The sequence below is a fragment of the Uloborus diversus genome, chromosome 7, assembly GCF_026930045.1.
Source record: "Uloborus diversus isolate 005 chromosome 7, Udiv.v.3.1, whole genome shotgun sequence".
Lineage (NCBI taxonomy): Eukaryota > Metazoa > Arthropoda > Arachnida > Araneae > Uloboridae > Uloborus > Uloborus diversus.
The window spans coordinates 170,411,337-170,481,313 of record NC_072737.1 but is presented as its reverse complement, the minus strand read 5'-3'; the positions used below and the strand labels follow the sequence as shown (position 1 = coordinate 170,481,313).

The following is a 69,977-nucleotide window of genomic DNA, read 5'->3' as shown; positions in this document are numbered from 1 at the left end:
TCCGCAATCGCCCATGGTTGCAGAGCAGGGGTGCTCACCCCCATTGGCGTAAACTAGGGGGGGCATAGGGGGGCAAGTGCCCCTCCTACTTTTTTTGAGCCATGGTCAGAGTTATTATTTTGACCCCCCCCCCAGTTTTTGAGTAAAGGTTTTTTTTAAATTGTATGTCAAATGATCTCTACCTTATTTTCAAACGATCATAAAATGTAATTCGTATATTACCAATGCAATTGTTATGAATTATATGCAAAAGTTGTATCCTACTCTTCACCCACCACAAATCAGTAATTTCAACCTATAGTTTATGTGTTTTTAAACTGCACCACATCATTTCTTCTCATTTTTTTTTCTAATTCGTCTGAAAATAAGAACGTGTTCAAAATGTTGCTCTTCCGGAGCCCCCCCCCCCAATCCAAACACACATACACACACCAAAGCATTATGGAGCATCTGAAATTTCATTTTCAGGTCTTCAATTTGCGAAATTTCCCCTGATTTAAACTGATTAAAACCCCCCTGACTAAACTAAAAACCTGATTAGACTAAAAAATCCCTGAATTTTAGGTGACATGAAAAAGGTTGGAGTTGGGGGTTCTCCCAGGAAATTTTTTGAAATTGAATTCCAAAACGGTAATTTTCGGCCCTTTTTTTTTCGATAAATTGAAAGAAAGGGATGGAGATCAGGTCTCTTGCCCATAAATTTTTCGGATTCAAATCTTAAAAAATGAAATTTCCCCCGATTTTTTTTATAAAGTTGTGATAGGGTTCTAGTAGGCGGGAGAAGAGAAGGCTTCCCGCAAAGTTTTCAAGTTTAATGACCTGGAAATGAAATTTTTGATGTTTATACATAAAGTGAGGTGTTCAGGGCTATCCCGTAAAAATTTTAAAAATTGAAATTTTTTAAACGATAACTTTGGCTATCTTTAATGATTTTGTAGAAGGAGGGTGCGTTATATTTCTCGTATCCGAACGGTCAATGTTGCTGATTTTAATCGACACAACTGCCTTTTTTTCCTTTTTACATTCAGGGTTTGGAAAACTGTATTTTTATATTTTATAGCTTCAATTTTGCGCTCCCGGGGTTTTACAACCGGTTACAGATGTCCCCCTGCTATCCTAAGCTACGGCTTTGGTCATATTTTGAATTTAAAATCAAGTTTTCTTGAATAGTAATGATACTTTACGCCGTTAAAGAAAATAGCAGCGCTTGAAAGGAATCTGGAAGTGGGAAAAGTGTCAAATGCAATGACAACAAATAAAGACAAGCTGACACTATGAAAAATCTCAACTGAAACGCGATCAGGTGTGATAAAATGAAAATGAGAAGTATAATACAGCCTTTTTTTTTGTAAGCGTGTGCAATGTTTGAATATTGATTTCAAACAAAATATTTCTCATGGGGGGAAAAAAAGGCGTTCAAAAATAGTAATAGCTGTTTTATGCGTCGGGGTACCGGAATTTTTCCGGTACCTCGGTGGCCCAGTACACCACTGCTAATGTCGACTAATACAGTGCCTGCCACTTATTAAAATCACATTCGTTCGGTGGACATTTGACTTTATAAAGCGGCTGATTTTATTAACCGGCATTCAAAAAAATAAAAGGTTTTGGAAATTTAAATACTCTAAAAAAGAATTGAATTACTTCATTTATTTCTGTTTTAACTATTTCTAAATACAGTTATCATTTTAACTAAACACGAGGTACATTTTTTAAACAATTATTTGCACAAGGATTTTAAAATGTAGGTGTATTGTTGTTTGCTTAACAGAATTGGTAGAGCCAAGATTCAATATCGTTTGAGAGTTTGCAAAGTGTTTTGCAACGTTCAACATTATATTTTCCTCTTTGTTCTAAAGTGCATCGTACATTAGTAAGCGCTTTTCTGACATCTACTGAAAATGAAGAGGCATATTTGACTCTGAGATTTTCTCATCTTCTGAAACCGGGTGATTCACCTCTTGGAGGCGCTTTAACAATTTTTTACGTAAGATGTCCAAAAGTTTGATTCTATAAAACGGCGTTAGTGATTTTATTAAAAGATGGTTTTAACATGTTTTGGTATTGTAATGATTCTGTTCTTTCGGATTTGATTTTAAAAAGCGGCTGATTTTATAATCCAGTGATTTTATTAGTGGCGGGTACTGTAGTTACAATGTGGCACAACATTTTGAATTTTTGATCTTTCTCTTATTCTTTCCTCACACACACAAATTATTGTGGGATTTTTTGCAACAACTGTGGCGGAGCACTTCTCACCCTCCGGCGGAACTAAAGGGTTCCGCGGAACATACTTTGGGAACCGCTGCTCTAATCTTTCATTGATTCATTTGCGCCTTGACAATCGTTAAGAACTAGTTTTGAAGTTTGCGAATAACATTTTTAATCCCTCCAATCGACAATTACTAGATTTTCTTCATAAACTAGCTCAAGTTCATGTAGAATTTTTACTTCCTTTTACAAAAAAGGAAGTATTGTATTCGCGAAAATATTTTCACCCAAATATCGGACTTAATTTCCATTTTGCTCACCCCCAAATGAATGTAGATTTTTTTTTCAACCCGACCACACGTGGATATGTGCCTAGGAACGTACAGACACTCGAAATATCCGAAATATCCATTTTGACGATCCCCGAGTTAATTACAACGAGTTTTCTCGTGACGTCTGTATGTACGTATGTATGTGCGTATGTGTGTATGTGTGTATGTATGTCGCATAACTCAAGAACGGAATGTCCTAGAAAGTTGAAATTCGGTACGTAGACTCCTAGTGGGGTCTAGTTGTGCACCTTCCTTTTTGGTTGCACTCGTATGCTCCAAATGGGATCTTTTGCCCCTTTTTGGGGGAAAATCATTGTTAATTTCGATGTAAACTCACGTGGTATTATAATTCGGCGGACACTTGGCGATATATCGCTAGTCTTTTGGTCGCCTTGGGCGATTAAAAAAAAATTTTTTTTTTTTAAATCTGGTTTCAATTTGGCCATAGTTGGTGATATTTAGAGAGTAAACTATTGAATCATATTAAAACTGCCAATATTGAGAAAATGACATTAAATTGGAGTAAAAGGAAGTCATGTGATGCACATATCAGCTCGTCCATTTCATTTTACTACCATCTTCTCTACCATTTTTAAACGGATTATTTCAATTTATCATTAGATGATTTTTATTAAAACTTTCAGTGACGTTGGTTTTTGCTCATGGAAGCAGAACAGTCTGTTCTCAAGGTGTTTTAATTATTTTTCATAAGTCATTTTTACTTCCTTCTATATCTGATATGCATAGAAGGATATTTGATTCGTTAAAATTCTCGAGTTCTGATTTTTGATGTGTGTTGAATAGCTGAATCCATTTTTGAGGATTTCCGAAAAATATCTGTTATAGGGTATTTGTGTTTGATACATCTTTTTTGGCTATGCGACTTCAATTTTTTAAAACTTCCAAGAGAGCGCCCCCGCTGTAACGCCCGAATAACACCGTCTTTATCACCAAGAGTCATCTAAAACTGCATTTTTAGAACTGAAATTCTGAAATATTTATAGGAGAGAGCTACTGATTCCCTCTTCTCTCCTTAACACAATCAAAGACAATCCTAGAATTAAGTTTTTGGAGTATCAATTTCGAAAAACTGCCGGGGGAATGGCACCGAAATTCACCTTCTACTAACATTATCAAGATCTATCAAACCTGCGTTTTTAAAGCTACAAGTTCGCGAATATCAGTGGAGCGCTCATCTGCCTTTCCCCACTCTCGTCAACATTAAATTTGATTTTCAGGGCTTCATTTTCGAGAAAATTCCGGGAGAGATTTCGATACCACTTTTTCTTAACGTCACACAGGTCGGATATAATTGAAATTTTAGAGGATCAATTTCATAAAAAGGCCTATCCCCTAACTATAGATAGCCTAAAATAGCGTTTTTAAGACATAAATCGCGAAAATTTTCCGGGGGCGAACCCCCGAATCACTTTTTTGCTACCATTACCACAGATAGTTTAAAAATGCATTTTTAGAAATACAATCTATCAAAAATTGCGTTTTTGAAGTTTCAATATTGCAAAATTACCGGGTAAGGGACACCAAACCTTTTATCCCCCAAACATCTCCAGAGATTGTCTAAAACTGTGGTTTCAAAACTACAATTTCAAAAATTTTCCGGGGGAGAAACCCTGAGACCCCCCCTTTCTAAGTGACTATTATACTTCTGACAAGGTTCATGTTGCATATATATAGTAATGACTCCATCCCAAACCAGAAAGTTGAATCCACCCTCCCTGTAATTATTCATACGTTTGAAAAATATATAAATAGGTGTTGCAAAACTCAGGGATTCTAAAACTTGTTTACACAAGGTCCACGTTGTAAATTTTGGTAAGACGAGGCGGAACAATCCAACAATTTTTCAGTTAAAATGGTGTTTGTTTGCACTATCCCCCCCCCCCCCCAAAAAAAAACGCAGTGAATTTGACTTGAAATTAGACACTCTAAAAATTGTTATGTTTGGGGGGGGGGGAGGTGGATTTGCGCCATTCAGCTTGGGAGGATTGGGACCCCTGAGCAACTTTATATTTAGAACGAAAAACATGCGGAGTGGCGATTTGTACATTAACAAAGCGATGTCTCGACTAGTACAGTGCGGGTACTTTTGCTTTCAGTGATGCTGAAGTGAAAGTTCAATCACGAAACTTATATTTAGTACCCAATAAAAGAGGTGATACTCATGCCTTGCGATTCTCTTCCGAAAAATTTCGCGTTACGGGGTGAGGAATTCGCGTTAGCTCCAAAATTCGCTACTTGAGAAAAGCTCTCTATTTAGTCATTTCGCGTAAGTCGAAGCGCGTTGTAGCGCGAGTCCACTCTAGTTTAAAAATGCACATTGAAGTAAAGTAAGCATTCTTAGTTGTGTTTATCATATTTTGAGTATTTATTAATATTTAATTACAAATACTTGTAACCGTTTGGGATATTTTTTAATGTCTTTTCTGTTTCCTTTTTACTGATTGAGTGTTGAAAAAAACAAAATAAAAGTCAATCGTTAAATGTTGTTAATTTTCGAGGTCATTTTGTAAAATTGAAAAGTGCTTTTATTTCATTTTATCAGTAGCGTTAAAAAGGAGACGGTGCCCAGCACCGGACCCTTAGCTTGAAACTCAAAATCAATTAGCTAGTTCCTACAAAATATAAGTTCCTATAAAATTAACTCCTATAATGAAAATTAAAGTTTTTCTCTTATGTTTAAAAGATGTTTTTCACCATCTATATCAATTTTATTTATACATGTGTGTATGTCTTTTTAAATTTTTAATGAAATTATGACTGTATATATTTACATTTTCAAGTAGCCGAGTTGTACTCCTTGAATGACATATTCACTGTCAGGAAAGGATTAAAAACTAGAATGTTGAATTCCTGCAATTTTTTAAATCCTTTCTTGCAGCGAATATTCGTAAAAATCGTACAAAATGTTTGGAATGACAAATTGGCTCAGTAAGGGAATGAAACATTTAATAATTCTTAGTAATATTCCATGTTCAAATGAGCCAATTTATTAATAAAAACCAGTTTTTTAATTTTTTCGTTCAATCCTCAAACGGTGTGTATGTGTGTGCTTTTTATTTATGTATTTTTTAAAAAGTAGCGAAGTAGCGACTACTTTTCAAAAGTAGTTTGTAGTTGCAACATTTTTAAAAATATAGTTGTAGTTAACTGCATTTGTAACAAAGTAGTTGTAGTTGTAGTTTGCTACAAAAAAAAAAAAAAAAAAAACACTTTTTCCAACCATTGGTCCAAAGCTCTATTTGAACCAAAAATGTCGGATGTGTTAGCCTGTCCTCTAGAGTGATTCCACCGAGAATGAAAGCGACTCTCTCTATCTCGCTTTATCTCTTCTCCGGTAAATAACATTTTTCTTCGAAACACAAACCGGACGATTTTATCTTGTCACTGTTTGTTTGTGCGGATAGCAAACTGAGCGTCAAATTTGAAAATAAATGGACCGTCATTTGTTGTCCGTGTGTTTGCTGCCATATTTGTTGATGTGAAAACTAAAAATATGTCATCGAAACAATCAAAACGATGTAGTGACTTATGAAAATCAATTTTGAATGAATCGTGAGACTATTACCTGAGCTAATTTTAGTATTTGTGTAGCGGTGAACGTGATAATAATTGCTACTCATTTGCTAATTATGTACTCAAATTATTCTGTTATACTTGCAGTTGATTTTCATTGTACTTGGAAGCGAAAATAAGTATGCGATTATTTTTCAGCACTGAAAGTTTAAGTGATGAAAATGTTTTTCAACGTTCGTATTGCGGCTTTTTATGTGTGTTTTCGAATCATTCCAACCCTACTGGACCGATTTGAAAAAAAAAATTTTTTGTTTGGAAGGGTATTTTTCCCAAATGGTCCCATTGTAATTTGGTCTGGATCTGATAAGGGGTCCCGGAGAAATCCAAGAAACTTTAAATTTCATACGTCATGGTCACGTGGTGTTGCTGTGATCGGTGTATTTTCACACCTAAAAGGTTTTGGTTTCTCTTGAACGATATTTAATTCTCGCGGCACATTGATGAATAATTTTCTCAACGCAGCGCCGTATGGTATTTTTTTATTATAGGTGTTTCTAATGTATTTATTACTGTATAGCAAAGCAGTAAATTAAATATATTTTGCTACTTTAATAGTTGAATCAATTACCTTAATATTTTATTTACTAATAAATAACTTTATTTAGGCACTAAAATATAAAGTACTTTATTTAATATTCCAATTTTTAAATATAATTAATGTTCAATTGAGGGGAAATTGAATACAGAACATCCCTTCCCCACGATTTAATTTATATTCTTTAATAATATACATTATAACTGTGAATGATTTCTGAAGTTTGACCAATATTCTGGATTTACTATTTCACGATGCCGCCAATTCAATTTGAAATTAGGGTAATATTAATTAGCAGGCTTCAAAAAAAGGAGGAGGTTCTGAACTCGTCACGGATTTGTTTTTTCTTTGTACAATGTTCCATAAATACTCGAAGACACCTGTACCCAGGGGCGTACACAGGGAGGGAGGAGGGACACCCGTTGGCCCGGGCCCAAGCCTGGAGGGGGCCCAATATTTTTGTAACTAACGGTGAAATATAGGGGTAAATAGTATGGAGAGGGGCCTGAAAAAGTCATTTGTGATGGGCTCCAAAATTTCTGTGCACGCCCCCGCCTGTACCGATAAGGAAAAGTCTTTTTTTTGTTTGAAACAGCATAGTTCCTCGGCGGTCTAATGTTAATCAAGTTTAAGTTTGATGAAATTGAAGGAACTCTTCAAATATCATACTCACATTTAAATCGATTTGTACTTTATTAACTTTATATTGTCTCACTTAGTGAACCGGTTTTTATGCTTTTTTTTTTTTTTTGTTTAGTGGTGGTTTTGTTTAGGGGTGGTCTAACTTAGGCTCCAAATCTTTGATTTACCCTATTTGTTTAGGCAAAAGTTAAGGGTAAAACAATAAATTTCATGCAGTTTCCTTCACAAACGATTAAATATAAAACCCTTTGATAAACAAAGGCCATAAAACAAAGGTTTATACTTTCTTTACCTGTAGTTAAAGAAAGTACTAAAAATATATATTATTAAGAGTAATGATAATGAAAATTTTGAATTAAGGATTCTCTGAAGCAAGCATAAAATTCATTCTAGTGGAATTTTTAATCTTCATCTATAGTGGGGCCATGTGAAGAAACATGCGACTTTTATCACGAGTTACATGACACGTATTGCGAAACATAAATTACAATTTACAATGTTACAATTCTAAAATTTACAATTTTACAAATTTAAACTTAAAGCGATTTTTTTTTTTTTTTTTTTTAGTGACTCGTGCATTTGCTTTCGGATAGCAAACTTTGATAAAGTTGAACAAATGATGAGTACAATTTTTTTTGTACATAGTTACGCATTTGAAAAAGCCTTTCTTCACAGTCATCGGAAGTCTCCGAGACGCTCGCCGTGTTATTTACACCACTAAAAAGCAAAAAATAAATTACTTTTAAATTAAAAAAAAAAACCGCCTTCAAAAAATACCCAGGAACTAAAAAGTAAAAAATAACTGATTACAGTTACATTCTATTTCCTACCCAAACATAGAAATGAAATTTATTTTACAATTCCAGTAAAAAATCAACTAAACTAAACACCGAATTATAAAATAAACACTGATTTAAATTACTATACGATGAATTATTTTAAATACCTAACTAATTATATACCATCTCTTAATTTTTAATAACCTTTCGAAGTCGGGGCCTCCTATAAACTGCTACCTAACGTAACTGAGTAGGTTTAGTTTTAAAGACTAATTTTGCGTATATTCAGGGTTTAATTCAGGATTCGGTGGGTTGCCGTGACCAGTTTCTTGCCAAAGCCAGCGCGACTCAGCTTAACTAATAGCGAACTTTTCTTACCTGCTGTGATGTGCTTGAGAAAAAAAAGGGGGGGGGGGGCCTTTATACTATGGACGTAGGTCCGGCACTCATGGGCTCTTGGGCTATTTATTACACATTCTGAAGAATGACCCGTATCAGCACTGAAGAAAGGTTACTTATAACTCCGAAACAAATGCCATTTTCATTGAAATTTGTGTTTCACCATTCAAGGGGGTATCCAGCTCAGCATGGAAGGGGGGGGAGGCCCAGGGGAGGTTACTGTGACCTTCCGAAAATTTCCTTATTCACCAAAAGTTGGAGTTCTCTTCGGCAAAACTCATTATTCAGCCACAATTTGAATTTCCATTCGGCAAAATTATCAGCATTCGACGCAATTTCTTGTTCTATTCGGCAAATTGCGAGTTTCCGCCTTCTCAAAAATTTAAGTTCGGGCCCCCCTAGGCAGACTCATCATTCAGGGAATTAGGGGACTGGTCTATTGCCCCCACCCTTCCCTCCAAGATTTTGGAAGCTTGTCTTCCAAATGTTAGCCATAAATGAAGTTTCTAATTCATTCCAACTATTATAAACCGAAACTGTACTTTTACGCGGACTGAATTTATACAGTTTGAAAATATTTTTTCTATTTATTTGGAGCACTTTTATGTTTCTCCCATTGTCGAAATACTGAATAATAAAATCTGCATCAAGAACTACTGGTTTTAAAAGAAAATCGATGTACGTGATGCTTTCCGAAGTTTTGATCGAAAAAAAATCGATTGCCTTACTTGTGCCGTAAGTAATTTTCTCATTACTCATATAAAAACACGTTTCCATCAGCTTATACTTTCTACAGGGAAATTTTAATGTTCTGACGCTTTTTCTCGAACTTAAATAAATATTAGTATGTTCTTTAACGAACTATCTCTTATACTCATCCAAGCATTGCGTTTTTCCACGTACGAAAACGATTCCAGTATTTACTTTTTTTCCCTCATTAACTTTTAAGCTACCTAATGCTTCCTAATGTTGTTCTATGTGTGTTTCAACCTTTCTACATTTAGAGATAAAAATATCAATGCCCCTTCTTTTTTCCGTAAAAATTATTGTTATTCTAATTTTACCACCATAACTATTTTTTTTTAGAAACTAGCGTACTCTACTCCCTACTCGCTAACACTCACCACAAGGACGTAGTCAAGCGAGGGGGAAGGGGGGTCCATGGGGTCCGCATCTCCCCCCCCCCCTTCCCGAAAGACCACTGTCTGCTTTTTCTCAGTTGTTGCACCTCACGTCAACAAAAAATTTTCCAAAAGAAATTTTTTTTATGAAACCCGGTATTTTCGTCTTAAATATTTCCATTAATCGGCAATTTTCCTGCGTTCGAGTCAATTCAGAATACGAAAACCTCGTGCAATAACTGCAGGTTCCCAGTTGCTGCCTGTCTTTTGCTGTGTCGCGTACTCCGTCCGAAAACGACGAATTTCCGTTTCTTCTTTCAACTAAGCTGGGTTGTGACAATAATATTAAAAGTAAGAACGCTTGATGAACACACACAGGGTAATATTTTATCAATAATAAATCTTCGTTTATGAAATTCGGCCCCTTTCCCTTGGTCCACCAGATTGCCATCGGCAAAGGAATTGAAAAACATTCATTGTCACTTTCGCCATACCCCAGTCTCATTGGCGTGGTTTTTTTTTTTTTTCTTTTTTGACTCTTTTCCCGTTTGGACTTGATTTCCTAGACACATGCTGCACGAAGGACAGTCAGAGTGAGGTGCAACCCTGGTGAATCAGTAGTTGAATTTTCTATTATTTTCTGTTTTAACAGTTTTTTTCTACCACACACTTATTGGAAACATATCTTGAACAAAATTGTAATCAGAAGAAAATTAAGCTTACACAAACTAGGTAAGTTGCAGTGTTTCCTTTTAAAGTTTTCTTAAAAATACTAGCAATTTTATATGTTTTCCCATTTAAAAACTAAGTTCAGACAGCAACGAGAAAGAAATTCTACACATGTGTTTGAGGATGAGAAAAAATAAACATTAATTATTAATTAATTAATTTTTGCTCTTTATATTTTTGGGATGATTCATTTCAGATTCATTTTATATTTTGATTAATAATCATTTTTAAACTTTTAGTTTATTTTTAACAATAATAGATTTACTTATATCCCCGGAAGCTTACAACTTTTGAACTGCAATTCCCCCCCCCCTTTTTTTTGAACATTTGTGTCTTTTTTAGCTCAAGATAACATTGAGAAACAAACTAGATATTTTACGAATGTTTTTCCACCCAATATTTGAACATGACCATGAAATATATTAAATGCCCAAAAAGAATTTGTGCTGGAAGGTAAAATACGTGAATAAATAAAATTTGAACTTGATGCAGCGAAATTACTTTTCGCTGTATCAAAATTTCATAAAGCGAAGAATGAAATTGAAAATTACTTGAATATTTTACTGTGATCAGTTTATGAAATTGCAAGTTCCGCCATATTAACACATGTAATTTAAAAGTAATTATTTGAAATTCGTACTTTTAAATCTTACTGAATTGTGAGTTTATGGTCCCAAGAGAAGAGTGGTTAGTCATTTTTAACTGAAGAAAAAATCTTTTTTCGATGTTGTTCCGTTTTTCAAGTAAAGCATATTTGTATTTGCTTCATTGGAATAAATTTTCTGGCTGTTATTTACCGCCTTTGTACTGAGGAATTATTTATTACATATTTGTGCATCCATCATTAGTAAATTGCGAAGGTAGCATTAAACGTAACAAAAAACGAACATGTGCATTTAACTATAAATTACTAGGTGAAAATTTCTGCTATTTACTGCGTTACAAGCAAATAATTTAAAAAAGATGAATGCGAGGTAAATTTTCTTGTGTTTTTCACGTCTATATTAGTTTTTTTTTTTTTTAACTCTTAATTTCTTCAAGTTAAAATTATTTGCTATTTCTTGCAATAGAATATGTTTTATTAACATCACATAAAAGAAAGAAGAAAAAAAGTCAATACCTACGTTATAAAATATGATATGCTTTCGAGAATACGGGAGGATTACAAAATTGATCCTAGAATGGAAGTTATACCAATTTGAAATTGAAAGAATCAGAAGTGTTATAATTGTTATATGAATTTTGGAAGATTGATTTAAATCATAACTGGATTTTTAACCACAATTATTCTAAGCGTTTTTACAAGAGATAGTCTTCAGACTTTGGAACATCAGATGACTGAGGAGAAAAAAATTTGCAAACTGAGGCTATAAGAAACCTATCAGTTTTGTTCCCAAAAATTGGCTAGCTTTATGCATACATATTGTTGAAAATGTATCTAATTTGATGCTGCTGTATTATCACAAACGGGACGAAGACTGCCTTAATGATCAAAATTTGACGTTGGACTAAAAATTATGAAATTTTCACTTTCATAATGAGTCTGACACTTGATCAAATATTGTCACGATAATTCGTAATAGAGCGTATTGCCATTTTCCTTGTAGTTGTTTACAGTTATATTTTTAATTTGAAAAAGACTGATTTGTACAGTCGTTTTGTATCGGCAGAATAAACAGAACTGGTGTTTGGTGGTGAGATAGGTGGGTGCAATGCCTCCTCTTGATCTTTTAAATGAAGCATCAAATTGAAAACATCAGAGGAAAATCGCCAATAATGTTCAAATCATTCATGACTTTATTAAAAAAAAAAAACATTTATAAAAAGCAATCATTTGCATTTTTTCCAAAATGTTGTTAAAATAAAAATACATAGATGCTTAATTTCATTCATTATACATTCCATTACTCGGCAGGTAAAAGATCTCTCAGGTATTCGTTTGACTTGACAAAATTAAACCCCTAGGCAGTTTCGCATCAAAGAGTGCTCAAGTGTCTCCATCTGGTGGAAACTCGGCGTCAAAATTTCTTGTGCCAGTCACATCCGCGCCTTAATGGTAGTATATGAAAGACTAGATGCCATATCGGTGGTTCGCACTAGATCCGAGAAGGCTAATGCCTCTAACGAAGCCCCATTAGAAAGAAAAAAAATTTCCATAACGGATCCTAAGATAGCTTATTTTACCAATTCGTTGCAAAAAAATAATAACGATAAAATAAACGGCAATACGCCTTTTTTTTTAAATGATTGCAGCAAATGAAGTCTCCGTCCCTCAAAGAGTTAATAGTTTGTTCCAGCTTTTAAATGATGGTTAGAAATGATAATTAGAAAACGGATAAAATTAGAAATTTCATTCAATTTTGTATTATCAAAAGAATGTTATAAACGTAAATAAATAAAGAACTAGTTCAAGCTTTTTAAATGAAACCTTGCTAATATTTTCGTCGAGAGGGTGGTTGAATTTTGCCAGAAATCTTCTTCAAACCGGACAGGGTGGCGGAATTACGTTATATAGCATTCATCAGTTATACATTTGATTCGATAGATATAGATTTCTTTATTTTTTCAAATAAAATGACTTGTACATATTGTAACGGATTCGGTGCGACTTCCACTTTCTTGAAATGAAGACACAGTTCTTGATAAAAACACAGGAGCTTTATTTACACTATGTACAGGAGAAATCGTTAACAACTGCTAAATTATTCATCAGCAATTAAGCAGTTATCACACAACACCGTAAACTCAACGTTTACACACGTATTTACTTCCAAATACGAAAACAACACAGCGAAATGCCTCGCTATAAACAGAGCAAATACGCTCTCAGTTCGAAATCTCAATCGAAACTCCACTTGTTATCACGCAGGACGCTTTTATAAACATCGAAGAAGTTTCCACAACATTCTTACTGCTTCTCGAAATGCGTAGACCGTTATCAAATTTTATCAATGAAAAGAAAGGGAAATAGGGGGTCGCATACTTCAGCCGAATGAAAAGGGGTTGTATATTCATTACGAGAAACTATTTACAGGTTACGTTACTACAATAATTATTATTTACAGAATTTGTAACAATATTTTGTTGAAATATTTTACAAAGCTTTAATTATTTTATGAAATTATCACTTTCATTTTGCAAGTGATCCCTAGAACAGTTTTCGTTTTCCGATTTTCTTTCATTGTGAACTTTTTATTAATAGGAGTTAGATCATTCATTTTCAAAGCATCAGAACGAAGGAAGCTTATGTATTGGAATTTTTCTATCCATATTTGGAAACTTTTAGTATGGGATAACTTTTAGTTTAATGTTAATTTTATAAACTGACAATTTCTTTGCCACTTAATATAAAATTTTTGTTAACTAATTTTAACTAATTGCTTTATCAATTTCAATTATTTAATTAATTTTAGCGAATTATCATATTTTGATAATTAGTTTTAATTGGCTTTATTTTTTTTAACGAAAATATGAGCAACTAATTCTGTTTTAGCATGCCTCCTCTTTTGAAGTTTGTGCAACCTTAGACACCCCCCCCCCCTCCTTAACAAAGTTCTAGTTACGTGCCTGCTCACCAACCCCCGAAGATTGCTTCGCAATCTTATTTGATTCACAAAGATTTAAATCGTTAATTAAAAAGAAGCAGATTAAAAACGCATTATGAGCTCCCTTTGGATAGAAAAACATCCCTTCCCTGGGTTTTAAAATAATTTGTACCGACTTGCAGAGCGATAAGGGATAAGAGGCTTCTGAGCATTGCAAAACTGCAGTTGTGTACGTTTGAAAAGTTGCTTTCATATTCGTGGTCACTAGTAATATATTTTACTCTTTAGCTCGGGGCTTGAATTGAGTTGAGCCTAAGATTTTCCGTTTAAAATCGAGACTCTTAAAATTTGCGAATAAGAAAGAATAAACAAACGAATCGAAAAGACGTGACTATAGCAACGCCAAATAAAACATCAATTTAATTTGAATGAAAATGAGATTTTTCGAACTTCATTAAAACTGCTTGTAACTTTTTTTTTTCTTTGGAGATAGAAGCTAAGTTTTTCGACCATAGGTCGAGTAAGATCTGGAGTAAAGAAAGGCGATCTTTCCAGTGGTGTCAAAAAGAAAACTGTAGGACAATCCCTTCACTTTTTACTGGCAGATTTAATGAAGAAAGTAGTGCCTAAATTTTAGCTAAGCCTAAAATAATTCGAGCTAAAAACGCAAATAACTCCCGCCGTATTTAAATTAGAGCATTGAAACAAATTACGTAGAACGCGGAATATTCTACCCATTCCAACCAACGACATATAATATTAATATGAGCAAGTAGTTTTTCTCCCCTTTAATAGGCAATTTGTGCGAAATTTGAGCTTAAAAAATTAATTCGAATTTTAAAAAATAGAACCCCAGGTACACAACCCCGGGGCTCGAAGTAATTTTGTACAAAATTTCAAGGCTGTAGGTGCTATGGGCTCTCCTGGATGCAGGTCCGTCACAGACTTCCTTCCAGAATTTCTTTGAAAACTTACTTTTATTTACGATAAAGAGGTTATTTTAAACTCATTTTTGATAGAATTTTCTTCAACCATTCGGAACCATAATAAGTACTTCTGTACTGAAAAATAAAGGTTAGCCAAGATTTTTCCTATAGGCAAGAGCGGACTGCGTCCCCCAACCTTAACTCCTGAAGGGCGCACAGGTTCGAAGGCAATAAAGAAAATAATAAAAATAAAACGAAGTCGCACAAGTGTGAGGCCAAAAAAACCCCTAAAGAACACAAGTTCGAGGTCGGAAAAAACAAATTAAAAAAAAAAAACGCGCACAGGAACGCGGGCCAGTCTACCTTTCCTATGGAGGTCCCTATGACCTCCCAAAAAATTGGTCTTTTACAAGTTACACCGACACAGGGGCGGCAAATAGGGGGGTCAAGAGGGGGCGGTCGCACCCCCAAATTTTTTGAGAGGGAAGATAAACAATGAGTAAATTCAATTTACGTAAATCGCAAACCAATGTTCATGAAAAAAGAATCTTGCTGGTTCTCCGTAATGATTGATGAAACTTGACACATTTCCAAACATGAGCAAGTGTTTTCCGTTTTTTGAATGAGTTATAAAATCGGCCTTTTCAGAACACTTTTATTACAGGAATTTTCAGACCAGAAAAAACGGATGAAGAATCATGGTTATTTAACTAAAGATGTAATTTCCTCATATGAGCTAAATATTTCATTCTTGTGTGCTCTGTGTAACTATTGTTATGAGGCCCGTGCAGTGATGTGGCTCCATGATTTTCACAAGAAAACGCGTTGGTATTTTTTACATTCATTGTTACACTCATATTTTAAGTGTATCTATTTAATGAGTGTTCACCACTATTTTCTTTTTCCAGAAGCACATTTCAGCTACTCAATGCATAGTATGATTTTATATATGCTCCTTAAAAATACGTACTTTTTCTTGAAAAAAATATCTCACATCAACAAATATCTTTCCTGGGGGCTCTTTAACTATGCACGCTTGGAGTGACACAAGAGGGTCTTCAAGAGACATCACAAGATGTTAAACCATCAAGACCCTTCTCGATAATTTCAAAGCAGTGATTTTGGAAAACGACTCTTTCAATAATGAAAAAGCTACTGTCCTTTAACACGTCTTCGTTTGATTGCTTATTCGCTTTGTTTGTATTGTGGAGAGTTTTTGAACAATGCCTTACTCTATCAAAACATCTTCAATCAGCTAACCTTATTTTTTGGACTCTTCAAGCTTTAGTTCAAGCTACAGTAGGAACTATTAATAAATTTCACGTAGATGTATATTTCAATCAAGTGTGGATCATTTCAAAAAAATTCTTACTCTAAGATAATTTTAAAAAAGCACAAAGAATATTCAAATGACTTTAGAAGAGGTGAACAAAATGCATATGATGATGTAAAATCAAACATTGATTTAACATACTGTATAAATTGAAAAGCGATAGCTTTGTGCAAGGTAAATTGGATAAAAATGGAACAACGTTTTTTATCCAACTGTATAAATAATAGAATCAGTTTCTAATGAAATTAGTACAAGATTTGATGATGAATATTTTCCTGTATTGTTGGCCCTCTATTATCTGGATTGGATATTGAAAACAAAAAATTAAATGTTTTAATTATGAGTAAAATTTATAGTATGAGGCAAAAGAATTTGTTTAGGGACTAGACTGTTCAATGATCAAAAAGAAGATCATAGCAATTTTTAAAGTTATGTGTTTTGTTCTATACTGAGGTAATTCAGATTTAAGAAACTCGACCCCCCAAATGAAATGCTGAAATGCCGCCCCTGCACCGACATAAAACTTTCTCTGCCCTTACACGACATATCAAAAGGTAAGATTTGAAACTGAAAAACAGGGGGGAAAGAAATTTCGTGTCGGCGAAACTGGGGGAGGGAGGGGGCACCAAAGGAAAAAAAAAACTCCTTATTTGGCAAATTTAGAGCAACTAGTTCAATACTTCAAACTTCAGCAAAGCAAAACTTAGAAAATTATTTTAATTTGCTTAATTTTGCTTTTTATTTATTTATTTTTTTAATTTAGCAAATTATTTCAATACTTCAAACTGTTAGCTTTTTTTTCACTTGTTCTGTCATCCATTGGTTGGACAAGCTTTTTAATCTTTGCTATAAACAAAGTTGCATAACAGTAGCTTTGAATTGTAAACCAATTAATTTCGAGACTTCGGGGTCCTAATTTCTGATTTGGCTGACATGGCATCCCGTCGGCCTTGGATCGAAAAACTAAAAAAATCACTCCCACTTGTAAGTGCATGCAAAAGCATCATTTTTTCAAAATCAGTGAACAATTAACAACTCTAAAATAAGGGGTCTGATTTAAATTAAATGACAATTTTTGCAAAGAAAGCGTTTTGAAAGTTTCTTCGCAAGTTCAATAAACAAAATAGTGCTGCCATCTAGTGTGTAAAGAGCTAACCCTAAGGCTTGTCATTTCAAAAACAAAATAAAGTGAATAAAAGGTTTAAATTTATCACCGTAAAAAATAGAAAATACTTGAGAAAAAAAAAAACAATGGAATTATTCCGTTGGGGGAAAAAAGAATTGTATTTTTAGAAGAAAAATTAAATCAAGGATAAAACTATTCTTTCTATGAAATGAAAATCACCTAAGGATTTATTTCTTTAGAGTTGATTTTATTTTCCGCAAAAATTGGTAGTTACTACGATGTATTAATTTAATAATTAATCAAGCTGAATTAAATTACTAAAATAAAAACAAAATAATATTTTTAATGTTGCATGTGTATTGAAGTAACTAACATTAAAAAAAAGTACCTGAAATACTAACAGGATGGAGAGGAGATTCAAGTTTCTAACAATGAAAATAAAAATAACAATTATCATAGCATAAAATATCTAGCGATGATATGGAGATAACCTGATGCACCTTCATTCCAGGCATTACTTTTCTAAAAGAGATTTCTGGATACAGTAGACATTTCAGATTTCACTATGCATTGTTTAAGATTTGACATTGTTATTCTATTTTACATGGATGAGTTCTGATTTTACGTGGAAACGGCACTGCAAACAGAGAAAATATTCCCCTCCTTCAAACCCCGGAGATTGCTGACAACAGCATGCGAAGGAACAGTGTTTTGGCATGTTAATAAGTAAGATTGAGTCACTGAAGACATTTTTGTTTTACCTATAACCTCTTAAAAGGTTGACTACCGGAACCTAAGTTATTAGACTCATACAAGTCAGAGCTCACTGAAAAAGAGCTTTTAGAAGAGACAAAGTAGGATGACGTCGACAAGGATACTGACATTGATGACACCCAATTAAGCACATTCCCATTAAAAGTTTTGAGACATTCCTTGAAAAAGGTAAATGATCTTTTTAATTTGCTAGTGAAGGGATATCCCGTTATGAAAATGATGCGAGAAATGAAGGATACCTCAATGCAATAAAGAAAAAATTTGAATTTTGACCTCTTGAATTCAAATTATGTTTTTCGCAATCACGAGTGTGTGTGTATGTTGGCTTATGTGTGTGTGGGGGGGGGGGGGGGGAATAGTGTTTGTGTGTAGGGGGGTATGTGTATGTGTGTGTAGGCATGTGTGTTTGTGTCTGTGTGCAGGTATGAGTGTGTGGGTAGTTGTGTGTATGAGGGGAATGTGTAGGTGTGTGTGTATGTGTAGGTGTCTGTATGTAATGTGTTTGTGTGTATGTGTAGGTGTCTGTATGTAATGTGTTTGTGTGTATGTGTATGTACACTCGTGTGTGTAGGATATTTTGACGCAACCTACAGACTGTTTTCGCTAGAGGAGCAGCATCGTGAGGCGGCTGGTCGATGGTGATGTTGTAGAGGGGGCTGGAGGGAAATAAAATCATAGGAAATGAAAACAAATAAAAGCAATAAGCAATCGTGATTGCTCAAAAAAAAAAAATGCAGTGAAAAATAATTAAAGACTACCAACAGACTCATAACCTGCTATTTTTATAAACAGTAAGTGTACATATTTTCACTATGCTGTTGGGCATATATATTGAAATAATCGCACATTTAGTTTATTATGCATTTATCTACCATTACAATAAAGTATTTTTATCTCTGGAATCTAACCCCTATTTTAACATTATTATCAAGTCTTAATTTTCGCAGTATTTTCATGGAACGTAAGTATAATTAAATAGCTATTTATTTTAAGTTTTAAAAAGAAAAAATAAATCATTCCAAAAGCAAAATAATTTACTTTAGCCAATAAGAAAGTTTGGTTAGAAATTAGTACAATTTGGTTTTTGTTTACCTGAAATTTTGCACAAATTAATAATTAGTTTTTTCCCCTTATACAAATACAAATGTGACGACCAGCAACAGGCTCTGGGCCACCACCACCGAGATTCTACTCAAGGCCAAACAGCGGGAGGAAGATGGCTCCCCAAGAAGACCTATGCGACTGGATGCAGCTTGATGCAAATACCGATATTTTATGCAATTTTCTTTCTTAATCCATCGTTTAAAATAGTTTCCTTTTGTCAGCGAAATGCTTATTTTGATGCTCGCGATGCGCATTTCTTTTCGGTGAAAACAAAATAATTCCTATTGCAATTATTGAATGAGTATGAATACATTCCTGAAAAATTTATGGAAAGTATTTCTGTTTGTCTTCAGCATTCAGTATGATTAACTCTACAATACATTATCAACAATAATATTTTTTTCAGCGTGGGATAATTTAATAGTCGTGTTTAATGTTCACAAAAAAAAAAAAAAAAAAAAAAAAGCAAAGATCCATTTCACGGAACTCATTTATTCCCTTTTGACACATCAAAATATCACTAAAATAAAATCCTTTTCACTATCTCAATAAATAAATGCACAAATAAATGTAAAGAAACCAATAAATTATTCAAAATATGTTTTACATTTAAAAAAGAAATTTTATAACATAATTAGACTTTAATAAGTTAAGATTCATTGCTTGTGCATCTGTGGCTGATTTTTTTTATTTAACAGCGCAAATTTTGATAGTCCATTAGTTTAGATCAAAAAGGATCAACACCAGTAAAAATCTAGAGATTTTTCTGACTAATACTTAAGTGGGAATAAAAAATAAAAAATATGCTGAGAAAACTAAAGAAAAAGCACCTTTTTAGCTATTTTCATTTCATGGCAGTAGCTATTTTTTAATAATAGGTATAAGTTGACTGCTTCTGCTTTTAAGACAAAGCATGATTAAACTATAATTCTAGGAAGCAGAAGAACCCACTATTTCCTAAAACTAATTTCCATACTTTTCAGCAGAATTTTTTTTTTTTTTTTATTTGGCAGTTTTCTATGTTTATCAGCTTACAGTCAACATAATTTCTGAAATGAATTCGATTGTTCATTTAGAATGAAGAGGGGCAAAAAACTTTGATAAGAAAGCAATCTGAACTATTGAATCAATTCGGCTAACTCATATTGGGATAAGACTTGAATAATAAATTCTAAGATTTATTAATACATTATTCTGTTTAGGTAAGATGTGATGCTTTATGATATGCTTAAAGATAAGGTTTTCATCATCCTGTAAATTTGTTGTGTAAAATAGTATGTTCGACCAATTATTTTTCTTAGCTATATTAATCATGATGTATAAGAAAAACTGCAATTTTTTTTTTCTTGTTCTGAAGTAATTTTGAAGTAAAAACAATATTGCCATGTCTGAAAATCTGTTACTCACACAGGAAGAGATATGTATGTAATTTTGCTAGTTGAATTAAAATTATGTAATGCAGTAAAATTCAATTTAGAGTAACAGATTTAAAAAATGCAAAATTAATTTATGTAAAATCTACTCATTTCAATCAATGACTTTGTTAACTTGATTCAAATCAATTGATTTAAAAAATAATCACTTGATTTAAATCATGATTTTAATCACAATTTAAATAAAGCTGATTTAAATCAATGAACCCCTGCTTATAACATTAAGCATTTCAAAATTAAATCTGTCAACTAGTTTACTTTAATAATGTTTGGAACTTGCGTTCATTCAACAGCGTGCAACAATCGTGCCAGACAGTTTTCCCCCAGAACATAAACTTAAGTAATTCTTATGATCATGTATTTAAGAATTTTGAATAATTTCCATGACCTATCCTTTTCCATATAAAAAGCCCTTACATATATCTATCTCTATAAAATGTTTCATTTGATTCCACTCACTTTAACTTTTTCTGATTTTTATAAACTCAAAATATATGTTTCTATGAAAGTGACTCATTTATATTTTTAGGTTCTTAAAAAACCCCTCAATTTAAAGTACAGAATTTGCTGCCCTCTTAGCATTTAGTAGGAAACTATTGCAACATCGGTAGTGGGTACTTCCAAAAAACTAAAACATTAGATAATTTAGAATTAATAAAAAATTTTATTCTTTATTTAAACTTTTATAATGATTGTAAAAGTGTTTATTTTTTGACACGGAGTTTTGACTTTATAGTTAATCATGGTTAAAATTAAAACTGTCAAAAGCTTGTCCACCAGGGTTTTTTCCATATTAACAAATTAAAGTAGAAAATTTAAACATTTTAATAATAATATAAATGATTACATATTGTTAAATTATTGTTTTGAATTAAGAATTTAAATTCATTTTCAACAGATATTTGTTGTGACGAAGAAAATAATTTAAAAAAATGATTACATAAAATACGGAATTAAACAAAAATTTAATTTTCATGAAACGTATTTTAAATATTTCTGTCTCATTGAATGTGAAAAATACTTTATAATTAGGATACAACCACACAAAGAAACAAAAACACTCACGAATAAAATAGGCATAAGGTATACTGAACCTAATATATTACCAATGACTGTAATAGGGGAGGGGGGAGTGGAATAATGATTTACTTCTTGGTTATTCACGTAACTGTATATGGTTTGTGAATATTCAGCTTTTTAAAAACTGCTACAAAAATTAATTTTGCTAAAAGTAATTATTGTTATTTGTTATTCAAATTATTGACATTTGTTAGTCAATGTACCAGTCTTATTTTTGAGAAACAACAACAGAATTAATTTGTGCACATTTGTTTTTAATGAGGAAAAAAAATTAAAGAACTCACCCGAGATGACTTAGTTGGTGCAAAATCCTTGCGTGGAATGGATTTAATCCATCTTTTGCACATTTCTACATCGGCCGAGAATTTAAAACGGTGCTATCGTAATTGCACTGAAATCCAGGCACACAGCATCTGAACGGCATGATTGATAAACACTTATACACAATAACAAACGAAATAACTATAATAAGCGAAACTTAACCACTAAACAAATAAAATATGAGAATCAACAAAAACAATTCACACAATAAAATTTTAATCCAAGAGTAAATGGCGGGGACAAAGCATAGCGACCGTTACTTTCAGCAAATTCAACGGTGTGAAAGATTGAAAACACTCCTCCAGAAGGTTTGGGGAAAGCACAAACAGGTCTTCTTCGCGTGACTCATATACTTCCCTTTGGAGAGCTTGTTTGGCCTTGAGGAGTATCTCGGTGGTGGTGTCTGGGCCCAGCTAGGCTGGTCCTAGTCAATTAATTAGTCCCCAACAGAGTTGGCAAAAACCCGGGTTTTTTTTAAAAGCTCATGGACCCAGGATTTTTTTAAATAAAACCCAACTAAAGTTGGGTTTTTTAAAAGAAATGTGGGATTTTTTTGTCTTTTTTTAGGGAAAATGTGGGGTACTTGTAGCATATTGTAGCGTAAGTATATGGACAAAGTGCAAAAATTAGCTTCGGGTAAAAAGCTGGAAAACTAGTTAAAATTCAGAGTTTTCTGAAAAAAAGTATAAAAGACGAAAAAACCCAAGAATGTTAAAGTTTCAGATTTTTTCATTTTCATTATTACCAACAATTAAGGCAAAGTTACTTCTCGAGTGATGAAATCTATTGCTCGTTTTTAATTACTATATTTTTTTTTGCATTTTACTTTATAGTGTTTCATTATGTTATGCAAAGCTACTGTAGAACCTCAATTAGTTTAAATCCCTTTTTACTGAATTCCAGCTTAATCAAGACATTTCTTTGAATTTTATGTTGCCTGTTTTTCTATTTCTGTGTACAGGGTAAGAAATATTAAACTTTTTTGTAAAATAATGAAAATACTGTACCTGTTCTGTTTTTTGTCGACCGTTTGAAAAATATTTTTATTTCTAAAAAATTTACCTTGTGTTTATTTGAGATTTGCGACGTGTTGGTTAGCAGAAAATAATTTACATGAAATCCTTTGAACTAACTTAGTTTCCTCTGTACAATCTACAAATATTGAGAAAATCAGACGTGACAGGACTTGGTCAAGATAATTTGAGTTATTTATTGACCAGTTAAAGAAAAAAGTTAAATACATTTATTTAAAATCTTTGAAGTATATTTTTAATGTCGTTAAGAAATACTATTAAAGCTCAAAATTCATTTTTTATGTTCATTGTCTGTGGTGAAGAACAAATAAAAAAGAAGTTTAAATTGTGAAAGTATTTAAATTGATTAATTTTTTTAAAAACTTCTCACAAAATTTTAAAAAACTCAAAGTGGGCTAAATAATGGGTTTTTTTAAATGGGATTTTTCAAAAAAAAAAAAAAACCCCATTGGGTCCAATTCGGCCAACCCTGTTCCCCAATGAAGATAAATGGCCCTCTTAAAGCTATCCACTCCCTTGCTCATTACCACCTCTTCCGGTAAGCTATTCCAAGTGCCCACGACCCTGCTAAAGTAGTAGTTTTTCCTAATTTCCAAGTTAGCCTGATATTTAAATAGCTTAAAACAATGACCCCTTGTCCTGCTTTCCCCGCAAAAATTTAATCCTTTTACATCTTTCATTTTGATAAATTTAAATAACTGAATCATGTCCCCTCTGACTCTCCTTTGCCCCAGGCTATACATGTTAAGCCTGGTATCATAATCTAAATCTGAGAGTCCCCTTACTAGTTTAGTTACCCTTCTTTGAACCCTTTCCAATACAAAAATATCTTTCTTCAGATAAGGCGACCAAAACTGAACAGCGTACTCCAAATGAGGTCTTACTAAACTCCTATATAAAGGCAGGAGAAACTTCTTAGGTTTGTTTGAAATAGATCTACTGATAAACCCAAGCATTTTGTTGGCTTTGTTACAAGCAATACTGCACTGTTGACTAAAACTTGAAGTCCCGGTTTATTAAGATACCCAGATCCATAACATTTTCTGCCTGTTTTATGACTGAACCCTGTAAACGATATCTCATACGCTTATTTCCATGACCTAAGTGTAGCGCTTGACATTTCCCTACATTAACTGCCATACCCCATTTATCTGCCCACTTAGTAATATGATCTAAATCCTCTTGAAGCTGTTTTACTTGTTCTTCATTTTCGACAATCCCCATAACTTTTACATCATCAGCAAAACAATTCATGCTTCCAGAAATATTTCAATTTCATTGATGTCATTCATAAATATAATAAACAAAAGAGGCCCTAAAACTGATCCCTGAGGAACCCCACTCCAATTAGAATGATTTCCTCTCACAACTACTCTTTGCTTCCTACCAGTGAGCGAATTTCTAACTCAAAGTAAAGTTTTTCCTCCTATTCCTATGTCAGCTAACTTGCTGAGAAGAGCAACATACGGTACCTTGTCAAAAGCTTTTTGAAAATCCATATAAACAACATCCACACATTTTTTGCTATCTAAAGCTGAGGTAACCTTGTCGTAGAAATGTAATAAATTAGTAGTACAGGATTTACCTTTCCTGAATCCATACTGCAAACTAGTCAACAGACTATTAGTCTCTAAGAACTTCATGATCGATTATTATATACGATTTGAAAAATGATAATCATGGTAACAGGATATGTGATAAATAAAGAATCTTGTAGAAACCTTAATGTTCCAGCACTATAATGAATCATGATCAAACTTCGATTACTATTAGTTTAAAAGGCGTATTTTTAAACAATATTTAATACTTCATACAATGTATAAAACTTAAACAATCAAACTACTGCAAAATTTAACATCCAAGTCTTTTCTTTGTATCATTATTAATCATCATTTTAATAATTTGTCGAATGGTGATAATTTTTTTCATCTGCATACTTATTTAAAAAATAGCAGTTAATTGACTTTAGATATTTATAAACATTTACTTTTAAAAGTTTTTCTGGTACTATATTTAAATGAGTTTTTTATAGTAAGGTTGCTTAAGATTTGAGAAAAATTGAAAAGCAGCAAATTTAGCATCCGAGGGCTTTCTCTCACATTAAAATTACTTAGCATGTAATAATATTTAGTTGCACTGTGGTACCTAAACCATAATTTTTATTTATAGTTCAATGAAACAACATAAAAAATAACATTGGACTATAAATTTATAGTCCAATAGAGTCCAACAACAATTGATCTCCCAAAAACAAATTGTTGAGTATCGAAATTGATTTACTAGTCTGTAGTCGAACATTAAAGTATTCAGCTGAATCAAATATATTCAGTTTCTCTGCCAAAAAGACAGTTACAACAAATATCAACTGAATATTCGCCACATCTCTAATAGAAACTTATATCTGGTTTTCTAATTAATTTAGAAATTTGAAACTAACTTAATATGATGCAGAAAAAAATCTCTTTTAAATGACATGAGAATGTTAATCGGTGTTTGAAATTTTTCATGACTTCAATAGGCAACTTATGTAAAATTTTAGTTTAAAAAATTTAATTACAAAAAAAACTAACTCAAATTTTTAAAAAATTGTTCTAAGGTGCAAACACCTGAAGCTCGAAGTAATTTTGTACCAAATTTCAAGGGTGGAGGAGCTATGGGGTCTCCTGGGCCCTGACCCACCACAACTGGAATTTCAATTTCTATCAAGTTACTTTTTTTAAAATATCTTATGTAATTAAAAACTGAGCGTATGTACCTATGTATGGGATGAATAAAAATGTGTCCTAGTTACTTCTCCTGAAGGCCAGTGAACTGACCATCGAACCAGGTAACAATAGATTTATAATTTTCCCGCCTTTATGTTTGGCTATTGAACATAACTCTCCAATAATAATTAGTGGAGACATCAATTAAAAATTATTAAATATAAAACTTGGATTTTGACATAAAATCCCTAATTTTTGAAGACTTTCCTTCATTCAAATTATTATTTAGTACTTCAACTCAACTTTCCGTAACAATGCTTTTATTAACATTTGTACGGTGAAGAAAATAATTGAAAAGAAAGATCTACTGTCATTATTTCTCGAATATGAAGAAATAAAATTTTGCTTTTGTTTTGAGGCTTTTCCTGTAATCGGGGATTTAAAGTGTTTCCTTTCTGGTTATTTTTCTGCAATCTGCCTCAAAATTTCACTGATTTTTAAAATTCTTTTTTTGTTCATGCCTGTTTGTTGAAAGTCTTGTGTCGCTTGACATAACTTTCATTTTAAAAAGCAGTTTCTTATTTTGAGTTTAGCTGCAGATAAGAATTAAGTGCTTAGCAGGCCAGCATACCTCTTATTTTAATTTCGCTAGAGAGTAGGCCCCTTGATTCAAAACTTTTCTACGAGTGGGAAAGGAATAAGGCACATTAATACACGTTGCTTAAAAAACAATACACACAAAACTGTACATTTACATCATGAGAGTAAAATCCTGGGAGGGGGGGATTGATCACACAAATGACATCCCTATGATGTACAGGACTTTTTAATAAAATAATTTTGAAAAAAAAAAAAAAAAGAGCCAACTTCAAAATTCCTCTAAAAAGAGAAAAATAATTTTATTATTTGAACACCATCGATATTACTTTTAAACATAATTTTCAAAGTTGGCTCAAAAACAGAAAGCTAAATCATGTGTATAACCATATTTCGTTCATCGTTTTTAAGAAAATCATCCTAAATTAGCAGCGATTCTATATTAGCTACCAGTTTGTTTTGCACTCTTGGCTTCCTTAAGAGGTTTTCCCATCTCCAGCTCAGTCACTTTCCTATGCCGGGCTGTTGAGTGCTAATAAGCACGAAACTGCAGTCCTCGGCTGGAAATGACTGAGCTGGCGGTGTATTTCACGTATGTACTATACCGTTACTCAAATATGCTGTCACCAATGCATAATGTATGCAGTGGCATTGAAGAAATTGAGTCAGGTTAAATTTATAGTTGTACTAGTTGTTACAATTGAATTATAGTTACCAATGATTTTATCTATAGTTTTTGCGCCAATGTCTAAAATTACGTTTAAAAGTACTATTGATAGTGTTCAAAGAATAAAATTTTTTTTTACTTTTTAGAGCAATTTTGAAGTCGGTATTTTTTTTTTTTTTTTTCAAAATTATTTTATTTCATTCTTTTTAGTGCAAATGTATTTCAGAAATAATATGAAGTTACATCCTGAAACTTCACCTTATTTTTTCATAAAAATGCTCCAGACTAAAATATATATAAACACAGGGCCGGATTTAGGGGAGGGCAGGGGGGCCTGCCCCGGGGCCTCCACAACAAAGGGGCCCCCACAATAAAATTTTTACAAAATATCCTAACTTTCACGGGTCGAAAATATCGGATATTTACATATATATCAAAATATTCGGATACATATCAAAGTATCGGATATTTTCGAAAATATGATGATCTTTTCGAACCCTGATTAGGGGCCTCCACTCCTTCGTTGCCCCGGGGCCTCCACACTTCCAAATCCAGCCCTGTATAAACACGCCTTAAACTTTAAGTGAATGACACTAAAAATTTGTCCTTGCTCCTCTCTGGGATTCATTTGTATTCTAATTTAATTATAACCATTTTAATATAAATGGTTTCCTAAACTAATTTATACTTCACAACCACAACATACAAGTTGCTTGTGACGCAATCCCACATCTCCTTACTTAGCCTCAATATCTATTATTGGCATAGGTGATTTTCCTCGCTTCCAGGTAAAGTTTGCCGCCACTATAGAGCGAGCAATAACGGGGAATAAACTTGATGCATGCTTCAGAGAAGCCTTCATTCAACATTCTCATAACAATCACTCTTAATATTACTGTTATATGGTAATTTTGCAGCAATGGGTTTTTTTATGGGGGGGGGGGGCGGATCTACGAAGCGGAAACTACAAGACCACTCCCTTTCCAAAATCCTAGATGATTCTGAGGGTTTTGTCTCAGGTGGACTGTGTAATTCATGTCACAACTAAACCACTCTATCAAAGACTGTTCAGTAAATGTCCAAAAATGTGAATTATCACTGCCAGGGAAATCTTTACACAAAAATATTCCAAAATACCTCGAGTTTGACCAGTGCTGGGCCTGGGGTAAACAAGGCAGGACCCTTGCTTCGGGTGGCAAATTGAAGTGTATCGATAGAGCCCAAGTGTGGTGCCAAAAGGGTGTCATGATCTCTTTAAGAGATCAAAGAAAGCTTAAAACTCCACTTTTCGTTCTTTTGCCTGTGCAAAATTTCTGAAAGAAAACTCCGATTCCCACATCCTTTCCTAATATCACCATGAATAATTTTAAAAATGCATTTTTATAAAGAATACATTTCTAAAACATTTTTAAAAGAGAGTCACTTTTTTGCGCTATTTCTACCAACTTGGCCCTTTACTCCATAATGTCACCAGTGACTTCAATTTTCAAAAATATTTTGGTAGAAAATCACTGCTCCGTCTTCCAATTACGTCACAAAAAAAAAGCCTAAATTGCGATTTTTGACGGAAGTCTTGGGAGTTTTCTCAAGTACCGTCTTTTTTTCAGACCACCGTCATTTATTGTAAAATCTGTACAGGAGCGGTTTATTTAACAAAAGAAAAAGTGAACATTTGGCGTATTATAGCAATGTTATTGCTAGCATACTTTAAAATTGTTATTTATATAACGATCAAAATTTTTTTTCAGAAAATTTGTTCCATATAAACAAGATTCTACTGTAATTTCAAAAACATTATACATTTCATATACCCTCGATGAAAATAATTTCTAAAAAGGTTTCCCTCCCAAATCCATAGTATGGATCCGAATAGGGAAATTGCATGAAATTGACTTTTTTTACCCATAACTTTTTTCTAATGAACAAATATCGTCAAATAAAGTAATGAGACCTAAGTTGAACCACCCCCTATCCATTAAAAAAGGGAATGATCAAAATCTGTTCACTAGGTGAAACACAGTGAGTGAACAAAAAAAAACATACATACGGTATGAACTGATAACCACCTCCTTTTTGAATTCGGTTAAAAATAAAACTAAGGCATTTACTAATGGTTAAGTTCATAGAAATTCCTAAATAATATAAAAGTCTCCAATATACCTTTTTTTAGACAAAATTATTTCAGTATATTAGTTTAAAGTTAAATCAGCGCTTTAATCTGAAGACTTGAAAATGATAAAAAATGTAAGTTTAATGTAGACTAGTAGAAAGAAAATAACAATGTGTAAGTTTGAATACAATTGTAGCTTAAAGTTTTACAATATATAATAAAACAAGATAGAAACTAGTGGTGGATCACAAATGTCTTTTTTTCCCTATTTTCTTATTTGCTATTTCTGTTCTGCTTCTGTTGACATCTGCAGTCTTTTTGCAGCCACTTGAAATTTAAAAACAAAGTTAGAAACTGAAAATCCCTGTGCATAACCACCCAAAAATTGTTATGCAGATTGTATTATGAAGAAAATAGTACAAAGGCACAATTTAGGTCTCTTCACAGTAAGCTCTTCCAAAAGGAAATAACAATAGAAAAAATTGTGGAAAATATTTCCTGCCAAAATTATTAATCAGAATCTGAACCAATTCCAGACAAATCCGAGCCACTCCTATTTCGAGCTAACTCTTCTTTGTCTGATTCCAGATTATTCTCCTCATTTTCGGACTTTTCATCATCAGAGGAGATGGGTGCTACTTGGGAAGAAATTTCCACTCCCTTCAAGTCCCTGTTTTTAAGATTACCAATCCAGAATGCTTCTTCACATTTATTGATTGCCAACATCACTTTAATTCTAAAGACAAATGCTTCCAAATTTTTCTTTAAGAAAGGCACATGCTTTATAAGCGAGACGTCTTTTAAAACTTTGGAATGGCTACAGACATGCTGTAAGTACCTTGTACTCGATTGTAATGATTTCATCAAGTTCATGACTAATTCTTTATTGGAAACAAACATCTTGTCCATTAAAGGCATGCCATGTTTTAAAAACGCACTCAGGAATTCACGACTGTACTTGAGGCATGTTCCCACATAATACCTTGCTCCGAAAGTTTTGATCAATGTCGTAAGCACACGGAAAATTTTAAAAGAAACTTCCCATTGAGCCATTTTCTTTTTATTGTCACCCTCTTTATTGCTGAAATATTCTTTGCTATACACTGCTAAACTGTGGAACATAATCTTGTAGTAACAGATGAGAGATGATTTAGTTAAAGAATGAAACGCACAGTTTTCTTCTTCAGCATTAACAATTTCTGCAAGGGCTTCTTCACAAAGACAATCCAGAGATTTCAACATTGAAATACTGTTTCTCAAGAAAGTTTCTAAAATTATTTTCAAATTGGCATTAATTTCTGCATTTTTTGCTGATTTATTTTCAATTTCCATCCATTTTTTCTTCAGAAACATTAAAGCGATATCAGAAACTCTTGTCTTAGCTTCAGTGTTATTTGCATAGCACAAAACAGAAGAGAGTAGCTGTACTAAATTTGCTGCACATTCCAACGAGGGTACACTATTAGCAAATAAGCATAGATAGTCGATAAAAAGAGCAACAATTTTTTCCAAAGGGTCACTCTCTCTACATTCCTCCGATCTGATTGCTAATGCGTGAAGTGCCTTCTTTAAAAGAGCGGCATTTTCAACTAAATTCAAATCTTTCCAAGAAACTATCTGTTTTATAGCTTTGAATACGAGGATAAGACACTGTGTAACATGTTGCACAATAACACTGCGCATATACAATGAATCTTCAACACCGTCGGCTTTTTCGAGAATGGTTTTGAAGAAGGACGTGCATTCTTCAGCAAGAGCACCAAGTGCTGGCAGAAGCCCAATACAGAATGTTGATACTTTTATTGGAGTATGTACATCCAGACGAGAGAAGCCAATCTTTTTCTGTGCAGTTTTTAAATGGCAAACCGAATTTGAAAAACAATATTGCAATTTCAGAATCAGATCTTCTAATAAAAAGTTCAGCTCTGTTGGATGTAAAGCAATAGTAGTTATTTTATTACTAGCCAAAATGTCGGACCGTTCTTGAAATGTTATCCCAGCTTTGAAGAGATGGAACACATCAAGGTCCAGTTCCCTGAAGAAAGGCTGCAATTTTTTCAGCATAATTGCATTACTAATATTACCATCTTTAGGTTCAAACTCCTCATCATCAGACTTGAGGGCTTTTGAATTTTCCAAATTAGTATCAGTTGCTTCAACTTGCTCTGTGTCGGCATCAGCTTTTGCTTTCTTTGATTTCCCTTTCTTTGCCGTAGCACTTCTTTTGCTAACTTTTTTTGGCGGTAATTTGAAGCTATTTAACTGTTCATCACAGTCAAAATTTGCCAAAGGAGGAAAATAGTCATTCATTGTCTTTAAACAATCACATATCAAGTTTTCTAACACAATCAAAAGCTGCAAGCGCGACAGCAGGTTATGTTTGATGTCCTCATCTTCTGAAGTCGAAAATGCATTTAAGTTTTCTCTAATCCAGTTGACACAGTAAAATAATGTATGTAATGTGTTTTGTTTTTCCTCCAGCGATAAAGAAGAGAATTTTAAAGATTTCAGATCAGGCAGTACGATTGCACAACCTAAAAGAGCATCGATAGAATCCAGGTTACCATCTTGTAGGTGCCTAAATATTCTTAGAAGTCGAAAAACAGGGGATATTTTAAGTGGTGATGAATTATGTTTCTGTTCCCCCCTCGGACCTTTGACAGAAGAAAACTGCAGCAACGCTTGAAATATTTCATTTTCATTCAACTTCTTGCCTGTTTTTTTATGCTTGGACAAGGAGACATTCCCATTCTGGACATGTCTGTTGGTCATACAATTATGTTCTTCCAAAACTTTGGTGTACAAATCGATGGCAACAGGTTCATCGACATCATCCAGGCCAAATTTTGGACCGACCCCCTCTTTTTTACAATCTTCTATGGAAACATCAATGATGTACTTTTCTTCGAAATCTGCCAGAATGTTCTGTCCAATCCAGTCCAATAATATATCTCCCAATTTTTTTTCTACCATAATATCAGAAAGCTCATCACAAAACAATGCAAAAGCTTCCAATGAGTCCGATGTACTCTCGGCAACCAATTCTAATAATTTAATAGAGTGCTGATAACACGCTTCGGAATCGTAAGCATCCGAAGATATTGAAAGATCCAATTGGGCGCTTTCGTCTTTCTCGGCAGCAGTTTTAGCTGCCATCAAGGCTCCAATCACTCCCATTTTTCGATACTTCATACTTTTATGCGTCAACTGTTTCCTAATGATGATCATCATATCATCAAGCAGTATGTTCCCTTCCCGACCACCCTGATAAGCTAAGATACTCAACATTTCATGGACTTTACGAATTTGATTCAAAGTCAATTTTTCTAGATGGTCCAACAAATTTCTCACAAATAAGGCAAAAGGCACAAGCTTTTGAGTGTGATTCCGAGCTAAAGACAGAAGTGTATTCAAAGCTGCATTTATCTCACTTTCGGATTTGTTGCAAACATGCCCTATTAGATTTCCAATAACTTCTTGTTTGTAAAACGAGTCAAACCAAATAAAACATTTCATATAAACTGAACTTCCAAACAGTGAAACATGTGGTTCAGCAACATGAAGAAAAGTTTCAGCCACTTTTAACAATATAGGAGCATAATTCTGGAGTACTTCATGATGACACCTAAAAGTGACATGCAATAAATCTTCATTAATATCACCAGCTTTGACTTTGTTTTTCAACACATTTTCAACCTTTTTCTCATACCCTTCTACAGAAAACAAAAGGATGATAACGAAAATGTCCAAAGATCGGTGGTTATGAGATCCTCTGACTGATTCTAATTGTTTCATCCAGGAATTACACAGAAATTTTTGAAACTTAAGCGATTGACTAATAACACTCAAAACATAGCTGCAAACATCTTTCATGGAGTCTACGTTTTTAGCGTCTTTTGGTGTAGAAGAGGTGATAGGGTTAAACGTAGAGTTAAAATCTAGGTTCTTATGAAGTTCCTGAACAGTTTCTCTAGCTTCTTCATTAGAGTTTAAGTCTTGTAAAACAAATTTTACAATAACAGGTAAGTTTTCAATCTTAGCAAAAGAAATTATTTTTAAGACATCTTTTCTAATTTCAGATAGCAATTCTACTCCAATATTTAAGTTTGTTAATGTGTCTAAAATAGTTAAATATAATTCATGATTCCTATTTAGGTATTTGCTCAAATGTCTTGCTATTTTAGGGTGATCAAATTCAATTAACACCTCAGGAAGCAATATGATGATGTCACGTTGTATTTCAACTGGAGTAGCTTCTATCACTTCAATCAATTTATCAGTAAATGCTTCACTATTTACTAACTTAATAAGCCACCGAAACTGTGAAACTATTAAACAACCAACACTTTTACCTTCAGAGCGGTCATACAGAGCATTGTTTTCAGAATAAGAAAACTCAACAAGTTTTTCAAGCATAAAGTTTGATATCTTTTCTTGAATAACTTCAATGCCTAAAAGCATATGCGCCAAACTATCTTGGCAAGAACTTCTGGCACTTTCGCAAGAAGGAGAAGTAACAGTTGGCAGGAGACACCACTTTAATCGTAACTCATCATCTAAATGTTTCTCAAAACCAGTAATAAATTTTTGTTTTAAGGTAGAACTTTCTGCAGTCAATTTTTTTGACAATTCTCTTAAGAAAATTGCTTGATCAACATTGATCTCATTAGGTTCATTTTCTTTACCAAGAATAAATCCTGCTTTTTCCAGAAGATTACGGAAGACAAATTCCGGATTTTCACTATTACAGTTCAAAAATGAAGTTTGTTCATTCGATACCGAAACGTTTGAAATTTTCTTTCGACTAGTCCTTTGAGTCATGATGATAAACTGAAAATTAAGGAACGAATGATCTTATAAAGTATCACAGGAATCCAAAAAAAGACGAAGATTAGGTCAACAGAATATCATTAGCTTTCATTAATATTTAAAACTCAGATATCATCGGTTTTCCCGCCAAAACGGACATAAACTCATAAACACAGAAAGTCTGCGTCTATATCTTCTTTCGCTTCTTTCTTCCCTTTATACGCATGCGCGTACAACAATTTCGCCAAAGAAAACTCAAGCAATTTTCCCTAAACTTCTATTTTATGTTAAGCCTTTCATTTTCAGCTTTTGCCCTTTTAAACGAGTAATTTCATGCAAAAAGATTAAAGATCAACACTGAATGATATTAACAACTTACTATTGTTTTTAAAATTGAAACTTGTTCTGTCATTTATTTTCGCTATAATTTTTAAATCCCCAAAATTTGGCAACAGTAGGAAAAAAGGAAGAAAAAGAAGAAGAAGAAGAAGAAAATGCTGTAACCAAGGTAAATAAAAGCACCGTTATGGAAACGGAATGAATTTTGTTCATATTTTAGTCTTGTTTTGTCTTTTTCAGAGTTTTTTCCAGCTTCAAAGTAAGTTTCTCCGAATGAAGAACTTTTTACGGGCTGATTAATTGATTGCGCACAAACTTCTTCAAAGCATTAACGGTTTTATTCAACTGCAATTGTTTTTCCGTGCAGATAAATTCTTTTGATTGCCGATGCATTTTAGACGCGCTCAGTAACCTCAAGATTTTGAGTTGTGAAAATGTTCCTCAACATTTATCCTTTCATCAATTTTCAAAATTTTAAAAGCCACCAATTAAATTAGGCTATCAAGAATCATTTATTATTATTATTATTGTTCCTATCTTTTTTCTACAAAAAGGAAGTGTTGCATTGACGTCAAGTCTTTCAGTAAAATTTCCACATAAAGTTTGATTTATCATCGCTCAATGAGTTCTCTATTGCTTTCAGCACCGCCTTGCGTGCATATGTATATTTTAACGTATTGATCACCAAAATATTGTTCTCACCATTCCCAAGTTCATTTGTTTATTATTTGTTGTGATGTTTGTTTGTATGCAATGTATTTCAGTATTTAGAATCCTTTAAAAAGGAAACTGTCCAATGGAGGAGTAGGGAAGATTTCGATAATTGGGAATCTGGCGATCATTTTCTATTGGCGGCAAATCATTGGCACCAATGCATGCGCGGGGATAATTTTTCCTTTCCGAAACGTAAACAAAGGGAAAAGCATAGGGTTTTATTTACCAAAACTTGAAATGATTTTAAAGGCTCAACAAGATTTATGCAAAAGAAAGAAAACAAGATAATAATGAATTTCAATGTAATCTTAGCCCTTATTATCTATAAAATCATACAACCATTTTCCCAAGACAATTCAACAGGACAACATCTTCACATTTAAACATTTTTTTTTAACGCACCTCCTCCAGAATTTGCGTAAGAGGAAACTTCATTAAAAATGCCACAATAACCACCAAAATCTCCCGAAAAGACAACCGCAGACCATCGAAAAAGGTGTTCTTGGCGGGAGAAATCTAAAACAAGTACACCAAATTTAGCGAGAAATCGTTAGCTACGCAGTACTCAGGCTTACCACTGCATATAAATATTACTATTGTAAGTTTTAAGCATTTCTATAATACATTAATGTTAAAGTATTCATTAACGCTTTTTAGCGTTATTTTCTGGCAGTCTATTTAACATTAGCCTTTGGCATCCAATCACCTGGCGACAGTTAGAAAAGTCATCAAAAATCTCAGTTACCGATTTTTTCCCCCTAATAACTTGGCTACAATCTCTGTGAGAGTTTGAGATTTATGGTAAGCCCGATGATGAAGAAGTAGCAAAAAATCAAGTAAGGTAACCTACTAAAAGAGGGGAAGAAAAAGAATTACCTTCTTATTACATGGTCGACAGAAATAATAGAATCCAAATTTTCTGTTCTTGTCTTTTCTGGCATGCATTTCCTTTCCACAAGAACAAGGAGGACATTCATTAGGGTCAGGGGCAACCCCCATCTCTGTGAAAAAATTCAGGGCTACATTTTCCGATTCTAGCAGTCCGCTCCAAGAAATAATATTAAAGTGCCTTAATTTAGGATGCAAATCGTCTCGGGAACCACTAGCCATCTAGGGCCAAAATTCGGTAATTAAAATAAATTCAGGAAAAATTAAAAATGAACTAAATCAACGACTGTAAAAAAGTAAACTTACAAGTATATCCCAACTTCTGCAAAACGAATAAGAATTGTGTAGGAGTAACTAAGTTAAGAACTTTGAATATTAATGCTGTGAAAATTCAGCTAAAATCAAATTAAAATGATTCTCGCTCAAAACGTAATTTATTTCACGAGTTTAATTACTCGCGACATTTACAAAAATTTAATCAAATCCTTTAGATTAATAGTAGGGAAAAAAATAGGGAAATATTTGGACTCGTGGGGTTACCATAAAGCAACAGATAGGAAGCGGGTTGCCAAAATAAATAAGTATCGCAAAAAATATGGCGACCGCACCAGATTCCCAATTATCGAAATATCCCCGAGGAGTAAACAGGAAGATATACTGGCTGGGGTCAAGTCAGATGCTAACTGCTGAACGCTATGTCATGGTGGTCTAAAACAATTTTCACTCACTACTTCAAATGTTGCACATGTAGGTATTTTGCCCTCAAAATCAGCAAGCTATAGAAGGTTGAAATGCCATATGAGGATCGGTGATATTGGGAAGACATTTTTTCACAAGGTTTTCCATTTTTTCCCAGAATTTTTTCCGTATTAAAATATGGAAGTTTGTCGTGCATTTTTGTGCGATATAAAAAGTTTTTAAATTGTTTTTCTTCATTTTAATCAATTTGAATTTGTCATCTGGGGCGTCATTTAAATGGGGCTCCCATCTCAGCTTTGGGAAATTAATGTATTTACATGAAAGTGGCCATGGTTTTGCTGTTTTTTGGTGTAATTTACAGTGAACTTTTTCCCTTTTCTCCCTGGAGAGAGTTAAAATGATGGGCCTGTGTGGTGGTCAAAATTTGTACTTACTGTGTATAAAATTAAGCTTGACTTAGTCTTACTTAACTTTTGAACATTGTATTACAGTATCCCCTTGGGCGGATTTATGGGGGGCAGAGGGGGCAATCCCAGTTTTGGGAGGACTTCATGTAGTAACAACACATCTTCCAATAGTTAAAAAAATATATTTATTATTATTTTTTCTTTTTTGAATAGTTCAGAAGGGCATGGGTGGATTTATAGGTGGGAGGCATAGGGGCAATGCCCCCCAGTTTTGGGAGGACTTTATATAGTAACAACACATCTTCCAAAATCTTGAAACAAAAAAATCATGACTTTTTCTTCTTTGAATAGTTCAATGAAAATGAAGAGAAAAACCGAATGTCCTTTTCTGATGGGAGAAAAGGGAAAAAAAAATGAACATTAAATATACAAATAGTACAGCTGTCACTGGGGTGCTGAAAATGTGTCTAAATTCACTATTTTGGACTGAAAACCATTTGGGCAAGTATATGAATGAAAATATAGGCTAAAGGAGCTATACATTAAGCTGCAACACTTATAATAATTGACGATTATTTTAACAAATTAGAACCTAAAGCAAAGGGGAAAAACTCCTCCCCCCCACCCCCATTTGCGCTAACAGAACTATCTACTCGTTATGATTTGTGTCCACATTTAAAATATATTTGTGCATAATATTTATGTTCTTAGTAGATTAATTGGCCTTTTGAGAAATTCCATAAAACACAGTTTTTTTCCTTCTCCCCCCTCTCTCTTTTTGAGAGAGAGAAAATAAATACTATTGCAAACTGAATCAATTTCAGTTATCTGAGTGTTTTGATTAAATGAATCTTTTTACTTAGAGGGAGAGTACAATTTTACTTACTTTATAAATACTGTTTAAAAAGTAAGGTAAGTCATAATCATCTAAGTCTAAGTGAATCAGTCCTTGTCATTATAGAAATCTAAATAATTGAGTCATCAGAAGTTTTGGAAAAATTTACTGAAATTTTATAAAAGTCTATAAAAGCCTAACAAAGATTGGTAAAATCGTAAACATCCTTTAACCGTAAAAACTGACGAATTTTCGTAAAAATTACAAAAAAAAAAAAAATCAAGCAAAAATTTGCAGGTAAGAGTGAATTACAAATGGGACCGAAATTGCCTATAAGATTAACGAGCTATTGCTTAGGGCCCCTACTTTGAAGTGGGTCCCTAACTCCCAAAAGAATTCATGATTCGTTCCTTAAAAAATGGAAATTGCTTGAAAAAACTAATTTCATTTTTAAGTGCTTGAAAACCTTGAATATTTGGAAATGTGTAGCTACAAACCTTAAATTTTAAAATTTCTAACAAATGGTAGAGGGGGGAGGAATGCCAAAATATGTCAAATTCAGCTCCTTGCCACATCCTGTATTAAAAATGTAAACATCATAGTCCTCACGTTGGTAACATATTATTTCAAATAAATTTTTGTGACTCACATATTTCATATCTTGCTATTTATTCAATCCCGAATGCAGTATTTTGGAAATTCTTTTGTATTAATTGCTTTTATCTTACTTCTTCTGCATATTGTCTATCTGTTTAGAATGGAAAAAAATACACACTACTTCTATTTCTATTCGTTTTCTGCCCCACTTGCAACTGAAGAAAAGTTGTTGTCATAAGAAATCTATGGTTTCTTTTTTCTTTTAAATTTAAAATAGCTATTTCTCACAAAGTTAGAACAGGACTGTAAAAATTTACAATCAGGTACTAAAATATCAGAGAGTGGAAAGTACAAATGAAGTGCATTAAATAATTTTACTTATTCTAGAGTCCTTGAAAATAGATAAGTCTTTGAAAATCCTAAGCAAAATGGGCTCCAATTACTTCTACTGCATATTATTAATCTGCTTAGCCAGGAGAAAAAATGTTACACTACTTCTATTCCTTTTTGTTTTCTGCACTACTTATAATTAAAAAAAGGTTGTTGTAATGAGAAATCTATAGTTTATTTTTTCTATCAAACTTAAAATGGCTGTTTCTTACAAAGTTTGAACAATACTGTGCAACTGTGTAATCTATTTATCAATTTCTATGTCTATCCAGTTAACCTTTATAAGGCTTCAAAATGCAGAATTTTATATCCATTTTACAAAATTTTCTCCGGGGGAGAAGCCCCTGGCCCCCTAAAATTGGAGATATTCTATTTCCCACTTAAAAGGGATCCCTGCTTCACTCTCTTGATACCAACTCCCTCTCTTAAGGTCAATTCAAAAAGGACAGCATGAAAACACACATTAATGAAAACGACACACAAAAAAGTAAAGCATGGACTTATGCAGCACAGGAAACAGACAAAAACATTTGAGTGGGGGCAATAAAAATGTTGCTAAAAAAAAAGTCCTGCCCCCCCCCCCCCCCCAGGAACTCAGTCCTAAATCCGCCTATGCCTTGATATATTGTGCTTCTCAGGATACAACAAAAAAGCGCAATATATTCGAAAACAAGATGTATCTTTCAGTAAGTTACTGCCCTATAGCCAGGGCTAAGGCAGAAATACATGAAATACACCGCCAGCTCGGTCAATTCCGGCCGAGGACTGCAGTTTTGTGCTTATTAGCACTCATCAGCCCGGCATAGGAAAGTGACTGAGTTGGAGATGGAAAACCTCTTAAGGAAGCCAAGAGTGCCAAACAAACTGGTAGCTAATACAGAATTAGCAATGACCAGAAAAGTGACCGAAGCAATGATTCGGTTCAACTCGAATATTGAATGCAAGGTAGTTGCATTTAGTAAGTAGCTACCAGTTTGTTTGGCACTCTTGGCTTCCTTCAGAGGTTTTCCACCTCCAACTCAGTCACTCCTCTGCTGGGCTGATGAGTGCTAATAAGCACGAAACTGCAGTCCTCGGCCGGAATTGACTGAGCTGGCGGTGTATTTCAAGATATATCTTTGTTCATAAAAAGTAACAACAAAATTCGGGTAAAAATTAATGACAAGTGGTGCTCAAAAATATTAGTTTATTACCATATTATGGACAATTTTCTTAATAAAAACAAAGAAAAATTTGTCTACTATTTTTTCTCTTAAAGTAAGAAAAATAGTTTAGAATATTTTTATTGTTTTATGATTGAATACAAATAGAAAGTTGCAACTGAAACTGCAACAAATTTTGCCTATGTAAAATATTCCAGTTTTGTTCATTGATTGCAAAAATGAGAAAATACTTTTTCTGAGGTTGTGTCATGTGTATAACAGTGTCTATAACAGCATTTCTTTTTTTTAATATAATTTTCGGGAGACAAAGGAAAGGCAGGATATATCCGAATGAGCAGTATAACGAGGGATTAAAGTATTTGCAAAAAATAACAAGGTACTTCCCAATTTAAATAATATTTGAGCATTTAAATATGAATAACCATTCTTTTTCTAGGTGAGAAAACAACTAATGGAACAGTAGCCAGGCCAAAAGGATGGTGCTGCTTTTAACATCAATTAGAAAGTGGCTTTCCCTGTAAACAGCAGTAAATTGTGAGTAAGAAAGCTTTTCATTTTGCTCTCTGCTTAAACTTTGATCACTTGTTTTTGAAATGAACTTTTCTATATTTATTCTCTTTTTTTATGCTTGAAATGTTGTCCTCCCAGTGGCATTACTGAAAGTTTTTTGGTTATGAACATTATTTTGCAGTTTTTCTAATAGATGTCTTTAATATGAAACATCTAATGTTCCAAAATGCTTATTTTTGATCTTTATACAGCAGGAAAATGAAGTGGTTGAGGTAGATTTTACATTCCTTAGTTGTTGTTTTTTTTTTTTTTTTGAGATTAACCCCTCCCCTCTTGCTCCCGTCAAAGTCACAGGCTGAACTTTTGTCTGATATTTCCTTGCTGGATTGTACAAAGTTGAAAAAGTTTTCAAAAATCAAAAATAAATATGAATATTGTACAAACACCATTATTTATTTAACTTTCTTGAAAAAAAGGTACTGTAATGACCATTTTCTTGGTAATATCCTTAATGCTTTAATATTATATTCTTAATTTTTTCTGCTTGTTAATAAAATGACGAGAGTGTGTCTGTTTCTTTCCTCAAAGTGGCTAAATACAAAATACAAAATACAAAAGTGACGACCAGCAACAGGCTCTGGGCCCAGCTAGACTGGTCCTTGTCAATTTACAATCCCCAGTGAAGATCAATGGACATCTTAAAACTGTCTACTCCTTTGCTCATTACCACCTCTTCCGGTAAGCTGTTCCAAGGTTCCACTACCCTGCTAAAATAATAATTTTTCCTAATATTCATGTTAGCCTGAGATTTAAATAGCTTAAAACAATGACCCCTTGTCCTGTTTTCAGTGCTAAACTTTAGCCCCGTAAATTATGTAAATGCAGCAATAAAAGTGTCAAAATGTACTAATTAGTAGTCTGACTAAAGAACAAACCTAACATCTTAGTGTCTCTTTTTTATACTTAAGCATCTGCAAGTAGTATTCCCTCTAATTCTGATGTCTATAAAAACGGCATTTTAAAGGGGACATTAGTACTGCACCCCCCCCCCCCTTTACACTATCTTCAAATAGGCAATTATAATGCTCACTTTGAAGTGAAAAAAGTATTTGTTCTTTATTCTTATTTAATGGTTTTTTTTTTGTTTTTTTGCATATTAATTGCTGTATTTGCTTTACTATTATTACCCACAACTATTTTTGTATTTAATACTTTTGTATTTGTACTTTAAGTATTTCATCATGATGAATAATCAGTTCTCCCTCTACACATTTTAATTTAATCAGAACCATTTATTTCATTTCAGAGATTCATGTTGGGGTTTGCTCCAAAGTAGGTGTAAATGGATAGCTTCAAAGTAATCGAGTCCCTGGGTGAGGGCTCCTTTGGATCTGCTCTCCTAGTACAAGACATTCAGTCCAAGAAATGTTATGTTGTTAAGAAAATTTCAATGCTGAATCTAAATAAGCAAGAAAAAGATGAAGCTTTAAAAGAAGTGCAGGTGTTATCGCAAATGCAACACCCAAATATTATAACATATCATAGCTCTTTCGAGGAAAACGATAATTTGTATATTGTCACAGATTATTGTGACGGAGGGGACCTGTATTCCAAAATTAAAGCACAAAATGGTGTGCCATTCACAGAAGATCAGATTTTGGACTGGTTTGTTCAAATATGTTTAGCTGTTAAACATGTTCATGACAGAAAAATATTACATCGAGATATTAAAACGCAAAATATATTTCTCACAAAATCTGGTATTGCCAAACTGGGGGATTTTGGAATAGCTCGTGTGTTGAGTAACACATCCGACCTTGCTCGAACTTGTATTGGCACTCCTTATTATCTTTCTCCAGAAATCTGTGAGAATAAACCATATAACAATAAGTCAGATATATGGTCTCTTGGCTGTGTTTTATATGAGTTAATTGCTTTAAAACATGCATTTGAAGCAAAAAATATAAAAAACTTGGTCTTAAAAATTATTAAAGTATCAATACCGCCCATTCCAGAGCTTTATAGTGCTGATTTAAAGAACTTATTAAAGCAAATATTTCGAAAAAATCCCCAAGAGCGTCCATCTGTGAGTTCCATTCTAAGAAAGCCTTTAATTCTGAAGCGTATATGTAAATTTCTCGATGAATCTAAAATTAGGCAAGAGTTCAATGACACTTTATTACAAAGGAATTCTAGTTTAGCTTCTTTTCCCTCCAAACCAAAAGAACCTGAAACAAAAATAACAAATCCGGCAGCTAAATATGGCATTTCTTTAGCAAGAAAAAAAGTGTTCAAACAGCCTACAAAAAGAGTTATAAAAAATTCAAAACAGTGCTTAAGCAATAATTTGAGAAAATCAGGTCAGAATGCTTTCTGTTTGGATGCAGTCAGTGAATTGAAGCAGAGACATTTGCAAAATTTGAGTAATTCATCAAGTCAAAATTGTTCTTCAAATAACATCAGTTCTGCTGAGATGTCTGAAGGCAGTAGCACTCCATGTTCTAATTTGAACAAATCTGTCATTGAACTTTCTTCTATCCAGTTTTGTGAGCAATCTTTCAAAATGAATTTTCCATCTCTCGTTCCTACTAGTAAGTTTATTCATTTGCGAAGTGATGACATTTCTCCTTTTCTTATTGCTGATGTTAAGAATGCGAACGGAGAATCTGCATGCAGCAACAAAAGTAATACATATTTTGATTCAAGAAAGAGTGCCTTAAACACTATTTGTGAGCTAAATTTACCGGTAATTGAACAAAGAAGTGGTGACAATTTATCAGAAAAAAGCCCAAGATCTAGATGGGAAGAACCCAGGACAAATCAGTTTCAAAACTTACCACTAGAAGAAACTGCATCACAAATGGAGACTACCTCTTGTAATGACAAAGTAACAATTTATCATCAGAGACCCCATTCGGCTCCTCATATTGGTTGTAGATTGAATTCAAAAAATATATTAACAAACAATACAAAAACAAAGTTTTCGAACTTTATTCCTAGCGTCAATGTCAGAGTGCCTCATGGTAATTGTGCTGAAAATCAATATTTTCAGTATCAGAGTACAAATAATGCATTTTCGGAGACAAACCATACAAGAGACTCGCGGTGTAAATTTCATGATGATCTAATCAAAGAAAAAGTACCTGAATCAAATTGTGTAAGTGAAGTTGCTTGTGGCAGACATATTGGAATAGAAAATAACATTAAAGAAATAACGCAAGCTCAATGCATAAATTTATCTGAAATGGACAACAGCGATCTTCTTCTGCCAGTAATAGATCAGGACATGGATAGTAATGTTGCAATGAATTCTGAATCTTCTGTGAAATCAAATGAAAGAAATATCAGTGGCATTTCATTCCACTTACCTTCTGTGTCTAAGCACAATGAATCAAATAATCTAAGTAATTTGAAAAATGGAACATACTTAATAAAAAGGACAGCCGTTCCTAGTGAAGCTAGTTGTCTGCAGCTTCCTACATTAGCAGAAGAAAAAACGGGAAATGATTCGTCAGGTGCTAACATCGAGAATTCAAATGCATCCTTTTCTTGTTTATCAGACATACTGGAGGAAGAATCCTGTAGTAGTGGCAAAAATGATAAAAAGTGTAAGTGCACAAATCATTGCAACACCAAAGAAATTGGAATTCAGTGTAATTTAGGATTTTTCTGTGAAAATGTCATTCATTCCCCCATGAAAACCGTTACTTCTGCTATTAATGCCAATCAATTTTTAAAGTGTAATAGTTTACAAAATTGGAAAAGGTGTTTTCGTTCCTTGCCAGACTTAACAGCTGTAGAGAATAAAGCAAATCAATTTTATTCTTTTGAAGAAGATGGATCTGTGATGAGTCCTTCTACTAGCTACAAGGACTTAGTAAGTGTTTTTTGTTCAATTTCCTTGTTGAATTGGGAAATTTTAATTTTATGTTTTAGAATAATTATAGTGTCTTAAGCATATCTTAAAAGGGAAGTAATTGATTTTGATTCGGTTGTAGAAAATTTTCATCTTTCTCATTTTGAAATACAGTAGACTCTGATTGTATTATTTATTTTGTTTGTCGCAATAACTAACTCATAAGATCATGAAATTCGGGTTATAGTCATTTTTCAACTTCTTGTGTTTAAGGTTTTCAAAAACCGAATTTAAAATTTTAGACAGGGTCAGACTAATCCTAAAACTTACTTTGTCAACCAGTTCTTTCAGAACCTGACTCTTTCAGCGGCCATGTTACTCTAAATTTTCCTATAAATGTGAGAAATAATTTGTCTGTCCCCTTAAAAATTTCATTTCCCTTATAATCTAGAATCTTGTTATCACAATAAATGAAACTGGATAAAAGTGGTCTTTAGGGCAACTGGTTTTTGATAGCAAATATGAAATCAAAATTTGTTTTATGGAGAAGTTTTTTCATTATTCTGTGCCAGCCATATTTGTTTGGATTCCAATTTTGATTTTTAAACTTTACTGTCAGAAATTTTTTTGCATGATATTTTACAAAGGTTTATTACATTGTTTTTCTCCCCAGCTTTATGACTCAGAAGTACCTGAATGTTTCAGTACTGCATACAGTAACTTGAATGAGGTGATTGGACATAATGATTATTACAATATCTGTGAATCTATGAAGTCAGTTTTATGTCAATCTCAAAATGAAGAAATAATGTCAGTTTGCAGTTCTTTTGGTAATTTTTTTTCTTTCATTATTTTATATTTAAATTGCAAGTCTCCGCTTAATGTAATTGCGGTTAATATTACCAGTTACTTATCAAAATCACAGATTTTTTCTATTTATTTCACTATATCTTTTTGTGTGATCATTACATTGTTTAATGTTATCAATTTTCAAATCAGGAGTTGAGATTTCTGCTAAAATGATTAGACACTGCTTGGCTTATTCAAGATTTTGCAAAAGAAATTAATTTTAAAGCTAAATAAGAGGTTCCGTCTAGAACTAAACGAGCCTACTTTCCCGTATACCCATATCTACTTTCTAGTATCTGATCAATATTCTCAAAAATAGCTAAAATCGCAAATTCTTTCAAACATAATTTTTTAATATTTTAAGCTGATTTCTAGGAATAAAATGTGCCTCACTCATCTAAAAAAATTAGATGCATATAAAAGACTATAAATAAATAATTGAACAAATAAAATCGCAGCACAAAGCAGCTAATGCACTTTTTTTCCATTTGAAAAAAAATTCTTTAACCGCTTTCAAAAAAAAATAAATTAAATAAATAAATAAAATTAATATGCTCATTAAAATAAATACATCATATCAAAAAAATAAATGTTTGTATCTCTCCTGTTGCCAAAAAATAATTTTTTTAATGAATTAATGTACTTTCCAAAATAAATGAAAACAATAAAATGCCAACTTAAAGAAATAATTTTCATTGTGAAAAATTTAGCAAAAATCGTCTGCGCATATATTTATGTGGAAACATAAAGGATTTCGAGTTTATCCGCCAAAACTGAAGGCATAAATTAAAACTTTAAAGAGAAAATAAAAACAAATCATATTAACAATAATTATTTCACAATTAAAACCATGGCTGCGGACGAATCAGAGTCAATCTCATTTTGGGACAAAAGAGTCAGATTCGAGAGCCGAAGGTAATTAATTCAAAGACTCGGAGTTGGAATTGGTCTTTTCCCTTAGAGTCCGCTACTTTGGCAATTTTTGCGGAGTTGGAGTCGGACTTATTTTGGGATCAAGGAGTCGGAGTTGAATTTTCAAGAGTCAGGGTCAGTCATTTTTCCTCCGTGTATATTTTTGCCAAATCTACGAAGTCACAGACCAAGTCGGGAAGTCGGACTCCGACTAATTCTCGGCACAAAAGTCGAAGTCAGGTGCCCCAAAATTCTCGGAGTGTGGAGTTTGTCGTCAAAAGCTATTTCCAACAAAAATTGTTTGAAGTAAATCCGCCTTCAAGTGTGGAATTTACATTGACTTTCAGTCCCCCCCCCCCCTCCGCTAATGTTGAAGGATTTGAACTGTTCAAAATTGAACGGAAAATTGTTCAAATCAAAAAGATATTTTATATACATGTTTTTTATCAAAAGCTTTTTCCTACAAAGTTTGTTTGAAGCAAAAAGTTTTTTTTAACTGTTCAAAATTGAACGAAACATTGTTCAAATCAAAAAGTGAAATATAGGAATGAGGTGTCCTCGCCAAGATCTTTTGAACAAAAAACAATTTGTTTGAATCGGACTATTCACTCAAAAGTTATTAGGGGAAGACAGACAGACCAACAGACATTTTCCCCCATCTCAATGCCCTACTTTCCAATTTTTAATTTCACAATATTTATTATTTTTATTTTTGACTTTTTTTTTTTTTTTTTTGAGATATTTTCAAGATGCATTAAGCCTTCTTTCATGCTTTTTTTTTCTTTCTCTGACTTTAACTGTGAAAGTAGGCTAAAAATTTCAGAAAATCCTTCAGGTATGACATCTCAAGAGTTTGAGTCATGAATGAAAATTCATCAAAATATCTGTGCATCTTCTGCATTAATACAATCAGAAGTTTGCCATATTGTTGTAGAAAAACAGACGGAGAATAGAACTCATGAGTCATATAAAGAATGCCTTGTTTTTAGGCAACACCAATAAATGGTCCTATAAATATTCCCTTTCTTTGATGTCTACAAAGGTAATCAAACCTTGCTCTTTAAAAACTTCAACTTCGGAAATATCCAAGGGGAATGTTTCCACACCCTTTCCTACTAACGTCATCGACTATGTCCAAAATTTTGTTTTTGAAATTTAAGTTCCAAAAAATTCTGGAAAGTCCCTGAACCCTAATTATTCTCCAATTATTATTTGAGATGTGCTACTATCGTTTCTTTATGACTTCGATTTTGAAAACTGCCTGGAAAACCTCGGCACCTTCCTTCCTCCTAACGTTACAAAAGATGCTCAATGCCTTTCAGAAATTTCAATTTCAAAAATGTTTCGTGAGAGGGTTCCGATTTCTATTCCTTTTCCATATCCAGAGTTTCAGCTATTGTCACGTTTTTTGCAAAATGCGAAAATACTATTCAAATTACAAAAATGGAACAAGGCATTTTCGCTTTTTTGCTCCAATATAATAAGAAAAAGAAGGGGAAAAAAGATGCACCATTTGAGAGAGGAAGCAAGCATGGCGATATTGAACTTAATCTTACTTATAAATTTTAGCTAACATGTGTAAACTGCTATATTCAACAATATTTTGTTTTAATGAGCACTATGTCCCCCCAATAAATGCATCATTGGGGTTTAAAAAAAAAGTTTGCTCCCTCAATACTAAGAACAATTCCGAATTTTTGATTTCAAATTTTAAAAAAATATTACCTATTGTGCATTTATTTCTTCAAAGATGTCAAGGCTGATTTTTAGCATTTTGCTAAAGACTTTTCCCCAATTTTAGCTTTTTTTTCTAAAGAATTTTTAAACTCAGCTTAAAACCTGCCCCTATCATCATCAGAAATGATCTACAATTGTATTTTTAGGACTTCAATTCCCAAATATTGTTGGTGCGGAGTCCCTCAAGGGAGAGGCGCTCTCATCACCCTTCCCTTGTATCTGTCGTTGAACTCAGTATGAGCAGCTTAAGTTGGTTAATTTATCTAATTTTGTGATTCGTTTAGTGTTATCAATTGAATATTGTTATCAAAGTCATTGTATCAGAAAGTGATCACATTAAGCGGAGACTACTGTATTATCAAATAGATTCAAATATTTTTTTTTTAATTTGAGCAGAAGAGAAGAGCATAAGCAATGTATTATCACAATTTTAATTATTGCTTATTAATACTTCTCTAGTTTTAAAATGGAGTTCCTGCCAAACTGTTGAAAACTGTAATTTCCTTATTAGCTATCTCTTGCATGGCTACTTGTTGTATATATTATGCATGTTATCATGTGCACTACTATTGAAATGATAAAGCATTTCTTTCTTTTTTTTAAGTACAAGGAATTTGTGTCTTGTTTATGATGTTTGATAATTCACATAATCAATTCACATCATCATCAGATTTGTTTCGATGGATTGATATCTAATGTGACTAAAGTGGATATAAGATAAGTTTTTATGAAAACCTCACTTTTTGCTGATTTGAAGACAATGTGAAAAATTTTATTTATTATTTAATCTTTTTTATGAAGTAAGTTCAGTCTTTTGCTGTATAATATAAATATTAGCTATTAGCATATAAATGAAAAATATAAGTTCTTTATAAAACTAGCTTTGTATCTATACTTTAATACTTAATTTTCTTAATGTTATTCAAATAAGCACATCAGATCTTTAATCTGTGATTCATATATTTATTCTTAGATCACGATGAAAATTCAGACATTTTTAATGATGTAGAGCAGCTGAGAGAATACCTTGAAAGAACACTTGGACTTGAAATTTTTTTAAAAGGTTTGTAGTCTTACTCTTTTATTTCTTATTAATGTACCTTTTATAGGTATAATCCATGTCAATTCAACAAGGGCTAAAACATGATGGTCTCAGATTTTTTTTGAATTTAACCTATGTTAAAAATCATAAAAAGTTAAGAAATACGTTCTTTTTCCCCAAAAAAATTCCTAGGCCAAGATACAGGCCGCCAAACTCACTTGGGATTTTCATCAAAATCTTTGAAGTACATTATCTCTGGAAGGATAGAACATATTTTGTTGTGGTTTGTTTTATTTAAAAGGATATTTTTTCTTGTTTTTTAAAAAAAAAGCAACATTTTGAAATTTGTGCTTTAGTTTTTCTCCAGTCTTTTGAAAAAAAGTTTAAAATAATGTTTTTTTTTCTCAAATATGTCAATTTTGAAAAATTTCATTTTTTTACAGTTTATTACCGCTGAGCACTAGGTTCCCTGAAAAGGAGAGCTTCCACTTTCTCGTTTAACAGATTTTAGAGACAATTGAAAAAATGAGGATTAGTAAGGAAGTCTTTACATAATTGCAGACCTGTAAATTCAAAAAAAAAAAAAAAAAATCGCAACAAGTGGCCAGAAATCACTTTTAATTAAGTTATATAACGAAATTTTCATTTTGAGTTGCCATTTTATTCAGGCTATGAAATTTAGTGAGAACATTTAACGATTCTTTCGGCGCTATGCTTAAAGGTTGCGTAGGGAAATATAGCGAATCAGCTGAAGACCTCATTCTAGTTTTCATTAAAAAATAAAAAAACTCCTGGATAAAGTCGAGAATCAAAATGAAAATTTCGCAATATAAACTAATTAAAAATGTTTTCTGGTCACTTGTTGCGGAAAATATTTTTGAATTTTCAGGTCTGCAATTATGTAAAGAGTTCCTTAAAAACCCTCCTTTTTTCAAATGCCTCTAAAATCTGTTAAACGAAAAAGTGGAAGCCCTCCTTTTCAGGGAATGTAGCGCTCAGTGGTACTAATAAACTGTAAAAAAATGGAAATTTTTGAAATTGAGACATTTGAGAAAAATCAAAAACATTATTTTAAACTTTTTTTCAAAAGACTGTGGAAAAAAAACTAAAACACATATTTCAAAATTAGCATATGTTTTTAAACAAGAAAAAATATCCTTTTAAATAAAACAAACCGCAACAAAATATATTCTACCCTTCCTGAGATAATGTACTTTAAAGATTTTGACAAAACTCCCAAGTGAGAAATCATGACAGGATCGCCATCTTTGGCGGCCTGCATCTCGGCTCAGAACTTTTTTTGGGCAAAAAAGAACATATTTCATAATTGTTTATGAATTTTAACATATGTTAAATTCAAAAAAATCCGAGACCATCATGTTACAGCCCTTGTTGAATTGACATGGATTCTAACTATAGTAAAATTATTAATAAAAAACTGAACAGTTTTAGTTTCGAAAGGTTACTGTTATAGAATGGTATATTGATGTAACAGTGCTGGATTAAGGCAACGGGGGGCCCGTAGCATATGTTACCAAGGGGCCTCTGTTTATTGTATGATAAAAAAACTGTTGCCGATTTCTTCATGGAGATGGAGGTTGCATGTATAATACACTCACTGTCAAAAGTTAAGCACAGAGAGGTAAAATGCGAAAAAATGGATAAGTACTGCTTTGATTGAAATGAGATGCAGCAGGAAAGTAGCAAATATGCTTCTGCAATGAACTAAACAAAGAATTACATACAGAAATGAAAACAATAGTAAATTTTCATAAATTATAAGATTACGTCATATCTTAATCATTTACAAAATATTGTTTAATTTCAAACAAACAACAAAAACTGACATTAATAGGGTATGTGAGCATCCTTCATCTGCACACAAAGTTTACAGAGTATACAGAGAGTGTAAGCATGCTTTTTATGAGGTGATCAACCACCACAGAGTCGAATAATTGCCCTTCCTCATGTAGAACAGTTTCCAACTATGTGAGAATGTCAGCAGGTGGGAAACGTACTAAGGGCAAGGCCAAGAGCATCCCAAAGATTTTCAATGGGATTAAGGTCAGATGAGTACGCACACCAGTCCATATGTGCAATACTCTCATTCTACTGTTAGTCGTCAACGATGACAGCTCTATGGGGAGGTGCAATATCATCTATTAAAATGAAAGCAGGACCCACTGCTAAAGCGTGCAATCTCACAGTGGGGTCTAGGACTTCATTCCAATACCATATAGCTGCCACAGAACCCCGTCTGTAGATGTGCAGGTCAGTGTGAAACCCCGACGAAATCCCTGCCCAGACCATGATTCTTCCACCTCGGAATGCGTGATGTTCTGGGGCTCGATTATGTGTGCCTTGTTCTCTCCAGACCATTACTTGTAGAAGAATGCAGAAAAAAAAAAAGAATGTTTTAAGCTCAGCACTCCCTAAAAAATAGATGTTCTGCTGCCCATTTATAACTCAGGGATTCATGAAATGCTTAAGCTCATACTAATATAAAATTAAAAATTTATTTTTATTGTTGAAATAATCGACTTTCTTATCATTTGCCTCAGCAATTAAATTTTTTCATAATAAATTTTGACTCTTTAATGTGCTACACATAACTTAAATGGAAACGACAAAACATATTTAATAAGTATTGTATGAATCATTGTTTAGGATTGGTTAAGTTTTTGCACTAATAATATTTCATCCTAAATTTATCTGTGCACGCAAAATTTATCTTTCCATTGGTATAAATAATGGAAAGTGTAATTATTACTGTAGTAAAAACTGTAGAAAGTGTAATTATTAAATATATGTATTACTGAAGTCTAAGGGTTGGATTGGTAACATAGCTGAAAGCATTGTGAAATACATTAAACTCCGGATTATCCACTCTACATTTATAACAAATAAAAATAACAAAAATCTTTCTAGTAACTTCCTTTGTACAAATATATTTTAGTATTGTTTGATCATAGCATATACACATTAAATTTGCTTTAGCTGGTACATTATGCCTTTACTATTTTATTTTCACCATAGTTAAAAAGTTTTAAAAAAATAAGAAAAGTTTTATAAACATTGTGAGTAAGAACCTATTTTGATATTTTGCATTCCATTTCTTTAGCATACAGGACAATGTGTGATGTATTTGAAAATGACAACAATATTGCAGATGGCATGAAAGCAGTTATTCATTTTCTCCCTTCTAAACAGAAGCATTTGGTGAACGATGTACTGCAGTTAATCATCAATGAAGGGATTTATGTGAACTTACCTGCAAGTAATTAAGCAAAATGAAAAATATAGAAGCTAAGATTCAGTGAATGTACACATATTTTTCTTTTCTTATGCTAAAAATCTGACCTTAAGAAAACATTAAGGGTATTACTGCAAAATGTTGAAAATCATTTTGTTATAAACATTTTATTATTAATTACATTAAAATTTTATGTTATTAAATCACATTTTTTTTACTATACTGCCATATTATAATTTTTATATTACATTCTTTATTGTGTCTAATATTTTATTGTATCTTGCGTTTTCCTTATGGCGCAAGAAGACCAACGGTGTAACATATGAGTTACTGCAAATTTTTGAATATCAGTATTATCACTATACTTACTCAATTCAGGTAAAAAGTATTTAGATTTGAAAAAATTTAAATATTTTCTATTAATTGTGTGAAAAAACAATAAAATGTTAACCCAATTCCCCCTGATAAATTATATGTGATCTTCGTTATTTCCTGGTATCTTTCATATAATTTAGATTTTAGAATAATAAATGTCTATCTAATAAAAAATAACTTTAAAATAAACCCTCTATCATTGCTGATGGTTATCTAAGAAGCTCTTCTCTCATTTCAAGCACAGGGGAGTCAATGATTTGGAATCATAAAAAGCAACCCCTTATGTTAAATTCACTTCTGCTTGAAATGCAAGACAAGTTGTGATACAGTTAATACATAGAACAGTGGGAGCTTTTTTTTTCATTAAAATTTTTTTAAACTTCCACTAGAAAGTTTCTTTTTTTGTTATTTAAAAATTACATTAAAGAGCAAAATTCTTATCCCTTAATGTAAAAAGTGAATTGTATGTAAAAAGTTCTACACTTTTGTATTATTTATTTCATTGTTTGACTTCAATGTAATTAATAACATAATTCTCAAATTACTATCTAAAGTAATGTAAAGTTGTAGTTTAGAGTATACATGTGATGTTTTAATCACGCTGTTTTAAAAGTAATTTTTCTAGTCAAAATATTTGATGTGTAAAAAATATATATATTAAAATGTAATGATTTTCCACCTTGCAGTTCATTGTTATTTTCTATCCCGTCCATTTAAAATGGTATTCTGGAAGGATATTTTTTCTAGTCAAAGTAGTTGATATACATCGCATCTATTGAACATGTTATTCTTGGAGAATCATTTTTCTAGTAAAAATACTTGATATATTTATACATATATGAAAAAATTGCAATCATTTTGCACCTTGCAGTGGACAATATATCCTATCTCATCTATTTAACGTGTTATTCGAGAACTACATGGTATTGATGGGCATAACTGAATGGTCAGCTATCAAGTAAACTTCTTGTGTGCATCAAAATCACATTCCTTAGAATCAAATGAAGTTTTTGAATGATTTACTCCTGAGTGTTTTCAGAATCCAATAAACCTCTTCATAGGTTTACTCCTGGAAAGCTTTTAGAATAAAATAAACCTCATGAGTTGTTTACTTCTCAAGCATTTAGAAAACATAAGATATCGTAATTATCAAATTGTGCAAAAGAATAACCTAATGACACAATCTTATACATATAAAATCTGAGTATCTATCTATCTATCTATGTCCAAGCTTCTTCTCCCGAACGACAGTGAACTGACCATCGAACCAGGTATCGATGGATTCGTCATCTTCCCGTCTTCATGTTTGGCTATTTAACATAATCCTCCGATAATAATTAGCGGAGATATCAATTAAAAACTATTAATTATGACTCTTAGATTTCAAAATCAAATCCCTATTTTTCGAAGGCTTTCCTCCATTCAAATTATTATTCAGTGCTTCATCTCAACTTTCCATAACAACGCTTTTATTAAAATGTATAGCGGGTGAAGAAAATCATTGAGATGAAAGATCTGTTGCCATTTTTTTTCTTGAATATGAATAGGTAAAATTCTTGTTTTTGTTTTGAGGCTTTTCCTGTAATCAGGGGATTTAAATTGTTTACTTTTTTGGGGGGTTTTCCGCAATCTGCCGCAAAACTACACTGACTTTTTTTTTTGGGTTCAAGCCTGAGTGTTGAACTCGCGTCACTTGACATAACTTTTATTTTTTAGGTAGCCCGTGCAACGCCGGGCATGCAGCTAGTATTCAATACATCCTGAGTAGACCACTCAATAGGTTCATTCAATTCTGTAATTGCTCAAATGAACTACTAGATTTTACAATGTTATAATCTGTTTCTTGAAAGAGCCTGAGTAATCAAATGGTTTGATAATGCTCATCACTAGTTAAAGGCAGTGCTGTATTAAGGGGGGGGGGGGAGGGACTTGGAGGAAGCACCTTTTTTTTTTTTTTTTTGTAGAGTAGATGCTTTGGTTGATAAGTTTTTATCTGGCCAAAAAAGATCAATTTAAATTTCTGACAGCTGCTTTATTTTAAAAAGCAGCCATTTATTTCAGCTTAAGATGTTTGAAACCAATTTACTTGAAATTTGTATGTTTTTACCATATTAAACTCTTTTTTTTTTGGGGGGGGGGAGAGAGAGAGAGTTCTTTTGTGTGCCCATTCTACAGCACTGGTTACAAGTTTCGTCAACTCTTGATCACTTGAAGCCTGAAAACTCGAATATTCTTTCATCTCTAATTTTTGATTCGGTCCCAAACTCTTGAAAAGACTGGGAATTTCCCATGAACTACCAAACAAATTGAAGGTTTTAGCCGATTCAGTGGGACTTCAAGCTATTTAGAGTTGACTGTATATTCTTTTAAACATAAAATTTGATGCTGTGCTAAGAAAATTCAGTTTGTTTAACAATACCAATTTCTTTTTTTTTTTTTGATAACCTTGTAGATGTTTTGTACTGTCTACAACCGATTAAATTTGTATGTATTTTGAGCATTTAATAGAGAAAAAATATTCTTAGAGAAATGAAATTCCACGCATCTACTTCAATGTGTGAAGTACAAAAGCATTATTTATGGGAAAAACAAAATTATAATAGCAAATTCTGTACAAGTAAAGAATTTTCCTTTTTAAAATTTTATTTTCTACTAGCAAAAATACCCGGCGTTGCCTGGGTCAGTAAAAATTGTGAGAAACAATCGCTCCTTTCTTTCGTTTTCTGTTTTAACTAAAATAACTCAAAACACACCGCTTTGATGTGATTAAAAATCGAGCTTCTTCCTCACCCATAAAAGTAAAATAGCAATAAGTATAAAGAACGAACGAGTATTCATTTAGAAATGAAAGCACGAATTCAAGCATATAAAAATTTGAAGAGTTTTCAAAATATGAACTAACAAAAACAAAGATCACTAAAAAAAAGCCTGCGATTTATTTAATTAAATAGTACACACACACAAAAAGCTCTCTACTATGTTTCCCTAAGTGTGCAAAAAGTAGTTTCCAAATGTTTAAATGGCTTTAATGTTTGCTCTGGAGAAGTCTTGATTCAAAATTTTCATTATGATTATTTTTAATATTGCTGTTGTTAGACAACGAATTTTTGTAACAATTGGGTTTTATATTTAATCATTTAATGGGGTAATTACATGAAATTTACTGTTTTCCATCATAACTTTTTTAAACTAAGATTTTAGTAATAAATTATACTCTAAGTTGCTCCCTGATAATGTAGCTATCTATGGTGAAAAAATGGTTAACATCGGTCCAGTAGTTTTGAAGATTACTCTAGACATACATACATACAGAAGTAGTCATTTATGTATAAAGATTTTGTATTTGAAATAAATAATATTTTCAATTATTTATTCCTTGTTTTTTATTTGCATACTTCAATTATGGCCAGTTAAAGCAGAGATCCCGATAATCAGGAGTAGACTGTATGTTTTGGGCAATATTTTCCTATACAAATAAGTTAATATCCATTTTAGAACATACATTTATATCCGTGCAAAAAAATTTAAATGTTTACATTCAATCAATTGACCTGATTTTTCAAATTGTCCCTGCTCGATCATCCCGAATGGGATGAAATTTTATAACGGTGTAGAGATGTCTTTGAAACTAATTTATGCAAATTTTCAGCTTCGGAGATCAGAATTCTGAAGATCTAGGATCTCTAAAATATAGAGCTCCAAAATGGCAGATCAGCTTTGTGAGACGAATTGCCATGTTGTGGTAAAGTTTATAGAAAATTTTATTACACTGGAACCATGAAATTTTGGGAGCTTAAAGTACATTTGACTATTTATCCGTTCTAGTATTTATGTGAGTTTGCTGCATATAAACTCATGAAAAAACTCTTTTATAATTAAAATCATCATTTTTGAGACCGTTTAATTAAGTAAGATGATTAGATCTCATAGTTTTCTGACATGAGTCTAAAACTACACCACGTTGAGTAAAATTACAACTCTTGCTCAAAGTTATTGACTCAGACGTTTTAGATCAATCGACCTAAAACTTTGATGCTTTTTGTTTCAAATTATCAACTTTGCAAAGATGAGAGTGGTTAGAGAGCATAAAGGAGGAAATCTAAAAAAATTTCGTAAAAGGGATGATATCCAAAAAAAATTCGTGAAAGGGATGATATCCAAAACTGCATCAAAATAGAAACTGGAAGCCATGATATTCAAAAATTCAACAAAAAATGGCTAATTTACCAGTTTTACAGGTAATACGTATTTAATTAAATATAAGTAATAATTTTGTACAATTTTCTCCATTGTACCATTTCTTGCAAGAGTATTTATTCCTAAATAAATCTAAATTTTGAAAAAGAGGCAACGTTTTCTAACTCCTGAGTCCTTGAATAAAGGGTTGGGGGAGCCAGAGATCAATCTTGGCTGCATCACACAATAGTCAATTTTTTAGAGAAAAATACATTTTTTCATTAAAAACATTTGAGTTTATAGTGTCAAACAAGTGAGAACACAAATTTTAAAATTGGGTCTGTTTGTAAAGTAAAAATTTACAACAGAGAGAAAAATCTAAAATTTCTTTATGTGGTAGAACATACTTTTCATAGTAAGAATTGAAAATAAATAAATATATATGCATATAAACGATTGGTTATCTTTTCTCTTGCATTAGAACCCAAAATTTGTTTTTAAAAACTTCCTAATACGATTTCGAATCAAAAGAACAACTTGCATCTGCCTCATTTAATCATGAAATCTCAAAACTTTTAACAGGCTGTAAAGCTTAAACTATTTGAGATTCACCATAAATACTTTTGCACTTTCTTAAATATACAAAAAAAGTAACCATGTCATGTTTCAATAAAATTCGAGACTATGAGTGCTAAGCCACATTTTTTGCTAAACTTTTGCATTTTTTATAAAATAAATTAAAGTAATAAAAATATTATTGAAACGATGAATAAAATATGCAGATATATTACATATAGTAAAAAACCACCCAACATTAAAAGTAGTTGAAATATTTGCAAGATGTAAAAAGATTGAAATGTCAAACGAGGCATGCAACTTTCTGTGCAGCACGTGTTTGACATGATTCCAAAACATACTTTTTTGGTAGATATCGCGCAAGATGAAGATTCAAGGGGGAAAATAGGAAAAGTAAGAAATCAAGGAACGAAAATTTAAAAAAAAAAAAACATTTTTTTTTCCAATTTTGGAGAAAAATAAGGGCTGAAAGAGGCAAAAAAAAAAAAGGAGGAAAGGTTTAAAAAGGCAACAGAAAAAAGCTGGAATTCCAGCAAAATCCGGAAAAATCTTATCCCTGAACTTTGAGACCACGTAATTGAAAAAGTTGATTAGTTGCCATGGGTTTCTAACCTGGACCTTAAACTACACCAGTGTCCCAAAGTTGTTGACCTGTCGTGCACAGTTACTGACCACTAAACTTGGCTATTTTTAAAAAATCGTCGACTTTCAGGCCGTTTAACAACTAAAATAACTGAAAAATAATATGGCTGTGTTAAAACAGAGATATAAAGATAAAAAGGCATTTTAATGCTTTACTGTAGTGAAAATGAAAAGATTGAGCACAAATCAGTAACCATTACAGATCTGATGATTTTTTCTGAAACATTGGCTGCCTTAATGAATACAAACTAAGTCATAATCTTTGTTGTTGTAATCCATTCATTCCTGAATATTGAGTGACCTGAATCAAGAAATTTTGTTGCACAAAAAAAAAGCACTAACAAACATGATTATAATCAGGATTTAATTGCAAAACCACAACTTGACTTCATTAAACAAAACAATGAAGTCTCATTTCACCAACTGAACTGATTGGACATAATGGATTTTACTAGCAATTTACTTTTACACATAGAGACATCTCCAACAGTTAATCGTGGGCCTAGCAATTACAGGTTTTAAAAAAAAGTTTTAACTTATAAATAGTGTAAGAGAAACAAAATGAACATATTTTAGGTTTTATGTACATAAGAAAAATTTAAAACTAAAAAATTTTATAAAATTTAAGAAAAAGTTTTTAATTTTTTCTCTTTTACTTTCAATTCATTCATTTTTTAGTCAAAGATAACAATTTTTAAGAGAAGAAACACTAATTATAAGATTCAACACCTAAAGAAAAAAGTTGAATTTTATTTTAATTTGTTAGACTTGCTTTAAGTTTTAGAAAGTAAAAGGTTGAGCATCATATTAAATCCTTTAAATGAAGTACAGCACCGAAATTTAAGAACATCAGGGTTGCCACTCAATTGTGGAAAAAAAAAAATCCATGTTTTTCCTGTATGAATATGCAACATTACCAACAAGCAAACAGTGATATTTCAAAAAGCACATTGATATCCTGAAAAATTCATGACAGGGGAGTGGGGGGGGGGGGACTAAATAAATAAATAAAAATGAGGAAAAATAAAGAACTCATTTCACTGAAATAATAGCATGGTGAAATTAACTTAATATAAGAAGGAAAAAAAAAGACTTATCTTAACCATTCGTTACTTGGACCTTAAAAAGTAAAACATGCAGTTAAGTTAAGCAGAACAATGAATATTGCTAACTAATTTAATGCTCTCTAAATTTAATTAGCATAAAATTCATGGTGCATGTCAAATAAAACAAAAAGATTTTTGTTCTTTCATGATAAACATTATAGTAGTCACTTAAAACAAAAAAAAAAGTAAAAATACTATTTTTTATTTTATTTGATTATTATTATTTTGGCATTTATATATTTGGGCATTGATTTTTGAAACTTCAATTTCTGAAATTAATAAATAAATAAAATCTCTGAACTTTCCAGATTTGAAAGGAAAATTGTAGAAATTCCTTGTTTTGTAGTTTTCTGATTATTACAGCATTATACGTAAAATCCTAACCCATATCGAGCCAAGCAAACATAATTCTAAAAAAATAAAATCCTCTGTAATTATTTACCAGTGTTAAAAGGGCCTGCTTCCTATCCTTTGCATGCGCCAGACAAATGTTTTTCCTATCTCCTGTAAAGTAGTGATACAGGCTCTGAGGTACAGATTTGTAACATTGACATGTAAAATTAAAATAGGATTAGCGTGTGAGGCTTTTTACAACAAGATTAAAAAGGAAAAAGACTTTCTAAAAAAGTCCTAGCCAATGCAAAAAACATGTAAATGTTGTTCAAATTTTCATTCCACACTCAAAGTTTTTCTTTTTACAAGTGACGCAGACAAGGGAGGGGTCCAGGGGGTCTGAACCCCTCCCATTGGTCTTGCATTTATCCCCCCCCCCTTAACTGATTACGATTCTATGAGAATTTTTTACATAAAATAACTTCAAACAAAGGTAACAATTTCAGTTCAAAAAAGTGAAAAATTAAAATTTTTATGCTAAATTATTGTTAAAATATTTTCAAAAATACTGTGCGCTTTTCCATAACGAATTGCCTATAAGAAGCAGAATGTTGATTTTTAATGAATTCACTGTAATAACCATGTTTTTATTTTTGTAGATATGATTTTCTATAACCATATGGTACTTCTACAACAATGAATTTGCTTTGTTGTTTTCTTTTTCAAATAATGAGAAAAATAAATGCGTCAATTTTTTGCTTTTTGATGATTTAAGTACTTGTTATCAATATTTTTTCATTAAATAATACTAATTATTCATTTAAAAGTTTACTATTTACTGTTTTTCATTCTTGAAAATCTATAAAATCAAGTCAATATGTTTGGCGGCTTATTGAAGTTTAATATGAGAGTGAGACTTTCACACTCCCCTTGCAAAATTCTTGTGTGCGCCACTGCTGCTTACTAAAGTAACTTCAAGATATTAATATGTAGGAAATGAAATGTTTAAATGTATCTGCTTGCATCATGCATTTTATTTATTATCCCTGATTTAGGCTCATCATTAGTAACCGTTTATTCATAAGATAAATAAATACCTTTGTGCTGAACAGTAGAGTAAGAAATAAACAATGTCAGAAAAGCAAATTTGCAGATTACTGCAGACACGTGTTTTGGCATTACAGGGAACGCCTTTTTCAATGCAAAAAGTAATGAGCTTATGGATGAAAAGACATCCAACAAAAACTAAGAGCAGATAAGCATACAACTTAAAAGATAAAAGTAGTGGATTAGCTTAACACCAAAGAGAAAATTATAAACCAGCAGGGCCGGATTTAGGGGAGGGCAGGTGGGGCTACTGCCCCGGGGCCTCCCCAACAAATGGGCCCCCCACAGTAAAATTTTTGCAAAACATCCTAACTTTCACGGATCAAAAATATCGGATATATATATATATATATCAAAATATTCGGATATATACATCAAAGTATCAGATATTTTCGAAAATATGATGGTCTTTTCGAACCCTGATTAGGGGCCTCCACCCCTTCGTTGCACCGGGGACTCCACACTTCCAAATCCGACCCTGTAAACCAGTAAGGACCAATAGGGATGCAAACACAGGCCAGGTTCTCTCTCTGAGGTACAGTAAGGCTGAAAGAAAGAATTCAATTGGACGAAGATTAAGCCCGAGCTTAAACAAAAAGAAAATGTCAATAACCATGAACCGCAAGAAAGGAAAAGAAGAATGGAAGGGAAAAAACACCAAGAAATGAAATAAACCAAAAGCAAAAACTTTTTGGAAAAGGAAAAAAATAAAGGTAAATAGAAGAAAAGGGGGAGAAATGTCAACCAAGACAAAAAAGTTAAAAATAAACAAAGCAAGATAGATAAAAATGAGATAGATAAAAATGGATGGGGAAAGGACAGTGTTAAAGATATGGGAACCAGACATTGGAAAAATATAGAACTGCTTTAAGATCATTAACTAACAATGTTGAGCAATACTAGACTTATTTAATTGTTGTTTTTTTTATATAATTTTGATGCTCTTTCAAGCAAAATTTTAAAGCATGCCGAGTTTGTCCAATATAGGCAAGTTTACAACTACAATTAATTTTATAAATTCCACAACAATTAAGAGGGTGAATAGGATCTTTAAGTGAAGAGATTAAAAGTTTATTATCAGGAGAGAACACCACCTGGAATTGCTACTGTTTTAGAATCTTAGCAACCTGATAGCTTACAGATGGAAAGAATGACAAAACAACCAAATTCTTTCTGCTGAGGGTTCGGTTAAGAACATTAGTTTGGGATTTATTTGAAAGTTTTTTATAAATGGAATCAATCAAAGTGATCACTTTGATTACCTTACTGGTTTATAATTTTCTCATTGGTGTTTGGCTAATCTGCTTTTTTTATCTTTTAAGCTGTATGCTTATTTGCTCTTGGTTATTGTCGGATATCTTTTCATACACAAGCTCATTACTTTTTGCATTGAAAAAGGCGTTCCTTGTAACGCCGAAACACGTGTCTGCAGTAATCTGCGAATTTGTGCTTTTTTGAGGTTGTTTATTTCTTACTCGTTTATTCATAGTATTGAGAATGAACTACCCTCTAAAAGGCTCTTAAAACCAACCAGTCGTGTGTACCCTTTGGAATACTCGCTAACCTGGCGGGTGGGGGGGGGGAGCCTTCTGGTGTCCCAGTTGGCCATTTCAGAAATCTGGCAAGCCTATTCATATATTTTTTGTATAAGAAGGAAATAACCTTAAGTCTCTTTGAATTGTGCCCATTTCAATTCTTCCCCTCCTCTTCCTTTTTTTTCTACTTTTTTACCAACATAATAATAATAAATCATAGAAACTGATCTTGTCTTTTCAGTTTACTTTTTCTACCTCAAGCAAATCATTGATTTTGAGTCTGCAATTTGAATTCCAAGTTAAGCTGTCAGTTCTATGTTTCACTTAGCGACTGTCCATAAATGTCACATTTTTTGACCCCCCTCCCTATTTATCATGTGTCACACTTAGTGATGTAAAATACCTGGGTATTTAATTTTAGGGGTAAATACCCAAAATGGGTATTTACCCGGGTATTTATTTCAAAAATTAATATTCAACTAAAATACTTTTCTGTTTGTATTCCACTATGTATATATATATAACCAATCATATACAAAACAATAATTTTTTACCCAAAAATTGTATTTTGATCACATATTTAAAGAATTATTGTGTGAAACAACTTAGCAATCTAATATGATATTCACATTAAATGTGTTGGATATGCCTAATCAATGTCCCCATCTTTCTTTTTTGTTTTTCACTTTTCAAAGCAAAATTTAAAGTTTTACCAGTACAAATACAAAGTGAGTGACAAACTAACGCCTCCTAAATACTAAATGCCTATCGCATTCTCCCATTTAACATAGAGCAAAATGATCCCAGTAAGCATAATTTTGGTCTTCTGGCTACTGCCAACTATCGAAGGTCGAAAGCATTAGAAATTAAAAGCGGAAAATACAACTGGTTAACTTCTAAATTTAAATTTTAAAATTAACCAGTTAACAATTTGATTTGAATTGTTTGGATCCATCGTCAAAGCAACACCATCCATGTATTGCCGTCAGGTAGTAGCGTTGTTTGTGTACTGGCGAAGGATCCATTTAAAGCACGGCATTTAGTATTTAGGCATGGGTGCAAGTTTGGTGATGTGTTCAAGACGGAAAATATTTTCAGCCCCCCCACCGCCCGCATGCGGGCTTAAGGAAAAATTTGTATGTATAAATGTTGCAGATTTTAACAATGTCAGTTTTGCAATCTGTTTGATTTAAATTTTAAGCCTTAAAATTGTAATATTTAAGTGTTTTGACATCATAAGTCCAGAAAATCTAAAATCCGGCAATAAGGGGGGGGGGGGGCTGGGGGCTCTCTCCCAGAAATTTTTTCAAATTGAAGTCCAAAAAACGCTGTGGTAGGCCATTTTGGTAAAGTTCAGGGAAAGGAGGGGTTTAGGGACTCTTACATCAATTATTTCAAACTGATAGTCCCAAAATCACAATATTGGGCAACCTTCAAAAAATATTAAAGAAAGAGGGGGGAGGGGACGCTATGGGCTTTCCCAATATCGAAGATTTAAAAACGAAATTGTAATTTAAATTTCATAACGTTTAAACGCTTTTTGAATGCACTATTGAAGGGATGGAGTTCAGGAACCCTCCTCGGCAATATTTCAAAATTGAAGTTTCAAAAACGCAATTTTAGACGATGTTGGATAATGTAAGGGGTAAAAGCGTTTGCAGCACACCACCATTAGTTTTTTGCCGATCCTAAACATTTTTGTTGTAGCAATAAAATTGCTTAGGACATAAGATTTTCACTTTTGCAACATAAATCAGTTCTGATTCAAAAGTCTACCCAAGGTAGCGCCAACAAACTAGAAAAGAAGGAAAGGTGGGGGAAGGGTAAGGCCGACTAATGATAATGAACTGTCACCATTCCCCCACAGTCTTCATTTGAAAAAGAATTCTTTTATAAGATAGCAGGTGGTGAAATTAGCAATAAAAAATCGCTTCAGTGAAGTAGATATATTTTTTAAACAGGGCACCCTTTCCAACATTCATTAATTAAAAAAAGAAATAGGGGAACTGAATCCTAACTCCAGGCAGGGTTCCCGAATCACATCCCTCTTAAGGCACTCAAATATAGCCAAAAGTGGCGCTTTAAATATTTCAGCATCAAAGAATTTTCGGAGAACTCCCGAACCCCTTCCTCTGAGTTCACCACAAATGTCCAAAATTTCAATTTTTAAGGCTTCAGTTTCTAAATTGTTTTGTAGGAATAGTACCCCTCTTACCTATAAACATGACTTATGATAGCCTAAAAATTTTAATACTTTAATTTTGGAAACTTTTTGAAAAAATCTTCCTACACTCTTCCCCCTTAAGTCATCCAAAGATAGCCCAAAACAAAGCTCTTAAAATTTCAAAAACTAAAATATTTCAGGCTGGGGGTGCGGAATACCCCGCCTCCCTTTCATTGTGTTTACTAAACGCAGTGTAAGTTTTTGTTTAAGATTTATTTTTCTATTGAGAGAGCACCTCCCTTCCACACATCGCCAAAGACAACCCAAAGTTTTAAGACTTCAATTTCGAAAATGTTTCGAGAAAGACCCCTGAATTCCCTAACTCTTAACTCACTCAAAAATAGCCAAAATAGCATTTCAACACTTCGGGGAGAGAGATTCCCCCCCCCCCCCGAACTCTTTCCTCTAAGTTCACTAAATTTTACTTAAATTTGAGGTTTCCCCTTTTCATCACCGAAGATTTAAGAATTAAATTCTAAAACGTATTGAGAGAAAGCCCTCGAATTCCCTCTTCTTAAGTCTTCCAAAGATTACCTAAAGCTGAGTTCTGAATGCTTCAGCTTTAAATATTTTTTGGGAAAGGAGAACCACGAACCCCAAGACGGTCCAAAGTTGCGCTTTTAAGACTCCAGTTTCCGAATTTCGCCTAAAGAGAGCCCCCTCCCTCCCTCTCGACATTGCCAAAGAGAGCCTAAAAGATTTAAGACTTCAATTACAAACATTTTTTGGCAGAGGGTCGCAAATGCCCTTTAACTTAAGTCATTTAAGTATAGCCTCGAATAGTTTTTAATACATCAGCTACAAAACATTTTCATGTTAGAACACCAAAACCATCTCTCATAAATTCACCAAAGATTGCCTAAATTAGTGTTTTTAAGACTCCTGTCTTCGATTCTTTTTTAAAACCCACTTTTACATCATTAGAGACAGCCTAAAACTTTTTGACTTTTAAATTTTTAAGAGTTTGCAGTGGAGAAATATCAAACCACTCCTAGATTCAAAAATATTTTCAATTCAGTTTTTCGATATTTTATACTGTAACCCGTGAGTAACCCCCCCCCCCCCTCCTTAGATTGTCCAAGATATCAACGTTTTAAGACCTCAGTATCGTGGGTTAATTTGCGCACAGATTACCCTCTTTGCAAGAGCAGCGTTTTTCCGTAAACTCATGCGCTGCCGTTATTTTTCTCCTTTCCTTTCTCTCTCCCCCCCCCCACACCCATATTTCCATTCTAGCGAGTGTTCGATTCAATGACATTAGAATTTAGTGATACCTCAAATCTTTGTCAAAAATGCAGGAACGGTTCGCCCATCGGTGTTTCAAACCAGCTTGAAATCCCCCCCTCCCCCGATTATTTCCAAAATTCCCATCTTCATTAAAATCTTCAAAATCCTTGATAGTTTCTGTTTTACCTGGTATGTGGACGCCCTTTGCTGTGGCGAAAATATTTCATCTTGTCAGCAATCACTCTCAAACGGTGATGCAGATTCAACTCTTAAGACATTTTAAGAGTGTACATAATTTTCATTTATGCGTGTAAAGTTTGCAAAAAAAAAAAACATAAATGAAAAAAACGAAAGGATGATCGAAAATAGCATGAGAAAAGGCTAAATTTTCAATTATAGCCGATTGCTTCGAAAAATCAGGGAGAATAGCGAGCAACTCCTCGGCCTGCAATGCAGTGAGTTGGAAATAACAAAGCTATACCTACTATAAAAAGTCAAACGGCGCGAGCCGAAAAGCCACTCCTCCAAAAGCACGTTGCAAACAAAACAAGCACATGGCGGAAAACCGAGAGAATGTCGATGTAAATTCGTGGTTATGGAACAGTCCAGTAATATTAAAGCATATTTTTCAAACACTCAATTTTTCTTTTTTCATTAAAAATTAAAAGAAAGTCATTGAATTTCTTTCCGTCCCGACCTCTGTCTCGGAAATTTTGTCAAGACGGAAATCCGTCCTGAGACAGAAGGTCTTGCACCCATGTATTTAGGAGGCTTTGGACAAACTGATTACAACTCAAAGCCAAAACTAACTAGCAGCATGATATTATGAAAAATCAAAGATGAAAAGTTGTACTAGCGCCGTCTACGTGATAAAATTAAACTTAAATCCCTTTATTTTATCCCATAAAAAATTAAATTATCCTGCCATCCTATTTAAGTTTTAGAATAGTTCATTCTAAATTCTGACGTTTTTTTTTTGTTAAAATTTCATTACGCCTTAAATTAAAGAAATTATAATATATAAATTTTTATACTTTTAATCTTTCATTTTACAGTTTATGTTTTAAAAAGAAAATCATCACCTTTTGATACCACCTAAAATTTTTTTTAGCAAAATGCACAATTTCTAGAGGATTTACCCTGCCTTCGGATAAATACCCAAAAAAATATTTACCTTCCCACCCGACATCATTAATTGCGTGTATTAAAAATAGTTCGAATAAATTTTCATCATGAAGTACCGGGGAGCAAATACAAATGAGCAAGGCAACAGAAAACAAAAATTTGTTTGGTTTTTTTTTTTTGCTTATTAATATGAAAACTTTATATATTTGCCACGTTATCACTTAAACAGCAATAAAATAAATAAATATATAACCTCATAGTCTTAATAACTTTTCAGTAAATTCTTCCAAGCATCCCTCATGCTTCTTTTTTTTCCATTTTGGATATGACTAACCTAGATTGTGATTTTGAAATCCTGAAGTTCATTGAAATGCTTATACTTGTCCAATTATGACATTGAAAAGAAAGATTCTTTGGTTCACGATATGTTTCTTTCATAATTTCATCAAGTCTTCCAATAAAAAATATTATAAACTGTGTAATGCATATGCATGTATCAGTTTTAACCAATTATTTCATATTTAGATTATTTTTTTAATTCCGACTCACTTTTTGCATTTTTTTGTACAATACCCAGTTTTTGGGTATTTACCCAGGCCTTGGGTAAATACCCAAAAAATATTTACCTACCCACTGGGTATTTACCCGATCCACATCACTAGTCATACTACATTTTATAAACATATCCTTACATAAAATATGTCACACTTTTCGTTACCCCCCTCCCTCTAAGCCGCTCATTTTGACACTTTCAATGCAAATTATATTGAAAAACATAAACCACTCACTTACAAGAAAATATATTGATTTGTCTAAGTCAGCCAAGGGGAGTCAAATGCCCCTCTCGATCTCCAAAATGAGGGGCTTCAGGGTTCGTATTCAATTTCAGAAATAAAATGAAGGAGTTTTGAAGAAGTGAAATGAGATTTTGAAGGAGTACTAATGGGCTGTCCTTAAATGACGTCACACCTTTTTTTTCAACATGTTTGATCCCCTTCACCTTTGTTACAAAGTGTCACACTTTATCTTACTCCTCCACTTGTCACGTCATATTTTTAAAAACATATCGTTATAATAACTGCGTGATGTTACTTTTTGTCACCCTCTCTCTTCCCCTTATCACAATTTCATAAACCCGTCTCCCCCCTCAAGGCATGACATCACTTGTGGATGACTCATTTTAGAATATCATAACTACAATTTGCTAAACAATTGTTTTTTTTAACACAATCACTTAATATTGTACATCTGGTTATGTATTTTTAAATAATAATTAGACAAACTGACTTTTGCCACTGAGAGTGGGGTGGAGGGAAAAGCAATAATCATAAAACTTGAAAAAATAGCCAAGCACCATTTGAGAATGGTTTACTTCACTTATGAAATGTCTTAGTCATCTAATAATATTTTCACCTTCAACTTTTATAATTTCTAAGATAAATTTGTAAATCTCATCTTTGTGAGGAAAAAAAAATGAAATCACTACATTAAAATCGCCCTTGTGACGCAGATAAGTTGTCGATCGAAATATTTCAAGTTTCTGTAATAGAAGAAGACTATATAGCTATATAGTCTTGAACTAAGAAAGAAGGAGCTTTGAAGGAGTTCAAACCAAAATGAAGGAGTTTGAAAGGCCCTCCAAAAACATTTCCTAAATGAAGGAGCGTACGAACCCTGGGCTTGTCTCTCTCCCCTTCAATGTGTAGAACATCATTTGTGGAGAGCCCTTTATTCCAAATATTATTTTTTCCTATCAGAATAAGGTATAAAACGTAACTGCAATAAGCAAACAATCGCCTGACACAGAAAAGGGTGTCAGGAAGGGTGTTCTATGGTCAGGCCCATCATTTCAAATTTTTTTGGGGTGAAGGGCAAATTGTATAATACTTAGTGCATATTATAGGATTGGAAAAAAAATTTACAAATCGTATGTTCACATACGTTAATTTTTAAAAGCTAGGGGAGGCAATTGCCCCCTATAAATGACAGGCCTGACCATGGTTACAAATAGAGCTGCACCAAAAACCATATTTTGCCAAATACTCAATATTCGGTGCATCTCTAGCTACAAAGGTATCAACAGATAATCTTCCTAGTTTCAAGATAAGTAAGGTCCATTGGTGAAAAATATCTCTTTCTTTACCACAGAAATAAAACCATAACTTTGCAGTTTGAAACATTGGCAGATATATTTTTCTTCATTTCTTGTTAAGTTACGAGTTTTTGATTATTGATATTTCAAACAGCAATTAGTTGAGATCAAGAAAAAAAGAAGAATTACTAGAGGCTTTATTGTTAAATCAAGGCTAATATGGTATTGCAACATCAGTCATTACCGATGAACCCTTCCATTGCTCATTAAATTTATTGTTTCCTCTTTTTGTAGTTTAGAACCAACTACAAGTCTACCGTGCTGTTTCTATTATACCGAAAAAAAAATTTAAATGCTAAAATTTCATAAAACAATGTAAAAAAACATTATAATTAAGTTTGGTCTTAATGTCTATTAAAGAACTTCAATCCTGATTCTAGATAATACAAATTCAGTGGATTATTCGTTGATGCAAACTTTTTTTCTCATGTCCAGTAAATCAAACAGAGAAGTGTTGTACGATTACTCATCTGTCAAATCGTGGCAAAACTGGCAAAATGAGATTACCAAAGGCAGAATCTTGAGGAATAAAACTAGCGTATGAGTTTGCATGAGCATGTTGTAATGCCGTCCTTTGATTTTTATTCAGGCCTTGATAATCTGTAGATGAAGTAATTTGTGTAGATTGTACTGTATTGCCAGTAACGGGAGTAGTATTTTGCGCTGAGGGCGCATTTTGAGTTGGTGCGGTATTGCTAACAGTGGATTGCTGCTTCATCATAAGTTTTTTCTTGTACTGAACTTCTTCTAAAACTTTCCGGCTTTGCAATTCCTGTTTAACACTAGGAGGTTGAAATGCCATAATTATATGTTTGAAGGTATTGATTATTTAAAGGGAGGTATTAAATTATTCTAGTAAACTCACAAATGTAATAAATTTCTACTAAATACAAATCTCGGACAAGTATCAAAAATAAACACACTCAGCACTTCAGCTTCAGATAAACACAGTAACAAACGCGAATCTTCTTGGCAAGAGATAGAAGCGCCAAGCAACTTTTATAAAAAATTTGACGCCAAAAGTGGAGCGACTCGTTCTGATGTATCCCTCCCCCTCCCCCCCTCAAAAAAAAAAAAGAAAGAAACTTTCTTTGAAAGGAAAAAAAATGAACACAATAATAAAGATTTTTCTTTTTTGAAAAAATTAAAAGCCTAGTCCTGTTATTTTTAAGCACTCACTTATAAATCCCCTATAGTCGACTGTTAGAACTATAATAGAGCATAAATACTCTGTGCATTACGCTGTTGAGGATTTGACTCATCAGTCATTATTTGAAAGGAGCCGTATTTGTAATGACGTAG

At 32.8% G+C, this 69,977-nt stretch overlaps 3 protein-coding genes across 3 annotated transcripts; 1 reads left to right on the top strand and 2 right to left on the bottom strand.

The window, feature by feature from the left end:
• Positions 1-29,220: 29,220 nt before the first annotated feature.
• On the bottom strand, positions 29,221-33,918 carry LOC129226997 (Fanconi anemia group D2 protein-like). Its single transcript, XM_054861625.1, has one exon. The coding sequence runs from the start codon at positions 33,916-33,918 to the stop codon at positions 29,608-29,610; it is 4,311 nt and encodes a 1,436-aa protein (XP_054717600.1). The 3' UTR covers positions 29,221-29,607.
• A 7,836-nt stretch (positions 33,919-41,754) lies between these two features.
• On the top strand, positions 41,755-53,149 carry LOC129226029 (probable serine/threonine-protein kinase nek3). The gene is made up of 4 exons (XM_054860605.1): positions 41,755-44,325; positions 44,978-45,134; positions 48,776-48,865; positions 51,966-53,149. Exons 1-4 carry the CDS (start codon positions 41,791-41,793, stop codon positions 52,127-52,129), a joined length of 2,946 nt encoding a protein of 981 aa, XP_054716580.1. The 5' UTR covers positions 41,755-41,790; the 3' UTR covers positions 52,130-53,149.
• A 15,580-nt stretch (positions 53,150-68,729) lies between these two features.
• Positions 68,730-69,616, bottom strand: LOC129226422 (SOSS complex subunit C-like). The gene has a single exon (XM_054861021.1). The coding sequence runs from the start codon at positions 69,475-69,477 to the stop codon at positions 69,142-69,144; it is 336 nt and encodes a 111-aa protein (XP_054716996.1). The 5' UTR covers positions 69,478-69,616; the 3' UTR covers positions 68,730-69,141.
• Between the last annotated feature and the right edge of the window lie 361 nt (positions 69,617-69,977).

Bases quoted from the DNA above. Each gene is read 5' to 3' on its own strand.
- LOC129226422 (XM_054861021.1), bottom strand. From the start codon at position 69,477: ATGGCATTTCAACCTCCTAGTGTTAAACAGGAATTGCAAAGCCGGAAA.
- LOC129226029 (XM_054860605.1), top strand. From the start codon at position 41,791: ATGGATAGCTTCAAAGTAATCGAGTCCCTGGGTGAGGGCTCCTTTGGA. The intron at 44,326-44,977 runs GTAAGTGTTTTT...TTTTCTCCCCAG, and splicing joins CTACTAGCTACAAGGACTTA to CTTTATGACTCAGAAGTACC. The intron at 48,866-51,965 runs GTTTGTAGTCTT...CCATTTCTTTAG, and splicing joins ACTTGAAATTTTTTTAAAAG to CATACAGGACAATGTGTGAT.
- LOC129226997 (XM_054861625.1), bottom strand. From the start codon at position 33,918: ATGACTCAAAGGACTAGTCGAAAGAAAATTTCAAACGTTTCGGTATCG.